This window comes from Brassica napus, chromosome C2 (genome assembly GCF_020379485.1).
Source record: "Brassica napus cultivar Da-Ae chromosome C2, Da-Ae, whole genome shotgun sequence".
Lineage (NCBI taxonomy): Eukaryota > Viridiplantae > Streptophyta > Magnoliopsida > Brassicales > Brassicaceae > Brassica > Brassica napus.
The window spans coordinates 10434761-10499196 of NC_063445.1; the positions used below are offsets into that span (position 1 = coordinate 10434761).

The 64436-nt window shown below is 34.3% G+C and overlaps 7 protein-coding genes and 1 pseudogene across 9 annotated transcripts; 3 read left to right on the top strand and 5 right to left on the bottom strand.

Moving 5' to 3' along the window:
- The first annotated feature begins 3351 nt into the window (after positions 1 to 3351).
- On the top strand, positions 3352 to 6123 carry LOC125581543 (annotated as a pseudogene).
- LOC106397335 (NAD(P)H dehydrogenase (quinone) FQR1) lies at positions 5935 to 7723 on the bottom strand. Of its 2 annotated transcripts, XM_048747173.1 has the most exons (5): positions 7511 to 7693; positions 7106 to 7199; positions 6476 to 6738; positions 6296 to 6393; positions 5935 to 6236 (listed from the first exon to the last, which is right to left on the bottom strand). In XM_048747173.1, exons 1-5 carry the CDS (start codon positions 7531 to 7533, stop codon positions 6001 to 6003), a joined length of 714 nt encoding a protein of 237 aa, XP_048603130.1. In that variant the 5' UTR covers positions 7534 to 7693; the 3' UTR covers positions 5935 to 6000. The 2 variants fall into 2 exon arrangements, with proteins under 2 accessions (XP_048603130.1, XP_013693377.2); XM_013837923.3 differs by having other exon boundaries at positions 5935 to 6393; positions 7511 to 7723.
- A 4932-nt stretch (positions 7724 to 12655) lies between these two features.
- On the bottom strand, positions 12656 to 13457 carry LOC106436692 (calcium-binding protein PBP1). The gene has a single exon (XM_013877642.3). The coding sequence runs from the start codon at positions 13249 to 13251 to the stop codon at positions 12856 to 12858; it is 396 nt and encodes a 131-aa protein (XP_013733096.2). The 5' UTR covers positions 13252 to 13457; the 3' UTR covers positions 12656 to 12855.
- A 22599-nt stretch (positions 13458 to 36056) lies between these two features.
- Positions 36057 to 37517, bottom strand: LOC106369924. The gene has a single exon (XM_013810015.2). The coding sequence runs from the start codon at positions 37515 to 37517 to the stop codon at positions 36057 to 36059; it is 1461 nt and encodes a 486-aa protein (XP_013665469.2).
- A 1679-nt stretch (positions 37518 to 39196) lies between these two features.
- Positions 39197 to 40405, top strand: LOC111202874 (zinc finger protein CONSTANS-LIKE 1). Its single transcript, XM_022695968.2, has 2 exons — positions 39197 to 39954; positions 40048 to 40405. Exons 1-2 carry the CDS (start codon positions 39466 to 39468, stop codon positions 40153 to 40155), a joined length of 597 nt encoding a protein of 198 aa, XP_022551689.2. The 5' UTR covers positions 39197 to 39465; the 3' UTR covers positions 40156 to 40405.
- Positions 40406 to 42401: 1996 nt separating this feature from the next.
- Positions 42402 to 45272, bottom strand: LOC106390104 (universal stress protein PHOS32). The gene is made up of 3 exons (XM_013830496.3): positions 44385 to 45272; positions 42795 to 42847; positions 42402 to 42692 (listed from the first exon to the last, which is right to left on the bottom strand). Exons 1-2 carry the CDS (start codon positions 45094 to 45096, stop codon positions 42840 to 42842), a joined length of 720 nt encoding a protein of 239 aa, XP_013685950.3. The 5' UTR covers positions 45097 to 45272; the 3' UTR covers positions 42402 to 42692; positions 42795 to 42839.
- Positions 45273 to 46329: 1057 nt separating this feature from the next.
- LOC111202875 (trafficking protein particle complex II-specific subunit 130 homolog) lies at positions 46330 to 54050 on the top strand. Of its 2 annotated transcripts, none has more exons than XM_048747175.1 (21): positions 46330 to 46498; positions 46962 to 47191; positions 47364 to 47545; positions 47890 to 48073; positions 48348 to 48438; positions 48686 to 48846; positions 48947 to 49036; positions 49127 to 49288; positions 49564 to 49625; positions 49761 to 49851; positions 50078 to 50241; positions 50409 to 50622; positions 50734 to 51279; positions 51366 to 51578; positions 51716 to 52106; positions 52194 to 52284; positions 52360 to 52444; positions 52534 to 52720; positions 53006 to 53310; positions 53450 to 53540; positions 53640 to 54050. In XM_048747175.1, exons 1-21 carry the CDS (start codon positions 46435 to 46437, stop codon positions 53816 to 53818), a joined length of 3783 nt encoding a protein of 1260 aa, XP_048603132.1. In that variant the 5' UTR covers positions 46330 to 46434; the 3' UTR covers positions 53819 to 54050. The 2 variants fall into 2 exon arrangements, with proteins under 2 accessions (XP_048603132.1, XP_048603133.1); XM_048747176.1 differs by having other exon boundaries at positions 53009 to 53310.
- A 2114-nt stretch (positions 54051 to 56164) lies between these two features.
- LOC111202876 lies at positions 56165 to 57738 on the bottom strand. Its single transcript, XM_022695970.2, has 2 exons — positions 57059 to 57738; positions 56165 to 56746 (listed from the first exon to the last, which is right to left on the bottom strand). Exons 1-2 carry the CDS (start codon positions 57555 to 57557, stop codon positions 56364 to 56366), a joined length of 882 nt encoding a protein of 293 aa, XP_022551691.2. The 5' UTR covers positions 57558 to 57738; the 3' UTR covers positions 56165 to 56363.
- Between the last annotated feature and the right edge of the window lie 6698 nt (positions 57739 to 64436).

A 64436-nucleotide genomic window follows, 5' to 3' on the forward strand; every position in this document is an offset into this window, starting at 1 on the left:
AATTGTGGTAATGAAAATATTAATTGTTTTATTAAATTATAAACACATATATGTAATATTTTATATATAAAAAAAATTATGTACAGATTTAAAGATCAATTTGTAAACAAAAAAATTCAACATCAAATTGAGATTGTGAATACTATTCTCTCAAATTTGATGTGCTATTATTCATATCTTCTAGGGGTAGGCAAAAAAAACGAACCGATTCAAACCAAACCAAAGTCTATTTCAAACTATTTAGTTGAAGATTTTTTCCATCCGAATGGTTCGGACCGAATCGAGAAACCGATGTATTTTGTAACTATTTAAATTAAAAATATTAGTAATACCAATATCCTGAAATTCTAATACTAAATCACATATTTCCATTTTAATTCATTACTAATGGAATCATGGGTTTAGAGTAGTAAAGATATAAATAAATACTCGTATAGTTTCTGTATAACATATACTTGTTATTGATTTGTTGCAGATTTTTTTATGATATCGCATAGAAGATGAATCGTTGCATGTTTTTAAATTTTAGTGATATAAGAGACATTACTAATGATGGTTTTTTACTTTAGTTAACTTTCATTTGTTTTAATTCTTATATACTTTTGTGATTTTTTAAAAGGTTTTTGTTTCAGTTTTATTTTGAATTTACCTCACGTAGTTTATGTCTACATAATTTATGCTTTAAAACCTAATTTCTCTTAAAAATAATTAAACTAAGAAGAACCTAATTAAACCGATCCAAAAACAAACTGAAACGAATACAAACCGAACCAAAATAAACTGAACCAAACAAACTATGTTTTACTTCAGTTGGAAAAATACTAGAACCAAACTAACCAAACCGAAGCGAACCCGAACCGACCGAGAAAATAACCCAAATGCCCACCCTTAATATCTTCATTTTCCTCTCAAAATGATGTACCATTGGTAAAAGTTTTCTCTCATTTTTTATGTTTTCTTCAAAATGATATATCATTGGAGATGATATTAAATTAGGTCATTTTGAAAGAAAAAATGATGTTAACCATTGGAGATGCGCTCGATATACTTTTTCCCTATAAGATTATCTAACGGACATCATTAGTAATGCTACAGAATTATACAATCAAGTTTGTAGTTAGATCATAATTTATTCAAATCCTTTCTAACCAGAAGAAACTACAGTTCCAAATTAGTTAAGTTGGTTTATAGTTTTTTTAACGATGTATTGTATTATTAAATAATTTAGGTAAAGAGTTCTCAACGATGAGAACTAGAAAAACAAATATAGAAAAATGATACATTAGTATGGATCCAAATAATACATTTATATTGTGTATGAATGATTAAAGATATTTCATAAAAAAACTTCATTTTTTCTTTTCGAATGGTTGAATTTAAAGGAAGATAATTTTTATATTAATCCAAAAATACCACGCTTCAGACTGAATTGATAACGATTTTCACTCTCTTTTTATTGTTTCAGTAGGAAACACTGAGACAAGACAACTCTTCCAAACGGTCGATTAATTAGAATTTCATGTTGTCTTTTGGAGTAGCCATAGTTTACATCAAGAACTCTATTACCATCAAATGAAGAACCATCAACGATTAAAGCCAGTAAGATCCGCTGCCACCATTCGCTTCTAGATCTGTCAATTACCTTTTCTAAACGTTCAACTGAACCAAATTTTTTATCTTTCCAAATCCATCGAAGAAACACACAAAAGAATAATCAAAAACTATGTCAGATTTAAAATAAATTGACAATCAAATAAATCAAATAAATCAAATGACTAGAAAGAAAACAAATAAAAAAACAAAATGAATCAAACAAGCCGAAATTGTAGTTGTAGAAGCCTCCGGCCATCGGCTTGAAACTACAAAAAAAAAAATTCTATTTTTCTCTCTTGACGGCTAGGATTTAAGTGATTCTTATAGATATAAATGATTAGTAGCTGAATCCTGTTATCATATAAATATAACAGAGATAAAAAAAAATTATTGTTTTTTAGTACAGAAATCAGTGTATTGTGAGAGGTTGTCGTGACTGAAACTACAAAGTAATAAACATAGTTAAGAAGTTAATTATTAATAATTTTATGAGTGGCCTTCCTCCCTTTTCTTCTTGTCGAAAAGCATCAATCTATATTCCCATCACAAAATATTGATCAAAACCATTTCAATGTTTTACCAGATTGAAAACAAGTCATTATTATCTCTACACTACGGTACGGTAGGATATTGTTTTTTTTGGGCCGCCACATTTGGTATCAGTAGGACGCGCTACTGGGCCATAATAATGGTGGTCTACTTTGCGTCTTTCGTTGTCGCTGGATTTGAACATTTGCATATGGCTTGTTTAGCGGAAGAATTTCGCGGAAGAATTTCGTCTTTACCACTTTCGTGATTATTCATTTTTACCATTATTAAAAAAAATATTTAAAAATTAGTAAAAAAATTTTATACTCTTGTTCTCTATATATAATAAATAATAGTAAAAAATATATGTTTGGAATTATATTTTTATAAAAAATACAACTATTCATCTTTACCACTATTAAAAAAATATTTAGAAGTTTACATTTTTCGTTAAGAGGCAAAAGACTTTTATACTTTTGTTCTCTATATATAATAAATAATTATTTAAATAAATAAAAACATTTATACTTTTTAAATTCAATTTTTTTTATTAATAAAAATTCGATTTTTTTTTGGAAATTTTTTATTTGTTTTTCAAAAAAATTTTTGAAATTCGAAAATTATGTTTGAAATTATTTTTTGTATTTTTAAGTAATTATTTATATATTTATTAGAATCATAAATTTCAGATTCCAAAAACTCTACTCCACATGTAACTCTAAACCCTAAGTTTAGATTAATTAACTTTATGGGTATAAATGTTTTTTACCATTTATTAAAAGTGAGTGTAAAAGTAGTTAAATATGAAAAAATGAAACTATGAATGTGGTATTTGCGACAATTTACCTTGTTTTGTCTAGGGTGTCTGGTCCGGTTCGCTTCAATCAAATGTAACCTGACTGTTCCTAAATGAATTCTTTTTAATTCTGATTTATTGTTATCTTACAAAATATATAAGAAGTAGTATAATTTAATATAATATATGAGAATTTATAGCTGGCGATTCTATTTGTATCACCTTAAACCAGTATATTGAAAATTTCAGGCAAATCTTTACCTTGTTAATTTGTATAATTATTAATAAATCTCATTTTATAAGATTAAATCCACGAATCCAACGACGTAAAATTTTGCTTTATTGGTTACTAAACTAACAAATAATAATGGATTTAAATTTAAATAAAATCAGCATTCTTAATTTAATAATTATAATTTTTGTCATACAATAAAGTAGCTTTTATTACTAACAGATTTTTGAATAATATTATAGAAAAGTATTACAAAAAATATATGAAAGCATTATAGAGTATAAAATAGCTTATTGATTTTCTATTAATTAAAAATATCCTTAGTATTAAAAATCTGATGTTTGTTCCTCTAAGGGTTATTGGTAGAAGAATTTTAGAGGAATTACAATATTTTGAGAATCTATTGTTATTGGAACAAGAATTTTTAAAATGTAAGTAAAATCTATTTTTATTAGGATGCAGATTTTTAAATTTCATTCAAAATCTTTTGTTATTAGAAAAGTTTACTTACGATGGATTTAACAATGCAATTAAAATCTTTTGTTATTGGGATATAAATTCTTTTTATTTTCACTCATAAACTCAACTTTGAGAATATCTTCTACACCCAAAAGATTTCTAAAATCTATGTTATAAAACTCACACATATAAACTCACAGTCTAGAAGGGTGCTTCAAGATAGAAAAAAACAACGAAAGCAAAGATGATAAAAATCTTGAACAAAATTGTAAAAGAAGATGTTAAAGTGGTGATGATGCTATTCAAAGTGTTTTTGCTTTCATCGATGATGTTATTCACTCCTACTTTCATCATATATCTATAATATTATAATATAAAGAGAGAGTTCACTGTTATAATCAAAAGCAAGCTAATGTAATTTATTTCTTTCCCCAGAAACACCGTAGACATAAATCAATCTTCAATTGGTACTGATGCAATTCAAAATCAAGCTACTAAAATTGAAAAGTTTCTAGAAAGAGAGATTCGTTTATATTACCTTATAAAGAGAAACTTTTTGAAAAAATATATTATGCAAATCCATTGCATTCAATATAAATACATACAAAACATTTGCTAAAAGTTCAGAAGATATTTGTTAACTCTATTTAAATTTTAAGAATCTCTCAACTCTTAAAATTATTAAATTTCATTCAAAATCTTGTTCCAATAACCCCCCTAAGAAAACTGCTTTCTTTGCAACCAAATTTTGAATATGAAAAATCGCATTTTCCAAAATTGGGAAAAAGATCAATAATAAGTAAACTTTGAATCTCCTTATTTCGTTGCGTTGAACTAACGCCATAAAGCACACAATTTTCCTTTTTCTCCCTAGGATTGGCTTAGTATAAATGCACATCTTTAGGTTAATGAACTCATTCAGTCGATTACAACGCACGTCATCATCTCTTTGTCTCGCTCGCCGTTGAAAGAGTTAGGGTTTCGACTTGTTGGCTATCTGTTCCTTTTTTAGTTTACAATAATGAAGAACGGAGCCATGAGAGAGAGGAACACAAGCAAGGAAACTAAGAAGGACGATGACGTGAGTACCAAGCCACCACAAGAAGAAGAGACAGAGTACTTTGAAGAGAAACGTAACCTAGAAGATTTATGGAAGGCTGCGGAAAGTTTCCGGTAGGAACTGAGTTTGAACATCTAGATGCAATCTACGGATTCAACTGGGACTTCAAAAACCTAGAAGAAGCATTAGAGGAAGGAGGATTTCTCCACGGGAAGAAAGTCTATGTCTTCGGGTTTGCAGAACCACAACACTTCAAACATATTATCCATGTCCCAACGGTTAATGTCATAGACTCAACCATCGAGCCTTCTAACAAGGTAGCAATCGCGTCGATACAGAGCGCAAGGGAAGAGACCATTACCATGAAGGAGATGAGAATGGGTTGGTTTCCCTTACATTCCTTTACAAGAAAGAGACAAACAAGTTGAGAGAACAAACTCTCGGATCTTCACTTTGTGCTGTAACCAGAGGAGAGCTGCTCTCAGAAACATGAAGGTGGAACGCGTCAAGAGGTTTGAGTATTGCCTTCCTTATTTCTCTAAACCGCCTAGGGAGGAAGATGAGCTTCCGCAGAGCACTGTGGTCGATGTACTGTTCCCCTCTAATCCGCCGGTTTGTTGTGAATTCGACTGGGAGTTTGAAAACCTCGAGGAGTTTACTAATGAAAGGATTGAAGAGGGAAGGTTATCTGAGGAACAACGGGATGAGTTCAAAGAGTTTGTCCAGGAGAGTGTACGAGAAGCAAGGAGAGCTAACCGAGAGGCGAGAGATGCTAGGAGGAGAGAGGTTGAAGAGATGAGCCAAGAAACTAGGGAAGTCTTTGAAAACATGAGGTTGTACAAGTTCTACCCTCAGAACCCACCAGACTTCGCTAGAAACATGCAGAAGGTGACGTTTATTAACAGATACTACGGGAATGCTCATCAAGTCCTTTGATATGTGATCTTACTACAGAACCAAGTTTGGCTTTTTCTTTTGCTTTGTCTCGTATCTTTTCACTAATGCGTTCTGCACTACCCTTTGAATGTAATGTTAATTTGACTTACCCTTTGAAGTTTATCTTAATTTGACAAAAATAAAATGGGGAGATTTCAATTTTTATCACAAGTTTATATATCACTTTTCAACTTTACCTTTATATGGTAACTATTTTCACAAATACATTAAATTTATGATAAAAATTAAATTAAATCTCATAAATCATTTATAAATGTTTAAAAATAATTTATAAAATATTTATAGAAGTTTATAAATTCAACCCCAGCATAAAAATTAATATATTTTGATTATATTTTAAACAATAGTGCAAGACAAGCATAAATCATTACATATCTAATACGTAAAAGCAAGACAAGAATGATTGTTGTGAAACAATATCATGTAGTTTATAATCAAAACACAAAAGAAATCACAAGAAGAGAGAATATATGATTGTGTAATAAAAAAAGCAGAGAACCAAACCGTTCTTGTTTTCTTTTCCTCACAAAGATCTAAGCAGTAGATCCCTTGAGCTTCTTGGTGATGGTTGCAATGTACTTGCCTTGGTGAAAAGCTTGCGCTAGCTCCAGCTCTGTTGGCTGCCTTGAACCATCTCCTGCGAATGTTCCAGCTCCATAGGGGCTTCCACCTTTCACTTTCTCCATCTCGAACATTCCCGCACCAAATGTGTAACCGATCGGGACAAAGATCATCCCATGGTGGACCAGCTGAGTTATCGCCGTCAATCTATACATCACCAGAGTTATTAAGATATAGGGCAAGAGATGATGATGATGTGAAGTGTTTATTTTGGATGAGAGAGGCTTACGCGGTGGTTTCTTGGCCACCACCTTGAGAGCCAGTGCTGTAGAAGATACCAGCTGGTTTACCAGCGAGTGACTGAGTCCTCCAGAGTCCACCGGTTGCGTCCAAGAAGGCTTTGAACTGAGCAGCCATCATGCCGAACCTCGTTGGGAATCCAAAGACGAACCCATCAGCTTCGGTTAGGTCGTTTGGTGTGATGATTGGTGATTCACTCTTTGGTGGGGCGCTCATCTTAGAGAGTGCTTCTTCTGGAAGCGTCTCGGGTACCTGTGAAAACAGCAATTTCATCAGGTTCAATAGAGTTCACATGGATTTGGATAGAGAGCAGCCAACAAGCCTAATCTAAACTTGGTAAGCTAAATCAATAAACTTGGAAATGGCAATGGCAATGGCAATGGGTCTAAGAATGCTTGAAGCTAATCATAGAAAGACTTGGTTCTTTCTTCAAGATACACAACACAAAACTACTTGTAGACTCAAACCTAATATTATTTGTTAGTGTTAAAAGGACTTGATAGCCACTTATAATCAGCCCTTCAACATAGTTTCTCTCACTGGAACATATAAAGTAAGTCTGTGCTTGTGAAAATTGACAAAATGCAAAAAGCCATTTATGGAGGAAGGCAAATCTCACCTGCCATAGCTTGGCTTCAACACCTTCAACGGAAGCAGCTCCTTTCCTTATCTCTTCAGCCAATTTCTCCACATGACCGTACATTGAGTAGTACCTGCAAATATAATGTCAACGAGACATAAAAAAAAAGTCAAACTTGAGATTAAACCCAATCACAAACACAAAAATTGAATCGAAATTTTAAACAATAAATAGGCGAATTAAGAAGAGTTTGAAGCCCAAATCATAAATTAAATGCTATCATCCCCCACCTATGACTATTACAGAACAGCAAAAGATATGATAAGAAATGAAAAATCAAAATAAACCAATAGAAGTAGTATTCTTCGATCAACATTGAGGAAAACTCAATATCAAGTCGCTACAGTTAAAATGAGCAAGATCGAAACAAGGAGTTTTACTTACACGATATACACTTTGGTCGCCATCGGTATCTGTAGATTAACTTTCTGAATTGTTTTTTTTTTTTCTTTTTAATAAGATGGGAGATTATAAGTTCAACGATCTGAAAATGCAGATAGCGTATTTATAGAGAGGTCCAAGAAGATGATCTGAAGTTTTATTTTTCTACAAACTTGTGAACTCTTTCATTCCCACACCCTATATATTTGGTCAAATTAAATCTCTCCCCCATAATGTTTTGTCTCTTTATATTTAGCCACCCTTTTTTAAAATAGATCGATTAACTACTCCCTTCCGTATTTGAAAGATTTGTGGTCTATGATTTTCACATATTTTAATAAAAAATTTACATAATTTTATTTATTAATTTTTTTATTTTTTTTTGTTTTTTAATAAATTTCTATACCATTCATATTTTAAATATTAAATGAAATTTTATTCTTAAACGGTGTATATTAATTAAAATTTAAAACATCAATTTTTAATATAAAATTAAAATTTAAAACATTTATTATTTCTAGCGAACGACGACATCGTCTATTTGTTGATTTATTTTCACACCGTCGGTGTCTTTTTGATCGGATTGGTTTGTAGATCCATAGTGGATTCTAGACTTGGTTTATTACTATTTAACTTCTCAGAAGTTGTAGCAACTATGATTCTGGGATTTGAGGAAGTCCTATCTTGATGTAACTCACAGCGACGAGCTTGTTTTCTCTAATCTTTCCAATGTTATTACTCCGTCACTGTTTTGTTACACTTTCGTCCTTCTTCGACCGAATTGCTTTTTCTCTAGTTCATTGTTTTGGCTTGTTTGCTTGTTCTTTAGTTCTATTTCATTCGCTTCTACTCGTCTTTGTATTTCTATCAAAATTGAAAAATTTAGTATAGTAAATTTAACATTTTACCAAAAAAAATATATTGATTCCTCTATTATTCTGATTATAGCTAACATTTGAAAGAAACAAAACAAGTGGGGCAGTTTTGGGCTTTAACTGATACTATAGGGGTGTTGATCAAAAAAAAAAAAAAAACTGATACTATAGGGGCACATAGTCAACTCAAAACCCCCTCGTTCGTCGCCTGGCTTGGTACTGGACGGGGAGTGGGGTTGGTGCGGGAAAATACAACTTTGGTTATATTTTTAAAGTTTGAAATGATTAAAATAACATAATAATGATGATATGCGTTGCTGTCACCTTCATCATCATGATCATGTTTGTTTTCCCTCAAAACTGTTTAATTTTAATTATTTAACATAAGGAAGAGCTTTATGCCTTGCTTGTTTTCTCTAGAAGATGTCTTTTCTTGATATGAATTATATAGTGTTTAATCTATTCAAAGCTATTTATGATTAGATTACGATTCAATCTTACACAAAATGGTAGCTTGATTAAACAATTTAAAGTTCTCAAAATCAATTGATTTCAGTCCTATTGGTGTCATGAATATTCAATCTAACCATAATTTACCGCTCTAAAAGTTCATGTTTTGAGTTACATGTAGTGTTTTGTTAACCATACCAATCACTCAATCCTCATGTGTGGCACAACTAATTTAAACCCATAACTTTTTAGAATCTATTAAATTGAGAAGATGAGCAAGTCAACGAATATGATCCGAGCCCATGAAGACAACTAAATAGGTGCTAAATTGACCGAGTGTAGGGTCAACAAACCTTGTCCGTCCGATTTTTGATCGACCAAGACAAGCTAGCCATTGGATCTATTTCTCAACAATGGCTTTTGAGGTAGTCTAGATTCCGACTTCAAGCCCTTACATCATCACTCTCGTCATTATATTTCTTTTCTTTTGTGTAAAATTTATATTTCTTTGTTCTTTTTTGACTTTCAATTTTTTCATAAAACTACGAATATGCATCAGAATTTAGAATGATCCACACATACATCATTTTGTTGACGTTATATAGATCATTTTGTTGACGTTATAATTTCAATTTTCTTAAAAAATGATGTATATGTGGATTGTAGAAAATAATAGTAGAATAATACGCTAATTTTTTGGACAATACGTCTTCAAAATTGATGGTATATAAATATAATACATGTATGTGGACCTGCGGCAAGTAGAACCTTATGTATGCTAGCTGGATCCATATACATATATATACCATGATTTTCATTCTAGGTGTCTAGATTCATATATTTAAATGTTCATTAAATTTACAAAAAGAGAGATGTTACTTAGCTATAATGTGCGCGCATATTGTAAGGCCTATTAAATTGCAAACTTTACTATAAAATGTTCATATTAGAGTGAAAAGGTTCATATTAGTAATTTAGAGTTTTTGTTAGTTGGATTAATACGGTATCGAGATAGTTGGTTCCAAACTGCCTTAGACTGACCAAAATAGTCAACACAAAGTCGATCTACTATCGAATTAACTAGTGCAAATTAATTACGTAATGTGAAATTCGAGATGAAGACCATATTTTTATAGCTCGAATGCATGAACCGTCTATTTTTCTTGTTATAGTCTTCGAACCATTCCTTTTTCTTTTGGTCAATATCTTTGGACAATCCATATTTCATTTTTTTTTCTTTGGACCATCCATATTTCATATATTTTCATATTGCTACAGAAGTCTTCCAATTAGTATTTTTTATTTAAGTTTTTCTTATTAAGCTTTGATTGTAAAGATAACTAAATTTTGATTCATGAGTTTTTCAGACGATTTTACACGTAAAATAAGATTTTAGAGCACTATGTATTTTAATTTTTCTGTTTTCAAATTTAATATTAATGCTAATTGTATATGAGATTTGCTTGGGGATCAGAATGAACATATCTCAGGCACATGGATGTAATAATTTTACATATCCCTTAAAATTACAGAGTCCTTCGTTGTAATCAAGAAGGGGAGACGTTCGACGACATTTCTTTCCAAGAACTATATGCTAAAATATTCAAATAATAAAATTATAGTATGTATATACCAACCGAAAATGATGTTAAAACAAGTTAAGATAAAAAAAGAAGAAGAAGAAGCTAATGATAAAATGCGAGAGCTGGCTTGTGTTTTAAGGATGCTTCGCTTTTCACCCTTTTACTTATAAAGTGTTCAGTTCACCCCTGATTTCCGTGTAAACAAAGTAATCGGCTTTTGATAGCTTTATTGACCGAAGTGTCGCTTAAGATACGTACATGCATGATTTAGTCTTTTCGCTGGATCTCTGGAACTGCATGGCTACACGCATTAGGCTGCATGATGAATCCATCGCAAGGTGCAACCATATTTGCTTTATAAAAGAAAATTAACTAATGGAAAAGTAGAACTATGATCAAGTGGTTGAAAGTTGAAACTACACTGAGAAATCTAATAATTATATGTGGACTTTGATGAGTGGTGTGTTTATATACGTTTGTTACAAAGATTTTATTGTTTGCCCTTTCACCTGAGTTTGTGGGGTTCTTAATCTATAATAGTATTTTTTTGCTGGAAGTCAAGAACATGTAAATGAAAAATAGAATCGATTACCAGGATGAGCTGGCTCAGCCGGAAAGGATCTGAGGTATTTGTGACATGGACTTCTGTTTCGAATACGTTCACTATTTGGGAAGGGATTTAGCAACCGGCTTTTGTCTCCTATTCTAGGAAGATTAGTCGGCATAAGTTCCGGATCACTTCCATGTCTACAAAATCCGGATCACCCAGGTCTACAAAAAATTCGATTTTCGAAAGTTTAATTGCTTCTATTTCAAGTCGGATCCAACGAAACTTGTTAAACCTTTAGCGGGTTGAAAAAAAAAATGCAATCCATAGTGTTCGATCTATAACAACATATAAAGCCAATGTAAACGTTAATACTGTATTTAAATATTATATATTTCAACCATAAAACTATATACAGTAGAACCTCTATAAATTTATGCTCGATAAATTAATAATCTCTATAAATTAATAAATTCCGTCGGTCCCAACTTAGACCGGTGTAAAATATGACACAAATCGCTAAAATAATAAGATAATAATATTTTTAAAACTCCATGTAAATATATAGTCCCATTAAAATCATAAATTAATAATCTATCTCTATATATATTTTATATACGTAAAAACTAAACATTATATTGTTGGTTTTATATTCACAATGAAAATACTTCTATTTTTAATATTTTAATATATTTTGATAATATTTAGTAAAATTATATCGAAAATCACGTAACAATTCTATGAAACATAAAAATATACACCAAATAAGATAATAAAATAATATGAAAGTCAAAGTTCTAAAATTTAAATAATTTATATACGGTAAAATCAAATATTTTTTTTATTTTATTAATAAAAATAGAAAAAGTAGAAAAAATCTAAAAAATAAAACTTTTGTAAATTAATATCTCTATAAATTAATAAAAAATTTAAAGTCTTAACTTTATTAATTTATAGAGGTTCTACTGTGTACTAATATACGTAGAATAAGAAAATTCATATATCGAAAGGGAATTTACATTATGCTATATGTTAATAATATTTTAGTTGAATGGTTGTGCTCTGAATTTCCCATTTCAAGTAAAATGAGATATAAAGTACCTACAAAGTAATAAATTTGTAAAACTTACTGTATATGGTACCAGAATTGAGTTAAGCTGATATAGCTATGTTTCTGATATGATTATAGCCGATCCGACTTTAGGATTATGTTCGAGATGTACTTATAAAAAATCATCACCTCAAATCTCAATGAACATATTACGAATCTCATATATGAAGTATGATATAACAAGACTTGATAGACACAGTATCGTCTCGGAAACTTGTAGAGAAAAATAATATTTTATATACATCATATCTTTGATGAAACCTATCGCATCAGATAATTTTTTTTCTCCTTCCCCAATAATTCTCAGAAGCAGTTAATCACCTATAGCCTCAGTTCTATCACTTGTGTTGTCGTCTGATTTAAATCGTTGGGAAGAACGAAGGATTCATTCAATGGGTGGATGTGAATCAACATAGAGATGACAAAATTTAGAAACAAACACAATTTATCTTCTGGGAAATGAAACTGATACACATTCGTGATATGGATGGGAAGACAATTGTGTTATCGTAGCGGTGATTTATCAACTTTCACATGCCGCAGCCTAAAACTAAATCATCCACGGAGGTAAAAAGGCTGAAAGAGATAAATTTGCATTTGTTATATATGTTTTGTTCTCAAATGATTTTCCATATCAGTTTTATAATAATATATCCAACAATTTATACGAACTGCAAAGGGAAATCAAAGAGAGCATAGAAAGAACATAAAAGAAGAATCGATTAAAAAATAGTAAAAACAAATAAGTCAAAGTCTCTGATGGAGAAAGAAGTGTTCTATCATCAACGCCTGTGCGTTCGATCACAAAACTCCTCTTCGATCGCTTCCGTGACAACACACCGTGACGCCTCCATCAGTTCAGGACTAAGCCTAAACATGAGCACACAAAACTCCATCTGATTCAACGCACCGTCTCGATCGAAATCCCCTTCGTTGATCATACACCTTACATCGTCGTCCGTCAAGTCTCCTAGCCCAAGAACTGCCGACGCGTTTCGCCGTAAGCTCTCGAAAGTGATGACACCTCTGTCTCTGTCCATGAGTAGCTCGAACCCTTTGCAGAGCTCGTCGATGAGACCTTCTCCTCCGAGCGTTCCGGCCATCGTGGGGAAGAAGTCGTGGAAAGTGGGTTCTGGGTTTTGCTGAGTGGGTCTGGTTGAGGATTTAGGAGACGCCATTAGAGAGAGAAAGTGATGATTTTGAGAGATGGGTTTTGTGTTTGTGAGGTTGTTGATGATGATGAAATGAGATTGATTTATTTTATATATATAGGAAGGGAGAGAAGTTTATATATATAGGAAGGGAGAGAAGTTTGGGAGTTCCGAGAAGGAACATCCATGGAAGACAACTAAGCTACAGGCAAGGGGCGAAGGAACATCCAATTGTTTTGGTTTGGTTTCTTCTTGGAAGGTCACTTTAAGGGCATTAACGTCTTTTACTTGAAGATGGGACTGTTCACACGGGATGTATGTGAAGGTCACTTTAAGGGTAAACTCGTCATTTTTGTATTTTTTTTTAATTTTTTAGCTAAAAGACGACTCTTAAAACATGTTCATTGCAATAATTTTTAAGTGGGTTCTTAGTCATTATTTTAGTAATAAATTTAAGTTAAGAGTTTATGTTAAGAAACATTTAATTTTGGTCCTCCAATGGTGGTTTCTTAAGTTAAGAATTTTTAAAAAATATTATTAAACTTTTTTCTTTTTGATCAAAGATAAGAAAGTGTAGTTTTGAGATTATTGTTAAGAAGATACACCAGTTTATATCATCATTTCTGAAGTCATAAACAAGAGCTTCCTATACAAAAAAAAGGAGATAAACAAAATGGAGTTACTGTGTCAGGTCCCTCAGAGCATGGTCCTCCAACTAAAGCAACGATCCTAGCACCAGTCCCAGGGAAACAAGCTCCAAGCAATCCCGCAGCCACACTCAAAGCCACTCCAATACACCGCTGTGCAGGCCACTGATCCGTCTTCAGCTCATCCAACAACTCATCCTTTTTGTCGTGATAGATTATCTGTTCCATACGCAAATAAATGGTCAAAAACTAAACAAAACTGAATCATCCCTGAAACAATTCATCAACAACCAAATCAATCTACACATGCAAATAAATCTCCAAGCTGAATCACTACTCAAAAGTCCCTATCATGGTTATGATTGCTTACCTCGTACTTAATATGAGGGATCTCAGGGAAAAACTCTCCCTCCCAATCATCAGAAACACTACACTTCCCTCCCGAATCCGCAGGCCACGTTGGTGGATCAGCAGACTTCACACGAATCAAATCAATAAACAAACTTTAGAAGCATCTCAGAAACGTTTTAGTGATCGAAAGACTCGAGCTTTGAACTTACCACTAGATATAAGGCAGCGTTTAAGCAGAGAAAGATCATAAAAATCTCAACGTTCTTCATAGTGTTCAACCAGACGAACAAAACCCTGAACAATAGTGTGATTGGTGAGGATAAAACAACACTTTGAATAATAACACTAAATATTCATAATCGAAAGCTCATAACCCAGAAAACCCACCTGGGAAGAAGAACACAGTTCTATGAAAAAAACTCAGTTGATGTAACCGAAAGAGATAGAGTTTAAGCCCAAAGCTTTGTGAAGATAAGTATAAAAGAGTAGGGATTAAACATAGACTTGATTGACTTCTTATAGGAGAAGATGTGAGTCACGGAGGCGAGAGAGAGGGAAGAAGGAGGAAGAATCGCGGCGGATCGTCTTCGGAATCTAGGTCGACGGAGGAGAAGAGGAAGCACTCGACTTCGTTGGCCATGGAAGGCAGAAGATACCGATCAAAGCTTGATCATACAGCCTTCCTGCGACGATTGGTGCCAGAGAGATTCAACGGTAGAGAAGAACCAGATTCTTCGTCGGGTTCAACTTTTTTTTTTCCTTTCAAACACCTGTCTCATAAGAAGCGTTTCTTGCAGCCCTTAATTAAGACCCGCCTCTTAGATAAATGGCTATTTTCCTTTTAATTTAATTACTCATTATACTAAGAGCCACACTTAAGATACCCCAATAAACATGCTCTTATATCTTTTATTTAAGAGATGATTCTTAACTTTTCTTAGTTAAAATCTAAAAAAACTAAGAACCGTCTCTTATCTGAAACTAAGAACCCTAGTTAATAGACTGAGGTTAATGATGGTCTTAGAAACTATTTAGCAAGTGACATTTAGATTCCATCGACGAAGGAAAGTTCTTGAAAACTATATTTAAACTTTTTAGCACTTTCTTCTAGTTTGAACCATACTGAAAAATACACATAGATTTGGGCGATTGGAAAGGTTAGCGCGTTATGTTTTCATTTCGACTTTTGACCTCTTGAGAGATGGGCACCCTTTGTTTTCTAATTCGTTTTTGATTTGATTTGGTATAATAACTTAAAAATGTGTCGAATTTATATCTTAACAGAAGTCCGTCAAATCTACGGGAAAACGGCCAATTCATATATCAACAAGGGGTCGCGGTCCCGATCAGTACATAAACTCACACTATGTGCTAAAATATATTTCAACTCAAATTATATTCAAATTTCATACGTCAACCAACACTTTTCGGTAAATTCATACATTGACCGTGTCTCCGTTGGTCAAATATTGACGGAGTCTTACGTGGACTTAAGGGATGATTACGTGGAAATTAAACCCAAAACGACGTCGTTTTATTGGAAAAAATGGTTTTAAATTGGTTTAAAGTGTGATTCGAACCCGGGTTAACCACAATGACCTATCCCCCACTCGACCACTCTGCCATGTATGGTTCACTGTTTTAATACATCACATATACATTTTCATATGTGAATACATCACTATAGCTTTTATAGTAATCACTATAACAATTAAGCATTATGTGATTTAAAGTCTGTTAGCCATATTTGGGTTTAGGTATATGATGCAGTTTTCCATTTCTTTTACCATTTAAAGTAGAGACTACCACAAGATCACATACGTAGATTTACGTTGAAAGGAATATTTTGCTTTCTAGATTATTAAACTAATGGATTAATGAATGAACAAGCACAAATAGTCATTTTCTAAATTTTGAGGGTTGCAGGGGAAGCAAGAGAAAGGTGAGAAGCTATAATCAAACATGATGTATTCACATATGAATGTGTATATGTTATGTATTGACACTGTGAAGCATACATGGCAGAGTAGTCGAGTGGGGGATGTGTTAATTCAGGGAACCCGAGTTCGATCTTCGTGTACACCAAATGAAATCAATTTTTCGGAACCGATGAATGTTAAATATGTACATGTGATGTATTATTACAATGAATCATACATGGCAGAGTGGTCGAGTGGGGGATAGGTTATTGTGGGTAATCCGGGTTCGAATCCCACTTTAAACCAATTTAAAACAATTTTTTCAATAAAACGACGTCGTTTTGGGCTTAATTTCCACGTAACCATCCGTTAAGTCCACGTAAGACTCCGCCAATATTTGACTAACGGAGACACGGTCAATGTATGAATTTACCGAAAAGTGTTGGTTGACCTATGAAATTTGAATATAATTTGAGTTGAAATATGTTTTACCACATGGTGTGCAGGGCCGGCCCCGAGATTTAGGGGGCTGTAGGCGGTTTTTTAAAAATTATAGCTAAAAATTTTTTTTTGGTAAATTTGGGGGCCTAAAAAAATTTTTTGGGGGCTTTTTTCCAAAATTTTTGGGGGCCTAAGGCCAATGTTTCGTTAGGCTTTGCCCAGGACCGGCCCTGATGGTGTGAGTGTATGTACTGATCGGGACTGCAACCCCTTGTTGATGTATGAATTGGCCGTTTTCCCGTCAAATCTACCTACTTCTTAATTACATACCATAACATACTAAAAACTATCATACCATAACATTACTAAAAACTATCGAGTTAGCAAGTTCAACACATTTTTGGGTTATGTTGATGGTTTTAACAGTATAACATTCGTTAGTAATAATAGATGTTGTTATGTAGTACATATAATTTGGTTATATAGACATCAACCATGTAAATATAAACTTTAATGAAGCTCATAACTACCAACATTTTTACCACTTCTTTTCGAGTTTTTCCTTGCCGATTTACCCTGCCGTTTTAGTAGAAACACTACTTTTCACCATCACAGAGTATATAATATGTAGGGTGGGTGACAAATGTCTCCAAAGTAACACGTTCACAATTTCATAGTGACTTCTAGTGGACAAGGATTTTTTTCTTAATTTATATGGGTGCAATTATGAATTCTTAATCCAGATTTTTTGTCGCTTATTGGAAGACAACAATATGTTAACATCTTAATTGGAACTTGTATATGGTGGACATAATATTCCACTTGGTCTGCCTGTGCTATTGCATGCCTTTGTTTTTTTTATTATTACTCTCGATAATTATCCAACCAAGTGTCTTCCTCATTCGCTAACCACTGCCATTATCCATACTTTACTCAATGTTTCAGACCAATAATGGTTTCGTTTTTACTCATTATAATAAAATTGAATGCATGAATGAACCACTACGTAAAATGAATCGGATTCATAGAAGGAACACTGAATCTTGATTATTACCCGGTCAATTCATTAATTTTAGTTAAATTATCTAATTCGACCAACAAGATCAAGATCCAAATCAATTAGTAATATATTATCCTTCAAATCTTTCAGGATCAAACAAATATTTTATTTTTTAAAAAAATCAATATATTATGTTCCTTACACTTAGACATTTAAAGTACCAAGGACTTGACTTGTCATATTACGGTCTCAAACTCTTATCCGTTCCTACTACTACACCAAAGATTATTCCTCATAACTGGAAATGACCCATGGTTTGTAGGAGACGCAAAGGCTCTTATGATGGAAGTATATTGTGATACAATCATACGTACTAGAAGTTCAGTAAATATCATGTTTCTCGATCCCGCACAAAGCTTTCTAGCTAGTTGGTTAAGGATTTCTAGTACTGAATATCCCAAGTTGTACCAATAACAAAGTAAAAACATTGGTCACTAACGTTTCACATGGAACAATTGTATGGAAGACGTGATGAATTTATTCCAAAACCTTAAGGCTTGGACTGGTGGGAAAGAAAATGAAATTGATACCATGGGACTTGACATCTTTCGGAGTAGTGGTTTGGTTTAGGCAGAAAATTATTTGGGCCGGGCCTTCAAGTTTATCTTACCATTGCTAGAAGAAATGTAAGGTCAAAAAAAGAAAAGAAAAGAGTAAGGTGAAATTTGACACCAATGAAGCAGACTGTGGACTAAGAGCATGATTATCCGGGGTCCTTAGTGGGTTTCTTAGTACGTGGGCCCCCACAAAACCCTTAAGGATCGGTTACAAAAACTACTAATTAAGAACCGATTTTAGTGAGTTTCTTACACTGTTCGCGGGCCCCACTGACACGTGGCGGCCCCCGATTGGTTTGCTTTTTAATTTTTTTTTTTTTTTTTTTTTAAAAAAACTAAGAAACCCAATGGGTTTCTTAGGGATAATCATGGCCTAAGGTTTATGTAATGGTTAGTGGTGTAACAAGTGGGACTGCAAAGATATGATTAAATATTTAGAGGGAATGTTGTAAGTTGAGAAGTATTTTAGAGCATTCAAGAAATGAAGAAAAAAAACAGATGAAAGTATTTGAATGTGGTCGACCGGTAGGAGTACGTAGAGAAGTTCAGAATAAATATAACAAATTCGAAACAAGGAGAGTACCAAACAACTTCTTATAAAAGCACAGTGGATATTTGACTATTTGCAAGTAAGGAAAGTGTATTGAATCTGAAATTTGAAGTAATTTTGATTTTTAACGAGTTTGTAGATGATTGCAGGAGAATTAGAGAATTTGGTGTGATTTTTGTTAAAACATTCTAGAATCTCATCTAAAACAGTGATATTTGGATTTTTATTTTTATAACTAAAGAACTCCCCTCAAACACTCTAGAAACAATTAAAGTACTCTAGAATCTCCAACTTAAATTTTGTTCAATAACAGTAGATTTCATAGTGTTTTATGAAATGACAAGTTAAATAACATTGGATTTCAAAGTGTTTTTTAAAATCCACGTTTGAATAACAGCGGATTTTTCATTTTAATACAAATCACTTGAAACTCTTAGTTGAATACACCCCCGTAAGACTTTATTCTATAAAATTATAACGAAAACGCCTTTCAACTTAATAAACACGTAGACTATAATCCAAAAAGAGATTTTTTTTGTCAACTTTTTCATTAAAAACATTAAAACTTCAAGATACAACATAGTTTCTCTTATGTAACCTAGCTTGTTTAGCAAGGGAGTCTACAGCATAGATTATCTCTAGATATGTAATGAAAAGTGTAATCTCTATGTCTTCAGCTAGATCTCAAGGATATCATGTAGCACAAAGGCAGCCTCTGTGATACGGAAGTTATACTGAAGGTTTGTTCAGTTTTGAACTGATTTAACTCATCAAATAAACTCTTACAATCTCCCATGAAGACAACTTTAGAGTAGTTTAATCTGACCATTTGTTGTGTTGCCATTAGGAGGGCTATTGCTTCAGCCTCTATAGTAGAATTCATAGGCGCTTCTGATGAGGATCCATGCATGATTTAGGTGCCTTCTCTTCTGTGTAAGGACCAGCCAAACCCCATCACTACAAGAAAACATATACTTAACGACGACCGTAATTGTCGTTAATAGCTTTTTACGACGAATTAACCTCGAAACACATTTCGTCGTTACACGTCCGTTGTAACGAATATTCATGGCTAAATCGTCGTAAAGTAGCGAGGAAATGATATTGTCGTAAAGCAGACACGCAATAATTTGTAAAGTCCACGTAATGTAACGACGTTTGATTTCGTCGTAAAATAAACGGAAGATATCGTCGTAAAGTTCACGTAAATTTTACGACGAATTTACGTGTCAACCCTAGTAAATGCATAGTAAAGTTTTGCGAGGAATTTACGTCGTCTTCCATGTACATTGCTCGTTTAATTTACGTCGATATAACGTGTATTTCCTAGTAAAATAGTCGTAAAGTTAGTTATGAATTTACTTCTGTTCGTGTTTTCTTATTTAAAAATTAAAACTAAAAAAAAAATTATTGAAAATAATAGGAAATTCTGAAAATATTTTATAAATATTTAAGTTTCAAATTTACCACACAATAAAAAGAAGAAGAAAACAAGCTAGGGTTTTGAAACTCCGGGAAGAAGTCCTGACTCCTTCTCTCCATCACCGCCTCCTCCTCTGCGGAGCGTGGGTGTGGAATCCCAAGTCCTGCCCGTCTCGCATGCAACATGCTCTCCAATTGCGGATTTCCAGCCGCTAGATCGTCTGTGAAAGTTTCGAGTGAATCCATTTGAGTTTGTGTCGCGCCCAAATCAGCACGGGTCGCGCTCAACTCAGAACGCAGCTGAGCCGACTGAGACTGAAGATATCGTCGCAAAGTTCACGTAAATTTTAAGACTAACCAAAACACGTTATCAACGAAAAATAGATACACTCGCTACGTCGTTAAAGAGACGTAAAACTGTTTGTCGTAAAATCGAGGCTGAGTTTACGTCTACTTTACGACAAATAATGGAAAATCCTCGTAAATACACTTCAGTTTTACGACGAAATGGTTTCCTTGTTATTTTACGACTACGAATTTACGTGGATTTTATTTTTCCTTGTAAAATAGTCGTATAATGGACGTAACTTTACGAGTCTTAATTTTCCTCGTAAAATTTCGTAGTTGGGTGGAGGTTTTCTTGTAGTGCATCTCCTCTCTAGAAGACTTCCATGAAGCATCCACTAGGCAATAGTATTCAGAATTAGGAGGTAGCATATATGTTATGGAATCTTGCTCAGACTTTTATTTTGCATGTTTGCTCTTCATCCCTGTATTTTTGTTTACCTCCCTCCACTGATCTAGATCTCTTAAAGTTCCATTGATCATTAATGTTCTGTATAACTCCATTGCTACTCTGGTCCAAGACCGTGAAAGAAGTGGGGCTGATCTCCCAAACCTCCCTCGCCACTCTGCATTGAAAAAACGCATGGTTTAGCGTTTCCATATGTTCTTCACACACCGGACATGTGTTTCCATTTTTACTCCTCTCCTCCGAAGATTATCCAACACAGCTATTCCCCCCCCCCCCCCCCCCCCCCCCCCCATTCTCCACCAGAAGGTCCTTCTTTTTGGAGGAATGTTAAGAGACCAGATAGATGAACAACACTTCCTGACTTCTTCGGATATAACAACATTTGTTTCCTGGTTTCCTGTTTCCATTGTTGAGAAGTTTCTCTGAATATAGTAACCAGTCTTAACACTGTATTCCCATGTTCTTGTGTACTTCCATACTAGCACATCTGGTCTCCTTGAAATTGGTGGCCTAATATTTAGGATATATTTTGCATCCTCTTGTCTCACCAGATCATTGATTAACTGGACATTTCATTCTTTGGTACCTGGATGAAAGAGATCCATAACTCTTAATGAGGATGAGTTTCACTACCTCTTCCTTGGGCCAGAGATTGTTGAGAATGTATCCAATTGTCTTTCCACACGTCAATATGTTCTCCATCCCCCACAATCCATTTATTTCCTCTCTCAATCAGATCTTGCGTTTGCACAATACTTTTCCAAGCGTAGCTTGATGATGAATAACATTGTGCATTAAGGAAATCACAATTTCTAAAATATTTAGCCTTAAGAACCCTTGCTAAGAGAGATGTTAGGTTCTTTAGAATTCTCCATCCCTGTTTTGCCAGCAAAGCCTTATTGAAATGCTCCATATCTCTTATACCTAACCCCCCATCCTTTTTCGAGGCTGTAATTTTATTCCACCATATCCAATGGATTCTATGTCTATCATTCATCAATGACCACCAAAATCTTCTCATTACCATTGTTATCTCTTTAATTATGACCTTTGGTAACATAAAACAAGACATAGTATATGTCGGTAGTGCGGAAATTACAGCTTTTAGCATGATTTCTTTTCTAGCTTGAGAAAGAAACCTGTTGTACCAACTGTCTATCTTATTCATGATTCTCTGCTTGACATATACACTGATAAATAAATTTGGCGGGTTAAATAATATTTTAGACCTTAATTATGATCTCTTGCATATTTCAAAAGCAACAAATTCAAAAACGGACAAATTAACATGTTGTGCACGCAGTTCTCTACCATCTATGATTTATGTCGATTTATACGTCTGATTGGATATTTAAATATAGTTTATATGTTTGGCAAAAAAAAATGAACTCCAAGTAAAAAAGCTAAGCGTTCTTAGGTTCTTTCCGATTCATGTGAGTGGTTGAAGAAAAACATAATTAAACTATTAGACCATCTCCAATGATACACAATAATTTTTTTTTCTATATTTTAATCTATTTTAAAGTAATATAGAGGAAAATTATTGTGTATCAGGAGATGCCCTTAAGAACTCCAAACAGCCCCTTTATATTGTAATTTGCATTTATTAGGAAATCCTAGCATATAACTTGGGAGTTGGGGAAGAAAACACGAAGGAAAATTTTAAGGAGTCAGATGTGAATCATGTGTGTATATATAGAACGTAAGGCTTCTTCGAAGTTGCTATAAAGTTCTATCCACTTAAAAAAAAAATCCTAAACCATAAACTCCTTCACTCATCATGGCAAACGAAGACAAACTCGTGTTTATTTGCATATTATTTTTGGTTCATACTTCATACACAACTATCAATTATGTTTGGTGTTGATCATGGTTTCGTGATAAGACGTTATTCCGAACACGTGACTTCTAGAAAACAACACGTTTTAATGGTAGAATATTGAAAAACGAAACCATGGTATAACTTATTTTATCAGAAAATTATGGTATGTCTGTCGGTTTATATATTAAAACAGAAGTCATAATCTTGATTCATGTGTGATTTTTTTAAAAATGGACTATCACTAGAAATCAGTTATCATTCATTTATTACTAATAATATAGATTAATAATATATCATTTCTAATATAATATCGACTCCTAAAAATCCGGATTGGTTAACAAACTCACCTTGATTCATGTGTGATATTTTTATTTGGATCATCATTTAAATTTTTTATTAAATGTATTTCCTTAGTGCTAATATATAATCTTTTAACTACTTAAATCATAATATAATTTGATATCTTTTAATTTAAAATATATATATATATATATAATTTTCTTAACAAATGTGTTGAAAAACATTATAACAATATCTTAATTATCAAAAATTGTATATAAATATTTTCACTCATTTTGTAATTAGTAATGAAATTAATGTTATTATACATTAATATATATATATATATATACACTCAGTTATCTTTTATAAAATGAAAAAAAATTATATCAAATTTTACTATTTTATAGTTATATCAATCATTTTAAAATAAAACATTGTATTTAACTAAATATAATAAAATTATTTTAAACTGATAAATTAATATATTTTATTTTCACAAAACATTAAAAATTTATGCTAGAAATATAATATGTTGGTAGAACGGGTTAACATTAGTAAATTAGATAATTCATGTATAAAATTAAATTATTTGAAACTTATATATATATATATATATATAGTTATTATCTTAAATGCATAAACATAAAAAATATTGATAAAAGAAATCTAGCGCTTTGAATTACAGATCAGGATCATAATAATTGAATAAAAAATAATTTTAAAATATATATAATAAAAAATATCAAATATATGTGACGATTTGAAATAATCAATTAACTTACATCATAAAAACTATCAAATTGTTATCTTTAAAATAATTATATATAAACATTTAAATATATAAGTAACTTAAAAATATATTCTAGTTATGTAAAATATATATAAACATGAAAATTAATACATACACGGTTGTGCGGGTCCAAATCTAGTAAGTTCGTTAAATTAGGTATTTTGTTTTCTATTTTTGATATAGTTTGATAAAACATAAATCGTATATTTCGAAACAAGCTCAAATTCGAGGTGGACAATACTAAATCAAGCATTTTCACTTACCAATTAAGTAACACATACCATGACTTTTATATTTAAGCAATTGTTGTTTTGATAATACGTTGTCGTGGTCCAACGTATGTACTCTCCGTTAGAAGGCATATATCATAATTTCAGACTAGGATTCGAGCGAGAGTAATGGGATTCAGTATTTTTGTTTGGAAAAACCAATGGCGAGCTTAAAGCATTGGTAGGTTTGGTCAGTCCTATGGTTCTCATAGGCTGAGCATGGCGTGACTCATTCCTTGGGTCTCGGTGGCTACATGTTTATGTTAACAGCATCCCAGCTTTAGAAATCATGTCTTTTGCACTTCTAGAATCTGTTCTCTAACCTTCTCCGTGCTGGTATCAGGATTGCAGTTGGTGGTGATGCGGCTGTCATTTTCAACCCGTCTTTTTTAGTGTTTCCTTGGTAGTCTTGCGTGCTCACTTTTGGATCGTAGTGTTTTAATGAATTAGGATTTCGCTGGGTTCGTATCATTAAGCATCTTCGGTCTTTGTTGGGTTCGTGTTAGGGATTTGCACTAAAAAAAAACACAAGTTTAGCGAGGAAACTTAACGAGGAAAACTAATCATCGTAAATTTACGTCGACTTTACGAGGAACTTACGAGCAAATATAAAATCAACGTTATTTCCTCGTAAAATAACGATGAAATCATTTCGTCGTAAAGACGATGTAATGTCACGTGGCTTTTACGAGAAAAGAGTATTTCCTCGTAAACTCGACGTAAATGTAGCGTGCACTTTACGAGGAAATATTTTACGTCTACTTAGCGAGAAAATTTTGAATCCACCAACTTTGTAGTTGTAACACGTTTTTTTCAGCAACCTAGCTTTATTTTTGAATCCACCAACTTTATTTTTGCAGGTACAACAAATTCGAGTCTTTCATCTTAGCTTCACAAGCAGACCAAGTTAGCTTCCTTCCATACCCTCGGATGAGAGAATCGGGAATAAATTGGTTAGCCGTGATCAAAGTTACACCTCGAGGACAAATCATCAGTGGAGAAGAACCATCATTGCAAGAAGAACAGATAAATGAAGTCGAGGAACCTGAACAAGATATTGATGACATCCTTCTCATTGATCCGCATAATCATGGGTACGAAGATCTTACCGACGATGCCACTGACGAAGCTGTCGAAGACGAGTTTAATGAAAATGATGATGTTTCTAGTGATGACGAGAATGTCGACGTATCCGATTGATGTATTTGTTTTTAATAAGATTGATTTTCAGACTTAATGCATGTGATTTGATGGATTTAATCATAAAAAAACTATTTATATAATTTGATTTTGTGTAAGGTAATGGGAGTTTGTATTAGAAATAAGAGATTGAGATTATAAGTTAAGGAATTGTGGTTTTAGAATTTGGGGTTTGGAATGGAAAGAATAGATTGAGGTTAAAGGGAAGATGGGTTTGGGGTTTGGAATATATGAAGTAGAAGATAAGGAAGATGGGGTTTGGGGTTTCGGATTTTAGGGATTTAAACATAATCCTCGTAATTTCTTCGTAAAATAACGACAAAATAACAACAAAATTAAAAAATAAAAAACGCGGGACTCGTTAATTATACGTAAGCAGAAATCGTCGTAAAGACCTCATAACCGAAAAACGCGGACCTTGCTATTTCCTCTTAAAATAGAAACACGGGCCTTGCTATTTCCTCGTAATCTAACGTGGGCTTTACGAGGAAACAAAACGCGGACCTTTGTAATTCCTCGTAAATTTACGAGAAAATTACGAGGATATCTAATCTCTTATATATATTCGCGAGCGCTCACACTTTCATTTCGTCTCAACTTCCTCTCCACTTCCTCTCTATTTCGTAGCAATTGTAACTCTCTCTTTAGTGTAGGGAATTTAGATAGGTTTACGGATTTTATGTTAATTAGTGTTGATTAGGTGGTTAATGTAGGGAATTTAGCTAAATTTATAGAAATTGTTAATTATAAAAATTTGTTAATACTGTTGATGCTAACTTCAAAGATTAAATTTTTTTGCAGGGCCTTCGAAAGAACATGTTTACTCCCCATTACATAACGAGGCGGATGTTGCGAGGAGGAGTGAGGAATTCTACCAGGCGATGAACGACCATTAGTTCTTTTTTTCCCGGTTGTTGTATTATAAATTCAAAACTTATTTATATAAAAAATATTTTCGTATTGGTTTTTATTTTAAATTATAATTTTATTAATAAATTAAATAATTTTAAATATATTTTTTTAATTATATTTTTAAATTATGTAAAATAAAAAAAACCAAGTAAATTCGTAACTAAATTATGACTTATTTACGTGGAAAGTTTACAAAGAAATGACGAGGAAGGTTAAACGAGGTCTTTACGACGAAATGATGTATTTCGTCTGTACGACGAAATGATGTACTTCGTCTTTACGACGAAATGATGTACTTCGTCTTTACGACGAAATGATGTACTTCGTCTTTACGACGAAAAGTTTTCCTCGCTAAGTTACGACGAATTGGCGAGGAAATATGCATTGCGACGAACGAGTAACGACGAAACGTGTTTCCTCGCTAATTCCTCGTAAAGCCTCTTTTACGATTAATTCACGAGAAATACCGTCGTCGTTAATCTCATGTTTTCTTGTAGTGTTGTGTCGTTGGTACTTGATGGGTTCATGCTGAGAGTCTCTTGAGATTCAAAGCATCGTCGGAGGACCAAGGTTCGTACTTTAAAGTGTAGTCGAGAGATTAGGGTTCGTGTTTAATGGTTACATCGGAAATTTTAGTATTAAAATTGTTCAAGCCACTTAAGCGGTTGTAGATCAGAAATTTTAATTTTAACTAGAGCTTGATCCGCGCATCCACGCATGTGTTTATTTTTATTTTTTTAAAATAAATATTTATTTTTATAAGTGATGATATGTATTTTAAAATTTATCCGTTTAAATTATTGTTTAATATGACATAAAACACAATAATTGTATAGTTTATATTGAGTAATTTTATTTTATCTTGTAAACCATCAATTGTATTATCCATATTTTTAGAATACTAGGTGATTTTCCATGCTCATGCACGGATATAAATATTTCTAAAGAAAATATACTATAATAGTTGATTGCTATTTACTTTTAATTTTAAATTACTTTATAATTTGTATGCATCATTTATATTAATAATATTATATTACTTTAATTATATTTATGATTTTATATATGTTATATCAAATCGATTTTGTTGTTTCTACAGTCGATTTAGTTATCATTTGGGTAAATTGGATTGCATCTCTGAATTCAACTGTAATATTTTTATTCTAAATATATTAAAATTTTGATTAATTTCTTATTTGCATTTAGGTGATCGTTGTCTTAGATATGTAAATATATCTTATGAAGATAATCTATAACTTAAGATATATCGTGCTTAGAATGAAAAAAAAAAACAAACTAAAGTGTCTGATTATAAATTACAAAAATTAATGTAATGATAATATGAAGTATCATGCATATATATAAATTTTACAAAAGAACTAAATTGTAACAGTTGGCTAATATTTTATTTTCATTTTTAATATGTTTTGAATTGTCCTATGATTTATATTTATAAAATAAAATACTTTTTTATAAAATTATTTATTCTTATTGTAGTTTAATCTATAATTTTAAATATAAGTTGGATTAGTCGAGTCACTCATGTTGTGAGTATATTGAGTTACATATATTCTTTCAAATTCAAAATGAAGTATAATTATTTTTATTATAATTAAATAAAATCAATTTTATTTATCGTTTAAATGTGCATGTATTTTCATAATATTTATCAAATTATATGTTGATGTTCCTAAAAATATATTAGAAAATAAAGCGATGATCAATAGGAAGTTACATGCATAAGTAGCTGATACATTTTTGGAAGCTCATGAATACATATCGCCTTTGATTTATTGAATGTAAACTGAAATTTATTTTAAATAATCTTAAAAATGAGAATTCAGATTTGTTTTGGTATATTGATTATAGTTCTCTTAAGTTCCACAAACATAAAAATTTAAAATTTAAAAGCAAATTTAATATTAAGAAAACAAATAACTTTAATAATGATAAAATATAATATATCTACATCATTCAACTACTTTGTAACTATTTGACCAAACGACGTTTATTTTTAAAATTTATTTTTATTTTCTTAATATCTCTTAAAAATAAGCAGTAAACAAAATTGTGATTGTATTTGAAAATAATATTATATAAGTAAAATATAATTCATCCATATTTTTGTTATAGTTGAAAGATATTATAGTCAACTAAATATATGAAAATAATAAAACATTTCAATAATACTAATTATAAGCTATTTTTAGTCAATTAAACATATATCAGTTTATGTTACTTAATTAATTTATGTAATCATCTAATAATATATATATATATATATATAAATATTTCTATTACTTTTATTTTTTTTGTATTGTTTAAAATTGTTTTTTAAAAGATATAATATTTCTTTTTTTCTAATATCAAGATTATCTATGTAAATTGGTTTTGATGAAATCACATTATATAAAAATTTACATTTTTCATCTAAGAAAATATAGATATAAAGAAATTATTTTATTACTTCAAAATTATATTTTATGTTATTTAAAAATATTTTTAAATGTAATATTACTATTTTGTGAACTTTTCCTTTTCTATGAAATCATATTGTATATACATATATTTTCGTTTTTAAATTCATTTTTTTTACTTTGTAAAAAGTTTCCTTTTTTATTATATGTATATGTTTTCTGAAATTTTTTAAAAAGGAAACTAAATAAAATAAATAAATAATAGTATTTTAAATATAATATTAATTAATTCATTAAGTGTATCAGTGCAATCAACCATCATGAGAGTTAACGTGAGAGCGACACATAGGAAACTGACTTCTCAAATAATATTATAGAGATGACATGTATGTATCCGCACAAATGTATTTTTACTTTTTATGGAATCAAAATTTTATGATAATGTATAATAAATTGTTGTATATACTAATTTTTATGGATCAAAATTTTATGATAATGTATAATAAAATTGTTGTATATACTATTTATTATGTATATATGGAATTAGTAGAATAATTACCATATAATGTATGTATTTATTTATGAAATGTATATATGGAATTAATTATTTCAAAACACATATATATATATATAATAAAATAGAAAAAGACAAAAATACTAAAATCTAGGTTTATTAATTATTGTTGCCATAATTGTTTTAGTTAGAATTTGTTTTGGAAATGCATTAATTAAAGGGGAAAATACAAAGAATCATAAAAAATAGGTTAATTAATAATTTCAATGGCATGTCATTGTAAATAAATTGAAAAACTTAAAGGTATTTAATATTTGTACTTCAATTTTAATAGATTAGATGGTTAGTTCTTCAAGTGTTTTTCCACTTTTTGGGACTTGATTTGTATGAACTTTCATTTTGATTAATAAATATTTACAATTTAGCAAAAAAAAAAAAGAAAAAAAAGCCAATCACCACTAGGCACTAGCCGACCACACATTAGGTATTTAACCATTCATTCTAATGTTTTTTTTGAACTTCATTCATTCTAATGTGAGCTTATCATTCGTTGAAGTTGGTTACTTATCAAATATACTTTTATCAACATCTAGTGAAGCTAATAGATAGATTTTTGAAGCTTAATCTCTCTCAACAAAATTTGTTTGATCAAATTCTAGGATAAATATGTCAAATAGATTAATGATCTCCAATAAACCATGCCTTTAGATATTCTCAAGCACAACTATTAAGGCTTTGATTGACATAGCAGATGATAAAACAGTATCAGTATGCTATAGAAGCAGTATGTTGCAGAAGCTGTATCTTTTTGCTAAACTGTTTAATAGGATGATTGGTGAAACAGTACGAGTATGCTATTTAAAATTATTATAAAAAATAGTATACAATATATAATATATTTATTTTAATGAATATATTTCAAATATATATATATATATATATTAACATATAAAATTAAAAGATATATAATTAAATTATTTTATTTAATAATTTAAAAATTATGTTTATATCAAAAAATATTATTTTAAAATAAATATTATAATTAAAATATCTATTTTTAAAAATAATATTTCACATTTAAAATATTATTAAATTTATATAATTTAATTTATATAATTTATTTTATTTTATATTGTAAATTAATTTTAGAAATCAAAATTTTATTTTTCTGGATATAAAAATAATTTTATGATATTATTAAATAAAATAAATTAATTAATTATATATTTTCTTTAATTTTATAAATTGTAAATGCAAATGTTTTTCTAAAAGCTTCATATGAGAGCATTGGCTAGAGAACATTAGCATTTAGTAAAGAATTTTTTTACATCAAGAGGCACTTTATCACTTTTCAATTACATCCAAAGCCACAATGCACTTGCAAAACACTTTCTCATGGGACCTACATAGAGAATATACAGATTTGCCCATAATGAGAAGAAAATTAAAGAGAAAGTGTGTTTCTTTATTATTATTTAATTTACTTCTTAATTTTTTTTTTAAACTAAAAATACATATAACAAATTTTGTTGATATAATAAATTATGTTTTTTATTCTCTACAATTTGGTATCCACTTTGATATATTTTTTTGTTATATTTTAAAATATATACTTGGACACGTATTCAATGATTGTGTTATGGATGAGTGATATGTGGATGTTTGAAGACCGTGGATAACTACATGTATAATATAAGCATGGAAAGACACATGTGGATTAGTGTGGGAAGATAGCGTGGACGGGTAAGCATGGATGGGTAAACTTGGACGGCTATTATGATTAAAATTCAAAATTTAGCATACTACATATCTCATGGTGGAGGATTGTCACGAGCTCGAACCACCGCAGCTTCACCGAGCTCATCCACGACGATGTTGAGCTCAGAATCCATGGTGTAGCTCACCGGGAAGAGGAGCTGACTCGTTTTGACCGATGATTTTGGAGGAGGAGCTGACTCGTTTTAACTTTTTGGTTTGTTTAGCTTTGTTTTCAGCACTCAAGCTTGTTTTTTTTTCCTAGACATGTATGTGGTCGTAATTGGTTGAAGTTATTAATTTGTTCATTCTTGATATTTTGGACACATTGACATTCATATCATAGCCTTTCAATATGTTATATTTTTTTAATCAATGTTTAATGTTTGAGTTACTACTTTATCCACCACATCAAGCTTCAATTTCCTATCCACAAATTTAAGAGATCTCTCTTGTTATTTATTCATGGTTATGTTAGTGTTCATATCCACAACATAATCAAAATCTTCTCGTTCCCGTCCACAAACAAACATTGTTGTTGGGGTTGTGTCATTAAGCTCAGCTATTGTGGAGTTTGCTCTGATAAAACTTCTGGAATTTTTACACTCATCTCCGTCCACGCATCACCCGTCCACACATCATCCGTCCACGCATCGAATGTCTATTAAGGGCAAAGTTGTACACAGTTTATTGCTGGTCCACAACAAAGTGTCTCACATGTAAGAAATGGCTCTGAATGTAAAGATAAGTAAAAAAGTGGCCTAGAGAGTAGTCAACTCCTCTGCGAATCAAGGCATTAGGTGTTACTCCAGGTTTAATATTTTTTGTGATCTAAATATCTTTTGACCATTTCCTGGCTTATCTATGTTTTTTTTTTTGTCATCTGAAATTTACATTCATCATAAAGTTTAACAAAACAACCCCTTTAAACAAAGAGCCATAAACAAGACGAACACTGATTCCAAACCTAAACAAAGGCCAAACTAACACACCAACACATCTAGAATACCACAAAATTCCTTGAGAAGACAACTACAAGTCAAAGAGAGGCCAAACGTTTCTCACTTTCAAAGATACCCTGCAGCCAAAAAGGATAACCTGCTGCAACATAGGACTGAAGTCTTAGGTCTCTAGTAACACTTTGAGCAATAAGAAATGCACCTCTATTCCCGCTATTCATTTCTTTAGAAAACCTCCACCATTCAATCTTCCTTAGCCCAAACAAGATATCTGCACGCATTGCTTTGAAAGATGGCCATGCTTTTGGTCTTGTCACCGCACCAACAATCATGTCATCATCAACCGCAAAGATCACCCTGTTTAGCCTATGACTTACCATACTGTCAATCGCCCACATAAGAACTTGAAATTTCAATTCCTTCAAGTTGTTGAGACCAGTAAAAGCTCTCCTACTATGCAGCAATACCTTTCCTTTTGAGTCCCTTAACACCCAAGCCGCCCCTCCTAAAGCAAATTCCTTCTTCCAATGCACACCAATATTGCATTTTAACCAAGAAACTTGAGGAGGTTCCCATTTGAGCATCACCGTCTGCTCCACTCTTTTATCCTCTTCCATTCTAGTCTCTTCCATTTCAACAGCTAAAAACCATGAGTCTGCTTCCAGCATTATTTTCTGAACAATCTCATAAGCACTGAATCTCCTTCCCTCAAACCAGAAGAAATTACGATTCTTCCATAAATGCCAGATAACCCAAGGGAAACGTCTTCTTGCATCTTTAGTAGAATTCTTATCAGTCAGATCCGTTAACATAAAATGAAGGTTTGAATAGAAAGAGACCAAATCAAACCCATTTTCAGGCAAGGGGATGAGAGACAGAGCCCAAACCTGCCGAGCCACCGGACAAGTGAAGATCAGATGATTAACCGATTCCTTTTCAAAACCACAAATCTGGCAACAAGAATCCATTTTCATTCCCCTCTTGAGCAAAAGTTCCCCAACCGGAATCGCATTGGAGACTGCTCTCCACATAAATGTTTTGATCTTGGGAGCTGTTTTAACCTTCAAAACAGCTTCTTTGAGAGGGTTCAGAGAAGGCAACATTGTAGCTTCTTGGATCAGACGTGAGTGCTTCTCATTATTCATCATCCAATAGCCAGATTTTACTGAATACACACCATTTCTATTGTGACACCAAGTCCAAAAATCTTCCTCTCCAACTGCCGGCTTCATCTTTAAAATGCTGGCTACATCATCAGGGAAGAATAGTTCTTCAAGCACCGATCTTTTCCAGGATCTGGTTTCATAATCGATGAGATGAGAAACCTTAAGCTCCAAATCAACAATTATGTTCTTCATGAGGGGTCTTCTCATTATCTCACCAACTATCCAAGAGTCCATCCACACGCTAACTGAATTACCTTTCCCAATTTGTTTTCTTAAACCGCGAACTAACAATTCCTTCCCAAATTGGATACTTCTCCAACCATAGGAGGGCCTGGCGCCCATCTTAGCATTTAAAAACTCACAATCAGGGAAGTATCGGCTCTTGTAGACCCTTGCAAAGAGAGATTCCGGCTGGTCAAGTAACCTCCAAGCCTGCTTGGCAAGAAGAGCTTGGTTGAAAGTCTGAAGATCTTTAAAGGCCAAGCCACCTTGCTGCTTAGATAAACACAGTTTTTCCCAGCTCAGCCAATGGATTTTGCGCTTATGCTCTAAAGAATCCCACCAAAAGGCTGCCATTGCTTGAGTCAGATTTTCACAAGAAATTTTTGTTAACTTAAAGCAAGACATAGCATAAACAGGCATTGCCAATGCCACTGCTTTAAGTAACACTTCTTTACCCCCTTGAGATAGCAGTCTCGCAAAATAACCAGAGAGTCTATCTTTGAGTCTGTCATAGATATATGCTAGCATCTCCGTCTTAGAGCCGCTGAAGCACTCCGGCAAGCCAAGATAATTCCCAGTTCCTCCCTCTTTCTCTATGCCAGTGATTCTTTTTATGCTAATCTGATTCTCCATCAATACCTTATTCCCAAAGGTTATAGCCAATTTCTCAAGATTTAACCTTTGACCCGTAGCTCTCCCATACCTATCCAATATCTCCATCAAGACTGCAGCTTGATCATTGTTGGCTTTGCACACAAAGAGACTGTCATCAGCATTAAAAGATGATGAATCATCGGTCCTTTCTCGTGAAACTGAATGCCTTCCAGCCTGCCCTCCTTCTCTGCCTTCTTGATCAGGTGTATAAGTCCCTCAGTACACAAAACAAATAAGAATGGAGACAAAGGATCGCCCTGTCTGAGCCCTCTTCCTGGTTCGATATTCCCAAAAGGCTGATCATTTATCAGAACTGCATATGTAACCGAGGAAACACACTCCATCACTCTATCAATCCAGACTCCATGAAAACCCATCGCTTGCATCAAGGCTTTGAGATAAGACCATTCAACCCGGTCATAAGCCTTTGACATATCAGATTTTATCGCCATAAACTTGTCAGAAATCTTGTCATTAGTGCGCAAGCTATGGATCATCTCGTGAGCAATGAGAATGTTATCTGAAATCAATCTTTCTTCTACAAACGCCGACTGTGTAGGAGAGACGATGTCTGGTAGCAAAGGCTTCAACCTCCAAACCAAAATTTTGGATATGATCTTGTAAAGAACTGAACAGAGACTTATTGGCCTTAGATCAACCATTCTTTGGGGATCAGAGATCTTCGGAATTAAACATAAGTGAGTGAAGTTCCAATCTTTTGGTAGGGAACCTTCAGTGAAGAATCTCTAAACTTCTCCAGTGACCTGCGCTCCAACAATATCCCAATTCTTTTGGAAGAACATTCCTGTCATCCCATCAGGTCCAGGGGCACTAGCTGCATTAATGGCAAACACAGCTTCCCTAACTTCAGCTTTGGAAACTTCCTTGATTAGGAGCTCATTCATTCTCGGCGTGACAGATGGGGTAAAGCCTTCAAAGAATTCAAGGAAGCTATCGGGTTTTGAGGATTTGAAAAGCTCCCTGAAATAAGATGAAGCAACCTCCCCTTTAGCAATTTCCGAGAAATGGCTTAAACCCCGATCATCCACAAGTTTCAAAACTCGTTTTCTAGCTCTGTTAGCCTTCACCGAAGCATGGTAAAACTTGGTATTTCTATCACCACAGATAGCCCATTTATCTTTACATTTTTGGCGCCAAAACTCCTCTTCCTCCTTATAAGCCAGAACCAGAAGTCTGTTGAGGTATGCTAATCTTTGCGTTGAGGGCGACAGAGAAGATTGCTCCTTTTCCAGCTCCATCTGATATTGAATCAACTTGTCTCTAGCATTTAAGTTCTGAGTCTTTTTCCATTTACTAAGACTTCTCCTCACTCTGTGAATCCTCTCAGAAACAGACGCCCGTTCAGACCAGTGAGAGCTCATCCACGCTTTTTTGATTTCCCCTTTAGCATGTACATTATTCAGGAGGCGACTATCATATCTGAATCTCCCAATATGCTGAGCTACTCTAGCAAAGAGTTTGACTAGAATCGGTCTATGATCAGAGCCTCTTTTCTCTAGAAAGGTTTGAGAAGATTGAGGAAACACAGAGAACCAATTTTTGTTCCCAAAGGCCCGGTCAAGTTTGCAATGAATCCATACATCTCCTCTTTTACCTCCCCACGTGAATTCATTCCCAAAAGAAGACAACTCGGCCAGTTCACTGGCTTGTATCATATCATTGAAGGGTTGAAAATGCGCTTCACTTCTTCTCGGGCCCTCAAGCTTTTCTCCATTGTGTCTTATCGCATTAAAATCACCCATAACACACCAAGGGATTTTGCGGTTAATCCCTATTCTTGTCAACCTTTCCCATACTCTAGGCCTTTCTTTATAAACAGGATGGCCATAAACGCATGAAACAAAATAAGAACCGTTACTCGACTGTACATGAAAGTCTACCAGATTCTTATCTACAAACTTGAAATCCAGCCTAACTGAATTTTTCCAAAAAAGGGCTAAACCTCCGCTATACCCAATGGGATTGACCGTGACGATTCTGTCAAATCCCAACCACTCTTGAAGGTCTACCAAAGCATCTCTTCCATTTTTAGTTTCCATCAAAAACAAAACATCGGGAGCATGTTGTTTCCACATCTCCCGGAGTCTTGGAATCACCAAGTCGTGTGCACGGCCCACGCCTCGGCAATTCCAACTAATCATAGCCATTTTAGAGATTGGGCGGTCCCTCATTTGGGACCACCGCTGGTTTCTTAGACCTTGGTGAGTATTGAGATGTCTCCACATCATTCGAACTTTTCCTTTTCTCTGCAACGGCTGGAGCTTTATCTTTCATCTTCCCTTCTCTAGAAGCTTCAGCCTTAAAATATTTTCCCCTAGCCTTTCTGACAAAAGAACCCGGTCTCCTCCTTTGGTAAGTTTTCCTCCCTTTGGTCCCGGAAGAACAAGCATCAGAGATGCCAATGTTATAACCCGTAGGACCTCTAGGATTCCAACTACCAGTAGCAGAATCAGAAAAGGCAGCAGTATCAGACATCATACCCATGTTTCTAGGTTCCAAAGACATCGCATTACCAGCTCTAATGGCAGAGGCCATAAGCTTACTTCCTCCATGAGAAATCACATCTTTTGGGAGTTCTTTTTGGCTCTGGAAATCAAAAACAATGCCTTTGCCCTTGTCAAGGTCAGAGGTGAAGATAGGAGCCGGTTCAAGCCTGAGAAAGCTTTTCTGAGCGATCGGATCCTGCTCCACTTCTTTTAGGGACCACTTGATTCTTTCTTTTCTTGCCATTTTCTCAGCTCCTTCAGCATCCACCAAGTACTGTCTCATTCCTTCTAACACTTCCTCCGCAATTTTTGGCTTTCCATTCTGAGGATTAATACCAACTTGAGATTCCAGAACCACTCCAAACAGAGGATCATCCTCTCTAATAGTTTTCTCAATCAAAGGCTTCTGAAGACAAACTGAACCTTTTTCTTTGAGCAAAGCAGCAGCCTTGGCAGCTTGGAAGAAATGGCAGGAACTCTGTTCATGCGTCAATCTTTGGCAAGTGTAGCATCTCTTTTGAAGTCTCTCATAATCATACAAGATTTTCACAACCTCCCCACCAGGAGCATTAACAGTTTTAAACCGTCTGAGAGGCTTGGAGACATCAAACTTGACTTTAGCTCTTATATAATCATTGGTCTGCGGTTTGTTTGGATCGAAAGCAACTTCGATGACTTGACCAGCAAACTCTGCAAGGTCAGTAAGCGCCGCCTTCGTATAGTGGTTAACCGGTATGTTCCTCATTTGGACCCAGACCTCAATGAACTGCAAGAAATCAGGCGGAGGTCTCTCGACCCATCTTTCCATCGCTAGCGACCACTTGTTAGAAGTGTGAACTCCTCTGTTCAAAATATCTATCAAGTCATGTTCATACTTGAAGATAAACTGAAACCTGTCTTTAGAAAGGGCTACTCCTCTAACCCTGTCATATAGTTGCCACTTCCTTGGCATGTCTAGGATCAGATCCTTCATACCTTGACAATGAGGGTTGAGAAGACGTCCCACCAAACTCAAAATATTTCTCTCCGTAGAATAGAAATCTGGACGGTCAGGAATGGTATAAGGCTCTTCATCCTCTTCCAGAGTCATACCAAGCATCGCCTTATCCAGAGAAGGCTCCATAATTAAGATCCTTTGATTCTCAGGATCCACCGAAAACTTTTCTTTAAACCCCAAAATATATCTTGACAAAAACTTTTTTATCCAACCCAGAAAACTGCAAAACTTGAGCAGACTCCAACTCAGATCACCAGAATAGCACTTGATCAAGTCTTCTACACCTCCAAGAGAATCGATTGAGATAAACAACACTCAGCTTAATCGATAACAAAGGATTAAAGATTAGGTTGAGTAGCCAAAAGCCCAAAAGAGGGAATCAGAAATTTTATCGCGTTTCTTATCGCCTTGGTTCGCGTGTCTCTACGCGTTTTCTTTTTACAAGCTTATCTATGTTAGTAAATACATTGTAGGATGTTACGTTTGCAATTATAAAAATGGTTGATGAATAGGTTCTTCTGACTAGGATGATTATTTAATTTACAATTATTTCTATCAAATTGCAGAAAGGTTGATCCATGGCCGTTGGTCATTTTTTTTTTTTTGTCAACCGGGAGATTTATTAAAACGGGTCAGAGCCCAACAAAAGACTCAGCCCAACACAAAGATAAAACAGAAAGCCTAAACAAACGGACCGCATTTACATAACTCTGTGGGCCTACAGCCCAACAAACAGAAGGCCTAAACACTTGCCACCACGTGTCTGAGCGACAAACGACTCTAAGACACGCGTCAAGACGAAGCACCACCACCTCCACCGGAAAGAGTCAAGTCGGAGCTTCGCCGCCCGCGGAGAAGGATCAGTGAAAGACCACCACAGTGGTCTTCACAGAAGGCCAAGACGCAACCGGACCACCGCTTCAGAAGAAAACCACCGTCTGCAATCGATCCAAAAAAACTTCGATCTTCCTGCATGAACGAGAAGCCATCTTTGTTGATAGGAATAAGCATGAAGATGAAACGACCTAATTACAGGGAGAGAAAGGCTTCGGAGGATTAGATCGAGAGTCGATGGGACAAAAAAAAAGGCAAAAGCGACGATCAGACGGAACCGAGAAAAAACCCGGTGAAGAGCCGGCGAAGAGATATAATAGGAACACCTCTTCTTGGAGACAAAAACCGGCGAAGATAACGTTGAGATCGAGAGAACAACTCTCTCTCTCTAAAAAGAGAGAAGCCGACTTCAGTTTTGTGGGGTTGGCCGTTGGTCATTTTAAACTATGATAATATTTTGATATCATCCTTTCGTAATATGATATATTTAAATTCACTTCTTTTCAAACAATCGAAAACCTTGTTCACGCAAATACTTGGATCGGAGCAAGCGAGAATAAGAAAAATGTATGGACCGCAGTAAACGTGAAACTTGGTCCAGATGAATCCCAGGTGAGAACATGTGGCTTTAGTATTCTTGAGAATATGATTCCTCCACGTAGGATATAATAGAATCTTCCTCTCGCCACCTCACCAACTAAAAATATCTGTTTAGTATATAACGACTCAAACATCGACACGTAAGGTTGGCGCCATAGGGCCCTGTCCCCGTTACGTTGTTTTAGGACCAAGTAAATGTGAAAAACAATTAATATCAACTCTTTAAGTCCTAAAATTTAAGCACCCGAGGATAATGCTCAGCCGCAGAACCTATATAATTTTTAAAAAAATATATACAACTTATACAATAATTATCCACAAATTATCCACCGTAAGTTTTTCAAGTTTGAACTATTCCTTAAGATATGGAAAAGAAAAAATATATTGTAAAAAATCGAAACCTTCATTTGTATCTTAAAAGACGAAAATACCCTCAAAAGAATTTTGAATCACAGGAAACTCGCCACGAAACTCTCAAAATGCCAATGGTACTTTCCATTCTCGATCTTGTTCCCTTGTTTCTGTCCGCAGAATAAACGAGAGGAGAGAGAAGGAAGTAAGAGATAAAGACAGGATCAAATCAAACACACACAAAAGAAGCAAAGAAAACTATTTTGATATAGAGAGAGAGAGAGAGGAGATGGAGAAGATGAAGTGTGAGCTATGTGAGGGTGTGGCGAGAATGTTCTGTGAGTCAGACCAGGCGAGTTTATGCTGGGACTGCGACGGTAACGTTCACGGAGCTAACTTTCTGGTGGCTAAACACGCGCGCTGTCTTCTTTGTAGCGCGTGCCAATCTCCTACGCCTTGGAAAGCTTCTGGCCTTCGGCTCTGTCCAACGGTTTCTATATGCGAGTCTTGCCTTGCTCGTAAGAATAACTCCGGCGCCGGCAGCAATAGTTATGGAGAAGACGACGGCGCAGAATCTTATGATGAGGATGAGGAAGATGAAGAAAGTGATGATGAGGAAGAAGAAGAAGCGGAGAATCAGGTGGTGCCATGTGATGCGGCTGCGGCGGTGCAAGAATCTCCGGTGATGAGTTCATCGTCTTCCGTTAGCAGCGGAGATGAACGTTTCAGTTTGGTAGCGAAAAGGACGCGACAAGATTCAGAACTTAACTCCTCCGATGTATGAATCTCTTTCTCTCTTGTCTTTTTCAGTTTGAGGAGTGGTCGAGAAATATGAAACCATTGATTAATTTTTTTTTTTTTTCAAATGCAGGAGGAATCAAACGACGAGTCACGACCTTTGAAACGGCTGACGAGAGATGCAACCTCGCCAAGATCAACAGCTATGATGAAATCAACCTTAAAAATCAAACGACTGTGATACACCACCAACAAATGTAGAAATGTCAGCCGTTGATTTCTCTGCTTATTCAGATTAGATTAATCATCACTGTTCATTGCTAACAGTTCATCTTTTAGTGAATTGAGTTTAGCTCCTTTAATGGCTTAGTTTGTTTACATTTCTTTCTCTAAAACCACATGTTTTCGTTGAACCCTTTTTGCTTAGTACGTTTTCGTTTTTTGGTTGTATTATTCATCTATCTATAGTTATGTTGATTTTATTTGTTTAAGCTATTAGTATGTTATTTGTTTAATTTTGAAAAGTTCTTGGTTAGAGTAAAACAGGAGATGTTTAATCCTTTTGTTTAAGCTAGGTTATAACCATTATAAGGATCATCAATCAAAACCAAATCTTAAAACATGTTATATATTTTTCGATCAAATAAGCCGTATGTGTTATGTTGATTGGTGACAAATGAAGAGTACATAGCGTATGAATGTCGTCAGTCTGCAACCACAAAATAAAAGTTGTGGAGGCACAAGAAGATATTAATTTCATTGGGTCCTCTTTAATGCTTTTTTATTCGTCAGAGCGTTGAGTCTAATTATGTATCTTTACTCTGTAAACTATCTTTGAGGCTGGAAAAAATTGATGCTCTCACGAGATATTTTCTGTGGTCCCTATTTTCTTTCATAAATTAACGAACGATTTAACAATTAAAAGAAATTGTTTAACAATTAAGAAACGATTTTAAGAAAAAATGTATGGTCAGTTAGACAATTGGACGGCGAGGGTGGTCTACCAAGTTATTTTATGCATTTTAGAGAAATTATTTAAAAATATATGGTTCTCCTTTCCAAGACCGATCATTTAAGCCAGCTTCAAAACAGTGCATAGTTTTTTTTTCATTTCTTTTCAAGATTAATACTTAGTGTTATACGAAAAAATTAATTGACATGGTCATATCTTCTTCATTATAACAAATTAACAATACTGTGATATGGTAGTTTTAATACTGCGTTTTGATGCCATCAGCACCACACTTGCAAAAGAAACTAGACCTAAGAAGTAAGAACCAAACAAGTTTTACAAATTACCCACATTTAATTTATCTGCTTCTTTCATTTTGTTTTCCATTTCGTACTTTTTAACATTAAACATTCAGCCTTTTGAGATTTGTCTAAAAGCCAAGATGCCAACCAAAAACCATAAATCTATCAATTCTTTATTTGATTTTTAACAATAACTAAAGACAAATCTAACATAAACAGACTTGACATTCACACTCTCAAACAACATGGCAAACCTTAACTACCACACTTTATTGATATTCATAATCTTTTTTTTTTTCCTAAGAAATAGGTTTCAATAATCTTACAAACCCCATGTTTAATGAAGAAACCATTAGATGGAGAAGACAAGAGACTCCAAATAACCCTGAGATCACTAAAGATAGACTCAAGTTTCAATATTAAGTATGTAGTTTGGTTTTCATTTATTTTCAAGATTAAGATTGGAGTTAGTGTTAATAAATAAATAGACATGGTTATATGTTCTTCATTATAACAATACTGTGATATGGAACTGTCGTCAGGCGTTTTGATGCCATCAGCTCCACACTTGCAAAAGAAACTAACCTAAGAATAGTGTCGGTCCACTACTTTTAAAGTAGATGCTCTGATCAAAATTTAAACAGCATATTTATTAATTATTTTTTTCCTAATATTACATATATATATATATATAAAATAAAAAATATAAATTTTACACAATTTTTGATAAACTAATTCAACTCTATTAATAATTATTAAAAATAATTTTATGAAGTTAATTGTATAGCAATATTGTTAATATTTTCGCTAACATTTTGATATAACCGTTCACAATTTACTAAAATCAACTTTTAATACAAAATTGCACATTTTTTTTAAAAAAAAATTACTTATATTTTTTATATTTTTACTTATATTTTATATAAGTTTTACTTGTAGTCTTACATAATTTTATTAAAGTTTATATGTAAACATAATTTATGTTTATTTGATAATAATAATAATATTCATAAACACATTAGTATTGTTTATAAAATTTTATTAATAAATACATTATGTCCTTTTTATTATATGCTCTAAGAGATTGTTTGGGTACCTTGTCCTAAGAACCAAACAAGTTTTACAAATCACCATTTAATTTATCTGCTTGTTTCATTTTGTTTTCCATTTCGTACTTCTCAACATCAAACATTCAGCCTTTGAGATTTGTCTAAAAGCCAAGATGCCAAACCAAACCATAAATCTATGAGTTCTTTTATTTGATTTTAACAATAACTAAAGACAAATATAATCTAAACAGACTTGACACTCAAACTCTCAGACAACAAGGAAAACCTAAACTACCACACTTTATTGAAGTTCAGAATCTTTTTCTTTCATAAAAAAAAACAAAATAGGTTTCAGTAATCATACAAACTCCATGTTTAATGAAGAAACTCCAAATCACCCTGAGATCGCTAAAGATAGAACACACAAACACTCCTCCCCGCTCCACGCGCTAAAACTCTAACTTCATTTGTGTACCTTTTCATTTCCAAAACAAACAGAAAAAAAGAATAATCAATAACTATATTAATGTTCCGACAATAGCTCTAGAAGATGGTTGATGTTAGCTTTTATCTTTACCTGGATGATGTAAAGAGTGCGAACTTGTCCAGGCCCTAACAAGCATTACTCATCTGTAATAGAAACAAATGGTAATGAGTACCAAGAAATTATTATTTGATCTTTTGATCATAGAACCACCATGTTTACTTTTATTTACTGGAATAATCCTTTTCCACAAAATACATTTCAAGACTTGAAGATACACAAAGAGGAAACACTGAATAAACCAAGCAGATAAAACGTTGCTAAGTATCATACCGTATAATGAATATAGCAAATGGATTGTTTAGCCTTTTTTACCTTATCATATTGTACATACAAATTCACTAGGTAGCTTCCAAAGCGAAATATTCAAGGACTAACACCGATGATCGTCTTGCTAAAGTATCAATCTACGGAACTCACTAACTCAGTATCTTTATTTGACAATTTTATCTGAAGCAAATGCTACATCTTCATTACATATGATAACTTTACATATAGATACAATTTTCTCTTCATGTAAACCCAGCCGTATTCAATCTACAAGTCCCCATGCCTTTCTAGAAACATCCCACTACTGTAACGTTTCCTAGTCTGGATCATAGCAAACAAAAAAGAACAAAAGCATCTACTTACATTGAAGATTCCTTTCAGATTTTATGACTACGGCTATCAGCTTTATACATTATTGTCGTCATTTCCCAATTCAAGAATCAGGATTAGGCCTGGACGTTTTTAACTCAACCCGAAGTACCGACCTTAACCCGAACCGGAAAAACCAAAACCGAAACCGAATCCGAACTGTTTTACAAAAATATCCGAATGGGACTTTATGAGCTTACTACTTTGGACTTTGGTTATAACCCGAACCGAACCGAAATCCGAATTAGAATCCGAAGATATCCGAAATTAGTTAAATATGTTAATGTTTTTATATATATTAAGGTGATTTAGACATTTTAGAGTATTCAAAATATTTTTGTAGTTTGTTTTATTTGTTATTTTAAATACTTTTTAGTTAATTTAGATAGTTTAACTAATTTTTAATTAGATTTGTAAATAATTTCTATATTTTGAAATTTTTTTGGTCAATTTTCGAGGTTTTTAAAAATATATTTTTGTACGATTTTAAACATTGGTTAAATCCGATCAGAACCGAACCCGAAAGGAACCGAACCGAACCCGATCCGATAATTAGTAAAAACCGAATGGTACTTATGAGCATAACACCGAAAATCCGAATCACCCGAACCGAAACGAACGCCCAGGCCTAATCAGGATACATGGGTAGCATGCTAACTACTATCAACATTCCATCAAATTAAACCAACAGAGAGACATACAAAAGAATCAAAAGCACTTAGAAAGATTCATACTCAAGGGGCAATAGCAAGTTTCTTCCGTACAATTAACCATCACAAACCTATAGTATTGTCAAAATGGAAATAACTCAGCTCCAGAAGGATACACTTTCACTAAATCAACAAAGCCAAATTAATTCAAGTGACAATCTCTCACATATTCAAATGATTCACAACACTCAGTCCTGAGCCTAATCTAACATGTCAACAAAACATCAATGAAAACAAAACACAAAAGGAGCTCATCAATCACTAAAGCACAAACCTTTGATATGGCGGTGTTCATGACGAGCACCAGCACCAGCACCAGCACCAGCAACATCATCTTCATCATCATCCCCACCGGTCTTAACAGTAACAACAGGCCCAGGCCCATCACGATCCTCAGGGTACCTCACCACGACAACAGGACAAACACAGTGGTGAAGACAGTAATCACTGACAGACCCAAGCTTCCCATCACTCCCTTTCTTCTCAGCACCAAACCCTCTACTCCCCATGATCACCGCACTCAAACCAAGCCTCTCGATCTCAAGGCACAGCCGCTCCCTCATATCGTGATCCTTCACTATATGGATCTTATAAGGAAACCCGCTCTCCTTCAACGGCTTCGCCAGATCCGCCACCTTGGACGCGGTGAAGGCGTCGAAGTCCTCCTGGCTAGGCTGATCCGACGGATTTTCCTGGGTTTTGAGGGGGAGCGGGCCCCAGTCGGCGCCGAAGAGGACGGAGGTGGGGGAGACGTGGAGGAGGACGACGGCGTCTCCGGGGCGGATGTAGTGATCCACGGCCCAGCGGACGGCGTAGGCACTTTCTTCCGAGAGGTCGATTGCGACTCCGATTTTGCGGCGGGCTCCGGCGGTGGGAGTCGGGGTGGCGGCGGAGGAGGGGGTGGAGGAGGAGTGGTGGTGGTGGGGGGAAGGAGGGTGGTGGATCTTGATGGTGGGGAGCTGAGGGTGATCGGGATCTGGGTTCATGGTTTCGAACGAAGATGGTGTCTTTGATCGTTGGGAAGTGATGAACAAGAGAGAGTTTTTGAATCAGAGAGCAGAGGAAAGAGGAGAGGAGGAAGAAGAGAAGAAGCCTGTTTTCTCGATTTGTTTACTTTCTCGAACTTTCTTCTTTTCTAACATTAATTAATTTGGTTTGGTTTCCAGCTTTTGGTTTGTGTTCGATTATAAGTTCGGTTCAGTTTGATTTTAGAAAACTTTACAAAAATGGTTGTCGATCCAGTTCAGTTGTTGGTTAATTCGATATTTTTAAAAAATAATCAAATTTGGAATGAACTAACCAAAATTGCAAACCGATTTTAACCAAAATTGTTTAAATGTTACCAAAGTTAAAGTCTAATTAATCAACAGAATTTTTAAAAACTGAACCAAAATTCTTTTGAGTTCTAGTTGATAAAATTTTATGAGAACTAAACTAACCGAAAAAGAACTATCCAATCGAACCGAACCGAACCGCATGCCTAAATTAATATACTGAAAGCATAAGGAATACATGAATCAAAGTTATAACTGGTTGCTTTGCTAGTTGCATTGACTTCCTCAGTTCTATTCTTGCATTGTATTAGTTTTCTCTTTTGGAGTCCAAAGAAATCTCCACCAAATGGTTCCTAGTTGAATGAGTGTGTGACTTTGTGGTTAAAGATTTGTGTAGTTTGGAAACCAGCTCTTCCTTGTTTGGAAAAATTGAGGATATTGATCCTGGACAGTGCCTATGTTTGGAAGATGAATTTGTCTTAACTCCTAAGTACTTCAGATTAGGTGATATGAATCTGAGATGTATTCAAACAGTATAATGTGTTTAGTTGTTAGATGCTTAATTGAAAACATTTATATTTGACTTGTAAAGCTTTTAGTATACTGGAATTGATATTAATAAATCAAAAGCATGTGGGTTCAGAACGATTATTGACTTAGCAAAACCCAAGATTGTGTTGATCATAAGGATATAGAGAAACTTGTTTGGTGGAAGAAGCCTTCTCTTGATTCTTGAAGATTGAGAGACTCTGAAAGGAGAGGTTCTTTAATGGATGCAATGAATTTATATATGATCATGAGCTTAACAAAAGATTCTTTAATTATATAGATTTTAAATGTAGAGCTTTTATTGGGCCTTGATTGGGCCTAAACAGAATAAAAATGAAGATCGAAGCCTAAACTGATCATGAACTTAAGTTATTTACACAAATGCCCTCATCTCTTTGATCAAACAATTAACAGGAAAGAAAGGGGAGTATCTTTCTGATCTCTCTTCTCTTCCATGTTATCAAGTTAGGAGCGATCTCGGATCTTGTCAAAGACACCCAGATGGCAAACTATCTGGCTCAGTTCCAGACGATTAAGAACTCCTGCGATCGCATCGTCGCCGCCGGTAAACCTCTCCATTCTGTTTTCCTCCTATTTAGTTTCGTCGATTAGGATCTGTACTACTTCTCAGAGGTTTGCCACATTTTGCGATCTCATAGTCAGCTTTTAGTGGGAAGATCTAATTTTGTAATCGTAAATCAAAGTTTGAAGTCCGATAAAGAGCTGAAATTCACAATGTGATCTTGTTGGTTGCTACATTCTTTTTTCGGAGCTTCAGATGTTAAACATTTGTAATATTGTTGCGAAGATTTTCATCTCATTTGATTGCATCTTTGAACTTACTGAATCATTACTCTAACGTTTGTTATTAAGCCAAGGCTTGACCAGTGATGGATTCAATCCCATGGACTATTATCCTTTTGTTTCTGATAATCTATTAACTCTACTTGCTCTTTTATATTAAGACGTTTTCTCTCTTTTTTCTCCTTTACTTGTGGATCTGACTTACCTCTTCTCGTTCATTACAGTCGAAGATGTGTCTGATCTATGGCCCACAGTTAAAGAATTGTTTGAACAACATCAGCCATTGAAGAGAGCAGTCTTGACTAACAAGACTCGGAATCCTGTTCTTGTTGAGAACTTGCCGGTTGAGTTCATATTAACTACAGACGCCAGGCTTCGCAGTCGCTTCCCGCATGAGCAGTATTTGTACTGGTTCCGAGAACCATACGCAACTATTGTTCTTGTCACCTGTGAGGTACTTGTCTTGTTGTTATCTTGTTTTTCGTTTTTCTGCCTCATTTTTTGGCAATGGATACACTGTACACTTGCAAATACTAAAATATGAAACAAAGATGATGTTCTGTATTGGTTTATACTCTTATGAGTTATCACTTATTTGGTTACGTTTTATATCCTTGGCCTTGCAGGATCTTGATGAGTTTAAGAACATTCTTAAACCGCGTCTGAAATTAATTGTTCAGAACGATGAGAAGGAATGGTTTATTGTATTTGTATCTAAGGCTCACCCGAGTAATGATCAAGCAACTAAGAATGCCAAGAAAGTATATGCCAAGCTTGAAGTTGATTTCAGTTCCAAAAAGAGAGAAAGGTTAGTATTGCAGTTTCGGACAGTGTTTTTTTTTTGCTTTAATACATGCGGCCTAGAACCAAAGTAAAACCATGCCAGCTTCTCAAAGAGGCTTGATTGCTCGTATTGATAAATAACTCTTACCAAAATTATATCAGGATAAACAGTTTCACAATTGCACTAACTCATATATTTTTGCTAAATGCATAAGCTAAACCCATTTATCAGTAATGACTCGTTGTAACGAAGTTATCTTTAGATTAGTTACCTAAGATAATGCAGAAGGAGTAGAACTGTAGAAGCTACTACACATGTTCATATACGTGATCAGATTAACTCGAATCTATGTGTGCCATACTTTTAAGGTGCTGTAAGCTGGATATACATGGCCCGGACGCAAACTTTTGGGAGGATCTAGAATTAAAGATTACCGAGTGCATCAGGAATACCTTGGATAGGCGCGTTCAATTCTACGAGGATGAGATTCGCAAACTCACCGAGCAGCGGTTTATGCCAATATGGAACTTTTGTAACTTTTTCATCCTAAAGGTTATCTCTCTTCTCTATTTCAGAAAGGGAAGCGAAATGTGGCTGCTATGCAGATGAATATATGGTTTAAAATTCTGTTTCTTCCTGTTTATAATTTGGTTTTGTACTGTTTTGCTAAAGTCTCTGATGGAAAATTTTGAGTCCCTTTTGTTATCTTCCATAGTATGAGAAGAATCTTCATCTTTTGAACTTAAAAATACCACTGTTGGTCCTTGCAGTCTCATTTGATGAAACTTCATTTTCTTAAAGGTCTTTATGTTCAATTCTGTCTCAGGAAAGTTTGGCTTTCATATTTGAGATTGCTCATCTTCATGAAGATGCTTTACGTGAATATGATGAACTAGAGCTCTGCTATTTGGAAACAGGTTCTTTTCTTACCCCTGTGTCTATCTCTAGCATATCCGTGGCAGTAAAAATCCACGGTTATTTTGCATATGTTAATTCATAGCGGGAAAGATAGATTATATGTAATATTATATTCTTAGGTTTAGAAAAACCTGACGTCTCTCTTTATCTTTTGAAGCGTTTGAGATCAGTAGTCATATAACAAACTAGAAAAGAATTCCAAGTTTTTTACTCAAATTAATCTATTATGCATTAACTACAATGCAGTTAATATGCCTGGGAAACAGAGGGATTTTGGAGGATTCGACAGTGAAGATGACCAAGCTGCGCTGCTGAAACCAGGAAGCAAACCACTGACACAGATGGTTCATGATGATTCTTTTAGAGAGTTTGATTTTAGACAGTATCTCTTTGCCTGTCAATCTCGGGTTAGTGTACACAAGAGCATCATATTGATACAGTGCCTTTTCGCTTTCACAATTGTAGCATCAACTTTTCATTAGCTTACATGCATGTGGTTTCTCGCAGCTGTTGTTCAAGTTGAATCGTCCTTTTGAAGTTTCATTTAGGGGATATTCTTTTGTTATTAGCTTTGCAAAGGCCTTGACCTTCCATGAGGTATTTTATACTTTACTAAACAAATCCTTACTATTATACCTCTGATTTGTTGATCTTTCGTCCTTATTTATCCTCTTTTTCGATATGTAGAGTGTACTTCCCTTCTGTTTGCGGGAAGTTTGGGTATTGACTGCATGTTTAGCGCTGCTCGATGCAACTGCTTCTCATCACAATGATGGCGTTGTTGCACCTGATATTGAGAAGGAGTTCTACCGTCTTCAGGGTGATCTCTATTCACTGTCACGGCTTAAGGTAGAAATCTTTTTGCTTTCAGAATTGGGAGAATGCACACAACCTTTGTTTCTCTCAGTCTGAATGGAGCTCCCCGTTAATATATATATATATATATATATATGTTTTAAGGTGATATTGTATTTGTCTATGCAAGAATTTGTTTTATGTGATGACATACTTGTTAATTCATGTCCAGACGCTTAAAACTTGATTTTGTTAGTTGTATATGAATTTAATAAGCCAATCATTCTCAAGTATTGATGCCCATTAAAATGCTTTTCTGTTCATGGCAGTTCATGAGACTTGGATATCTGATAGGATATGGAACAGACATAGAAAAAAGTCCACTGAACAGGTACCGGTCTATATATTTATTATAGCATATGCATTTGCTTGTTAATTAAAAGTATTCATTCTGTTCATTTAAACAAAACAAGGCAAGTCTTTGTTGGCTTAACCAATGTAGTAACTTCTACGCATTTTTGCGCAGCGCTTGTCTCAGTATGCTGCCTTGGCCAAAACCAGCGGTCTGGCCATCTCTTCCACCAGATGCTTCCTCTGAGGTGCTTGAAAAAGAAAAGGTATAATCTGCATGTTCTGCTTCGTGAATGTGTTAACTTATAGCACTTTTTCTTAAGCCAACCATGCTTTAAACAGGCTAAGAGTTAATTGTGCTTGCATAGCCTCTTGTCGACCCAAACATAATTATGTTTACCAGTGTAGTGTTGTGAATGTATATGCAATCTAGGTCTGCGTAACTATATATACCATCTTGTTTTTTTTGAATACTTATCTCCTAGTTTACAGACTCTTCTACAAGCAACTTCAAGGACCAAGCACTTTGGTATCCAACGGAAACCTTTGCCCCTTGAACCATCGGTCCTTCTACGTGTGGCTAACAGAAGAAGGGCTTCTCTTTCTACTGGAAATATTTCTGAAATATTTGATGGCCGCCCAGGTTTTACTGAAGGGTAATGAAATTAAAAAATAAAATTATGTCCTTTTAGCCCTTAAAGTTTTAAAATTTGTTAGCACTTGTATCTCAAATATTTTTGAACTTCCAGCAGAAATTGCAAATCATCATCACCTTTGTTTGTTCTTTGAGGAACTAAAATGATATGTTTATATATTCCGACAGATCAGGTTTAGAAGCGTCTCCGAGAACCCCTTCATCACTTAAAGTACAAGCAGCTCCCATGTCGAGAACAAATTCCTCACCTGGAAATTTTGAGAGTCCGCTTGATAGGCCTATGAGGCTTGCTGAAATTTTTGTTGCAGCTGAACACGCTCTGCGGCTTACCATTTCGGATCACGATTTGTTGAAGACATTGTCATCTGTTCAGGATTTCGAGGTAGTAAACGAGGAAGTTCGATTGTGCAAAGGCCATTTACATACGGATACTCTTCTGATGTTGATACTTGTCTTTCTTCTAGCTTTTCATGTGTAAATTTTGTTTTGGCAGCATAAATATCTTAATCTAACCAAAGGTGCCGCCGAAAACTATCACCGTTCTTGGTGGAAGAGACATGGAGTCGTTCTTGATGGTGAAATCGCAGCTGTCTGCTTCAAGCACGGGAAATATGATTTGGCTGCAAACTCTTATGAAAAAGTCTGCGCCCTTTATGCGGGTGAAAGATGGCAAGATTTGCTAGCAGAAGTCTTGCCCAATTTAGCTGAGTGTCAAAAGATTCTTAATGATCAAGCTGGGTACATGTCATCTTGTGTTAGGCTACTTTCGTTGGATAAGAGCTTATTCTCGTCCAAGGAGCGGCAAGCGTTTCAGTCCGAGGTTGTCAATATTGCACACAGTGAAATGAAGAACCCAGTTCCCTTAGATGTGTCATCATTGATAACATTTTCTGGAAATACTGGTCCTCCGCTTCAGTTGAGTGATGGAGACCCTGGGAATCTATCTGTCACTGTGTGGAGTGGCTTTCCTGATGATATCACCCTTGATTCGCTTAGTCTTACCTTGGTAGCGACCAACAACACTGACGAAGGCGGCCAGGTTTGGCTCCATTAGACATTGTTCTCGTCCTATTCTTCTATCAAATTTCACGTTCTTAAGAAATATGTATATGAATTGGGTTTCAGGCTTTGAAGAGTTCAGCTGCAACTGTACTAAAGCCCGGAAGGAATACTATCACATTTGATTTGCCTCCACAAAAACCGGGTTCCTATGTTCTGGGAGTCGTTACTGGCCAGATTGGTCGCTTGAGATTCAGGTCTCACAGCTTTTCAAAGGGTGGTCCTGGAGAAACTGATGATTTTATGAGTTATGAAAAGCCAACCAGACCTATCCTCAAGGTACACGATCTCCCAATTCTAAGAAATTTATTACAGCTTGTGGAACAGTAGAAAATCCTTAATTACATGCGTGAGTAGTGATACTCTTATGTAACATTTGTTTCCTTGATTGATACGATAAACATCTTATTCATTAGGTGTCCAAACCAAGAGCTCTGGTTGATCTTTCTGCAGCTGTATCTTCTGCGCTGCTTATAAATGAAGCTCAGTGGATTGGTGTCATTGTACGTCCTATTAATTACTCACTGAAAGGCGCCATCCTGCACATTGATACTGGTCCAGGGCTAAAGATTGAAGACTCATACGGCATTGAGATGGAGAGATACGTAGAGACAGATTGTGATGCTGGTGCAACAAAAGCTGAAGTTTCTGTAGAAGATAGCCATGTCTCTCCAAAACTTGATTCAGAGGTACTTAATCTCTGCGACGGTAAAATAGTTTTCTCAGAATGGGCGAGCAATGTGAGTTCTATTCTGTGGGTCCCTGTTCGTGCATTGAGTGAGAAGCTTGCTAGAGGTTCATCTTCAGGTTTGCAGCAATAAATCATTTTCTGATTATTACAATGTCTCTCGTCACATCCACTGCCCACTGATCGATTTTCTTTTGCGTTAACAGTCACTCCACTGAAACAAGATATTTTAGAGGGAATGAGAACTGTGGCTCTGAAACTTGAATTTGGTGTGCATCATAACCAGATATTTGAGAGGTATTGTATATATTTCCTGTTATGGTAAATCTTGATCATCTTTGTTCCACATCAGAGGTTTTGTTATGTGAGCAGGACGATAGCTGCACATTTCACCGACCCTTTTGACGTGACTACAAGGGTGGCAAACAAATGCAATGATGGCACATTGGTCTTGCAGGTAGCCAACTTTTTATTCTTAACCTCTCAGTCCCGTCACTCTTATTCATGTCCACCCAAGATTATTAATCAAATAATTCTTGTTTACAGGTTATGCTACACTCCCTTGTCAAGGCCAACTTGATAGTTCTTGATGCTTGGCTTGATCTTCAAGATGGATTTGTTCATGGAAAAAGTGATGGAAGACCAACTTCCACGTTTTTTCCGCTTGTTGTGTCTCCGGGGTCTAGAGCAGCAGTCGTATTCAGTATATCCATAGAGAAGACAATGCCATCAGGTAAACACACTTAAACTGATAAGGCCATCTGCGATAAGGAAACTATGTCTGATGTCAGAACACTGCGTAATAACGGTAACTTAACATATAATATATAGGGAGATCCACTTGTAGAACGGGTCAAAACTCTTGACCTCTGACTTGTACTTTTCATCCATAACTCACTGATGCAGTGGGTATTGGCATATACAAAATGACATTTGCATACTAAAACAGAAACAAATTTTCTTTTATAAAAAATGTTGTGGATAACTACTGCGAACTAAGTAATTGTTTGCACAACAGAAGGGAAAGATTTGCAGCTACCAGAGAGCATTCTGAATATCAAATATGAAATCCATGGTGATAGAGCTGCTGGAGCACACAACCCAGTGGATGCTGCAGATCACTCTGTAGCTGATGCTGAAAGGAGAGATTTGGTGTTCAAGAGTGCTATTGTTTTGCAGCGTCCAGTGCTTGATCCTTGCCTGACAGTTGGGTTTCTTCCACTTCCTTCTGATGGTCTTAGGGTCGGGAAACTTATTACCATGCAGTGGAGAGTCGAAAGGCTGAAAGAGCTCGAGGGAAGTGAAGCCGTAGAACAGCAACATGTAAGTCATGTCTAGATCGAACTTTATATTATATATTACTTTTCCTTCCGAGTGTCATTTGATATAATCATCGATCCACGATCAGTTCATCATTACCAGGTTTTCCCTTTTGAATTTGTGATTGTTTTGTTTCCACAAGGATGAGGTGTTATACGAAGTCAATGCAAATTCGGAGAACTGGATGATTGCGGGTAGGAAGAGAGGTTATGTCTCTCTCTCAGAGGAGCAAGGTAAAGTAATCTTTTATTCTTCTTCTTGTTTTGTTGCAGGAAAGACTTGCATACTAATGTTGATATGTTTTTTTTTTTGGGTGGTTAAAATTATTACAGGTTCAAGAGTGGTAATATCGATACTATGTGTTCCATTAGTTGCGGGTTATGTCCGTCCTCCTCAGCTCGGTTTGCCAAACGTGGAAGAAGCAAATGTAAGCAGCAATCCACCAGGTCCTCACTTAGTGTGCGTCTTGCCTCCACTTCTCAGTTCTTCTTATTGCGTCCCTGTCAAGTAGTAAAGGTAGTTCACTTAAACATTTTCCACTCCCGACTCAAATTTCATTAGAGTATTTGCTGCGAGAACAGTCAATAAGTATTTTATTGTATGTGTTTTTTTTTTGTTGGTTTGCGACATAGAAATATCAAAGAATTGAGTTCATTGGTCGTCAATGAGAGTTTGAATTACGCAAACAACACTTTTGTTTGATACTATTACACACCAAATGAATGTCACAATCAAACTCTTTATCTGTTTGTTTCAAAAGGAAAAGTTTTAATACGTTTGGTAGAGAGAACTCAACTCTCGAGAGAATCTGGATAGGAAAAAAATATTATTCCCGAAGAACCAAACTAAGGTACAACTGCTATATTTAAGAGTGAACTAAGTGAAAGACCGTTATGGGGAGAAATTTAGTGAAATAGCCATATAAAGATTATAGTTAAAGATGTGACAATTTATCTTAGAGGTTTTTCTACATCTACATTTTATGTTGTATTGTCTTGTGTTTGTCGAGTTTGGTTAAACTTTTCTTCTATTTGTAGCCCAATGTTTGAGAACTAATGTAAGTTGTGCCCCAAAAAAAAGGTTAAAGATCATTAGATCCAATTAATGTGCGGCAAATAACAACGATAATGGTAGAGGAAACAAAGAATATACACGCTTCGATTTCTTTTTATCAGAATACTAATGCAGTTCATTCACTTTTTCAACTTATATTAATATTTTCAAGTTGGTCAATTTTTAACATAATGTTTATTGTATCATCATAACACCAAATTTGTAATGGTTAGTTGCTGATTTTTAGTTTCTGATGAGTATAGAATAAAAATTTCCTACATTTAACTCATTTCAACCAGATAAAATATAAATTGAACATAGTTAATACTAACATGGCTCGTTTCAGCTTCTTCAAAAAAACATGGCTCATTTCAACCACTTTTACTGAGTAAAAATTAGAAGAAGAAAGAAGAGAGCGAGACAAAAGAGGAGACAGTGAAAAGAAGCTGCCTCCACCACCAGAATATTAGCTCTCAGATAGCTTCTTCATTTTCTTGGATCGAATGGTACTACTGTTTCCACGTTTAGGTAGCAAGAATTTCACAGGTTACTATTACAATTTTTTTAAAAAGGTTAGGCAATATAAATGAGAAAAAGACAAAAATAGCACTAAATCAAGTTTTTGTTCCCAAACTAGCACTCAAGGTCAAAAGTCACAAAAATAGCACTTAATGTTTTATCAAAAGTCACAAACTTAGGGTTTAGAGTTAAAGGGTGGGGTTTAGGGTTTAGGGTTTAGGGTTTAGGGTTTAGGGTTTAGAGTTTAGGGTTTAGAGTTTAGAGTTTAGGGTTTAGAGTTTAGGGTTTAGGGTTTAGGGTTTATGGTTTAGGGTTTAGGGTTTAGAGTGGAGAAATGAGGTTTTGGGGATAAGATTTCAAATTTTGAAAAATAAAAAAATTAAAATTTTCAAAAGATAAACTTAGAAATGTGCTATTTTGGTCATTTTAGTTTTGGAGTGCTATTTTTGTGATATAAATTTAGAAAAGTGCTATTTTGGAGATTTGACCAATATAAATTGTATTACAAAAATCCGAAAATATCAAAAATTCAATTAGTGTTTCAAAAAAAAAAAAAAGTGTTTCAAAAAAATCAAAAGTTCAATTATAGCTGAATGGTAATCAATAAGTCGATAGTGACACACTGATGCTGACACTATGTAGTAAGTAAGTAACTATCACTTCATTTTCAAGCAAACTAAAGTCTTCCACATAATCAACTCCCTAGATTTGGCATGCTGCTCGTAGCATTAACTTCCAACCTAATTTTCTAAGCTGGCTCACATCATATTAAATCGTGTTTGATAGATACATGGCATATATTCGAGAGAGAGAGTAAACCAATACCAATTATCCTTCAATAGATTGTAGGTCTAGTCTTGTCGTGCTATCGTAAAGTAAAATATAATATAATATATATTTAAATTACAAAAATTGTTATCGTGTTATTATTCAACTGTATAGAAATTCATCTGTTTTATGGGTCTGAAAATGTCTACTTGTTTATTATTCTGAATAAGATCATGGTTGTATTGTTTTTGTCATAAAAATATTCGTTTCTTTATTTCTAATAAAATTCATTAATCCTCTTGTATTTCATTTGTCGAATTCTATAGTCGATTTCAAATCAGTTTTAGTGAAATAAAATGTTAAATACTCTAAAATTGTTAGTTAGAAATGAAAAGAAGTTTGATCTATTTCGAAGGGTTGGTGTTATTCAATCATATTTTGATTATTATTCTCGAAATAAATTTTTTGTCCGACTCTTCCTAAACACCCAAAAAATGGTTTTGAAACATAATCGACCTTTTGGAACATATTGGTTTTATGTCAATATGATACAAAATTAAGATCAATTTAGTGTTTTAGAAGCTCTCCACAAATACACAACTCTATCCATACTCATGCACTGCAAATCGACGAAATTCACTTATATTTTGGCCATATAGATTCCCTAATTAGAAGAAAAAAGTATGAAACAAAACATTTTTATATTTCCACGTCATTTAACATCTCCAATCTAAACGTACTTCTCCCGGACCCACAAAATGCTGACTAGGCTTCTTAAACGAGACCATATGGCTCTTAACCATAAACGCAGTGACTCGCTTCGAAACCCTAATCTCCTCCATCCTCAGCTCTTGTAACCTCCGCACGTACTCCGGCACGTGTACAAGATCCCACAGCACTCCCTCGCCGCCGGGTTTCAACACTCTCACCGCTTCTCCTAGCACTCTCGTCCTCTCTGCCGCCGCCTCCACCGTTTTCTGACCGTATTCTTTCCCAACTGTGTGGAGAAACACGGCGGAGACCACCACGTCGAAGTAGTTGTCACCGAACGGAAGCCGTCTTACGTCTCCTTGACGGCAAGTCACGTACTCTTGCACTCCTATATGTTACATTCTCCACAACATAAGGTTATCGATTTACTAATCAAAATAATAAACGCGTTTTAATTTAAAAAACATAGTGGATAATAATATAAAAATTTGTATGAAAATAACAACAAAAACAGTATATGTTTTCTGACCCGAAAAAACAACATATGTTCTTTAAAAAAACAATATACGTTTAAACAGAAAAAAAAACAATATATGTAATGAAAACTAATAGTAGTGGTTGGTCAACGAGAAAAGTATACGAAACGTAAAATTAGTCAAAAAGTCAACGGAATTAATAACTCAAGAGTCAAGACGCGCACCTTCCATGTGAGCCGTGCGGAGAGTAGAGAGAGTTGTCGACATGGATCGGTCTAACCCGACGACCCGACCCGAACTACCGGTTTTCTTAAGCTGCGTCGCCACCGCATTCAGCAAGACCCCTCGACCGCAGCCGAGATCAAGCGCCGTCTTCACGCTCGACCAATCTACCACCGATCCAACCATCCTCTGCGCCATCTCGTACCGTAGAGGCACCGCGGAGTAGAAAAAGTTCGCCGCCGCGAAGAACAAACAGACGGCGGAGAGCGCCGTTACGGCTCCGAAGAAACCTGCGGCGAATCTAGCCGCGGCGGGGGAGGAGCTGGAGAAGAGGAAGGACTCGAGGAAGTGGCAGATGGGGTGGAAGTAGAGGAAGAAGACGGTGGAGAGTAGAGAGAAAGCAATGGCGTTGAGGAGGAGGAAGAAGAGAGTGTGTTTCTGCTCGATCCCGTAGATGGCGTAGATCTGAGCCCAATCTCTCGTCCCGCTCGTCTTCCCCATTATAGATCAAATCTTGGAGAAAGAAGAAGAAGAAGAAGAAGAAGAAACAGAGACGGTTACAAAAGTATGTTTCACACGAGAAAGAGAGGAACCCTTCTCTGACACAATTCAGACCGTCTGTTATTTTTTATGACAGTTATATATATATAGAAGATCCACATGAAAAACATCCATCGCCATATAGGTATATAACATGACGTCTACTTTTTATATGTATATATTTGTTTTTGTGTTCAACAGTCAAACACAAACGTGAGATGAACAACTGTTTAGTAGTATTATTATATTTTTAATGTCTAAACCGTTCCTTTATGATTTATTTGTATTTATCATTTAAATCATTAATGGCATTTTATCTGAATTTAGGCTGTTTGTTCGGTGAGTGACCACTCGTTCGTGTTTTTATTTCTTTCCTAACAAGTTTTAAATTTGAATTTAAACTTCTTTGTTCGGTGACTTGTCACTCTGAAGAGTGAAGACTTTAGTAATTTTTTCATATATGTGAAATTGATATATGATTATTTCATGAGTTATTCTTCGGTGGATCTCTAGGTTCACCAGCTAATAGGATTTCATTATTTCAAATTCGATATTTAAAAAAAAAACAAAATATTATCAAGTTATATTATGTTTTTAAAATAAAAAAGTGAAAAAAATAGCAGCTACAGAAATAAAAATAAAAATAAAAAATTAACGTCGTCAGCAAAACACTAAACCCTAAATCCTAATCCCTAAACCCTAAATCCTAACAAGTTTTAAATTTGAATTTAAACTTCTTTGTTCGGTGACTTGTCACTCTGAAGAGTGAAGAGTTTAGAAATTTTTTCATATATGGGAAATTGATATATGATTATTTCATGAGTTATTCTTCGGTGGACCTCTAGGTTCACCGGCTAATAGGATTTCATTATTTCAAATTCGATATTTAAAAAAAAAAAACAAAATATTATCAAGTTATATTATATTTTTAAAATAAAAAAGTGAAAAAAATAGCAGCTACAGAAATAAAAATTAAAAAAAAAATTTAACGTCGTCAGCAAAACACTAAACCCTAAATCCTAATCCCTAAACCCTAAATCCTAAATCCTAAACCCTTGGGTAAACCCTAAACCCTTGGGTAAACTCTAAACCCTTGGGTAAATCCTAAACTCTAAATAAAAACACTAAACCCTAAAACTCTAAACCCTAAATCCTAAACCTTAAACCCTTGAGTGTTTTAGTGTTTAGTGATTTTAATTTAGAGTTTAAGATTTATCCTAGAGTTTAAGATTTATCCTAGAGTTTAAGGTTTACCCAAGGGTTTAGGGTTTATGATTTAGGGTTTAGGGATTAGGATTTAGGGTTTAATGTTTTGCTGATGACGTTAAAAATATTTTTTTTTTGTAATTACTACTATTTTTTATTTATTTCTTTTTACCTTTTAATTTTAAAAAGATAATATAAATTGACAATATTTTGTTTTTTTTTTTTAAAAATATCGAATATGAAATAACACAATTCTATTGATAGGGGGTGAACCCAAGAATAAGTCTTATTTCATGCCTTAGCTTTTAAAACTCTTTTCTTTTATTTTCTTTTTTTTGTTTGTTCATGCCTTTTAAACAATACTATATTTGGATCCCCGCAAGATTTTTATGTTTGTCAAAAATATATTAACTATTTACAGGAGAAGGTATACATGTTATATATTTTTACTTTTCAATATACATTTTATATTTTTGCCAACAAATAAATAGAAAGCATATATCGATGTAATTATTTTAATTGTTTTGATTTATATTGTAATATTATTTTATCTTTCAACCATCACTTGCTCATTATTTTAAACTAAATTATTTAAATTAGATGAAATTAATATTTTCATATTTATTTTGGACATGCGGTTTCGACAATGAATTTTGGTGACTCGAATATAAAACCGGTTTAGATATAACTGTTAATTAAATTTCTGTTAAGGTCTAAAAAAATTGTTGTCAGTCCGTGATATGGTTAATCTGGCAAAAAATAATAAAAACTCCTATAGTATTTTAAAATTTTGAATTGAACTTTTGATTCTTTTATCAAATAAGGAAATAAGGAAAATTACTGAAAGTGAATCTATTAAATGCCAAAAAGTCTTTTACATAATATATGATTTAGTTTATTGTAATCCTGGATAAAGATCTATTATTAATGGAGTTGAGGTTTAGATCAAATTCGAATTATTACCATTTAGCATATACTAATTTGTCTATTTTAGGTTTTGAGTGATATCATTTTACAGAATATTTTGTTTGTATAACAATTAAATATCAAATTTTCAAAATTTTATTAAAAATGAGAAATATTTAGAAAGTTTCAACATTAAATGGTTTAAAAATCAATTTAGGTATGTTTTATAATTGACAAAATTTTAATAAATACTAAAGGATGTGATTATGTAGTTTTTCAGGGGCATTAGAATGTAATTAAATATTATTTTGAGGTTAAATTTATATTTGTATTTCAGTTTTAATAGTATAGATTTCGCATATAATCATTAATATTTCGTTTAATCTTTACTTGTGTTATCCTCTTTCTCTAATGTTTATTTCTATTCTGTGACAAACTTATAATCTCTGTCCATACCTGAACTGAATTAAATTAGTTTATCTAAAACTCCTTAAAAATTGATTTGATCAGAGTCAAGAAAAGAATTTTAATTTTAACATTGGCAGACATGAAGCCTGATCGTTTTTGACTTTTTTCCTTCTATTTTATAGTAAGAAAATTAATTGAATATTATTTCAAATGAAAAAAGTTATTAAAAAGAGGAAATGTCATATGCATCTAGCTATGGTGCAATACGAATACAATTTTATAACATAGAGTTTTCACCCAACTATCACTATTTTTTGGGGGGCAACCAGCCAACCACCCAAACTATCACACTATAAAACCTCCAAATATCACACAAGTTTTACCTATGTGATTAAAATGTAATATTAGGAACCAATATCCTTCACTAGAAATGAAAAAAGGGAGAGTTGAATTTGTGGTGCCAGTGAACGGAGTAGGCACATGCTAAGGTCTCTCATGTGTCGAAATCTGACTTCGACCCTTGATTAGGCACGTGGAATTTATCATCACTCCTTTAGGCTCATCAGAAAATTAACTTAAAATACTTTTTTCTTTTGATAAGGCATGAACTTAAAATTTCTGTAATATATTCCTGGAAGAAATATGAAATTTATAGATGAGGAAAGTTTGTCTAATAATTTAATGAAGTATGGCTAGTTCAGTTAGAAAACATCTATCAATTTCTGAATTTAAATATTATGCTTTCATGTGGTGAAGGGTTCATACATATGTTATTAGTTGGATGTTCTAAAATCTGAGGGACACATGTCACAATTGTTTATATTATCAGTTTGAATATGAATATGAACATGTATATGGTGAGATACGTCCAACTATTTTTTAGTAAGTAAATGTATATCCATTGATATGTACGAAATCACATGCTGCAACTTATATTATCATGGTTGATTGGTTTCTCTACCAGCAAATTAAATTTCTACAGTCGACAAGCTAGTTTCCAAGATCTTAAATAGTGAGAGATCGAGACCAGTTTGTAGTTGTCTTTTTAGTTTTACAAACGGTATCTTTTGTATTTTCTGGGAAGTGCCGTGTCTGTGGCTAGTAACTTTTAATATTTTGTTATGTTTACTACAAGAGCAAAAGAGAATAATTTGGCAGACAAATAATCGTACACAAATTATACTATTTTAAAATCAACCTACAGGTAAACTGTATATGAAACTATTATGTATATCAAGTACTTCTGTCAGTTCTGTATGATAGTATCTTACCAATATTTTGTAACATTTTTATAGTTGTAGCTATGTATTGATATCATTTAGCAAATTAAGTTCTTTTTTTGTCATCTGATGGATTTATAAAGAATCATAAAGAAAGAATTGAATTAATCAGAAAGAGATGTTTATCAGCTAACCATCCATGATCCATGCATCATTACTGACACTTTGGCCCTCCTCTATTATTAATAGAATTGAATTATCAGAATAATTGTGTACTTGCAAAAGTAAAGATGAAGACACAACTGTGACTAATAATGTGTGAGAAAAGCTTGTCCAAGGTTGGATTTTGATGGATTTTAAAGAGTAAAATCTTCTAAATAGAATCAAATCCAAGCAATTGTCGGCAGAATCCATTTTTTACTTTTGACCTTTAGACTAGTACATATACAATTTATAACCTAGAAGCTACTTCTCTTAGGGTGCCAAACATGTCGGCTTAACCATCTTTAAGCGTTTTAGTTTGGTCTGATTGGATATATTTATTCCAATGAAAAAAGTAAACAAAACAGAGATATGGTTCCAACAAAAATTTGACGATAAGACAATAGAAAAATGGCGACCCAATACAAAAACGGTTGAGACGGCCTAATAAATACAATCTATTAGCCCAAAACAGACCACTACCCTATATTTTTGGGCCAACAAAATTGGATTTGCTAGTTGATAATAAACGAAACAACCGCAATTCTCGTTGAATATTGATATAGTTTCGAGATGGCAGGTTTATTCGTCCACTACCGCGGATTCGTTTTCGAGCAGGTCAGTCCGCGCGGACCACGGTATCAGGAATGGCTATCCAAACCCTCTCTACAATGTATGTAGGTTTTCGCGAATCGACCCGTAGAACCTGCGATTATACTGCTTCGTGACTGATGCGCCTCAGATCATACAACCCACGTCCTGCTCCTTACCGTCATGGACCAGGCTGGTTCGGATGAACCTGGACAGTAAGCAAAGGGTCATCTTCACCAGATCGCATGGGAAAAATGGAGTTTTTGACTATCTTTAATACCAGATCGCATGAGAAATAGAATCTTTGACTATCTTTAATATTTTCAGTCAATCTTTATATTTCCTAGGCATGTTTTTCCTCAATATCTTTATGTCTTTTTTTGACTCATTCTAGTATAAATATGTAACACATGTCATGGAATAAAATAATGATTTTTCCTTCTTTTGAGTTTATACTCTTTGTTCTTTGCTTAGAACATTTTTAGTTTTCTTGGTGTAGTTAGCTCCAAGTTAAACGCCTCTTTCTTGTTGGACCGGTGCATCACATCCGGCAACATATCGAGTTTTGCTTCATTGTCAGACCTGTGAGTCATATCAAACGACAATCAAGCACCCTGGTAGTATCATTGGGCCATCCGCAACCCTTTGTGTCACCATACATCCCATCAGTTCTCCTTCCTTCGGATCGAGTCCATATCTTCCCTTACCGGCTGAGTGTTCGTTTCTTAGGGCACATCAAGTGGTATCAGAGCCACTCAACCGGTACTATCTATTCATCTTCTCATCTATCCATCTATCCATCTATCCTTCATCTTTTCAACAAAATGTCATTCAAGAGGCAGAATGATACAATCACTGTTCAAGAATTCATAAGTAAATTTAAGCAGATGATCGAAGCTAAGTTTGTTCCGATCCACAAAAGAATTGATCAGTTGGAGACACGACAAAAGCGATCTGTGCCTAGCCATGAAAAACCAGAATCAAGGAGGCTAGCAGCGGAAGACTGGTTTGTAGATCCGGAAAACCAGGCTCAAGGTTCACTTCTTGTCACTAGGAGACCATTGAGATATGATCTTGGTCCAATCTTTGATGAGGAGGAAGAGCAATTTGATAATCTGACGCAAGATTCACTTATTGTCACTAGGAGACCATTGAGCTATGATCTTGGTCCAATCTTTGATGAGGAGGCACAACCAGAAAAAAATGAGCAATCAGATCCTAAGGAGACTAAAGAAGCTGCAAAAGAAGAACTGTTTCAGATTTCAACCATAACCCATTTCGATGATATTTTCAAAAGGTATTCTTATTATTCACGACCTGATCCATACATCCTTTGTTTTGAGACACTGAAGGAAGTAGAATATGGGGAGAAGAAGCTTTGGGCATCTCTGGGTAAATCAAACATGGAAGAGGGAAGGGTTGTGAGTTCGGTTCTTAACTCACAAGTGCAATCAAAGATAATTGAAGCTGTGGATTTTGTCTTTGGAGAATCAGCTTTCTGGAATCCAGCCGCCAAAGCAAAGGCTCTGTTGTTTGAAGAATTGAAGCCATATATCGGAACAAAATCTCAGTGTAAGTTTCTAGATGTTGGTTGCAGCAAAAATGTCAGGGATGACTGCATTATTTGGAGGAGAGTCAGATTTGTGGACAAATCCTTTTGAAGAGGAAGAAAATGATGCGCCTCAGATCGTACAACCCACGTCCTGCTCCTTACCGCCATGGACCAGACTGGTTCGGATGAACCTGGACAGTAGGCAAAGTGTCATCTTGACCAGATCGCATGGGAAAAATGGAGTCTTTGACTATCTTTAATACCAGATCGCATGGGAAATATAGTCTTTGACTATCTTTAATATTTGCAGTCAATCTTTGTATTTCCTAAGCATATTTTTCCTCAATATCTTTATGTCTTTCTCTGACTCATTCTAGTATAAATATGTAACACATCTCATAGAATAAAATAATCGATTTTCCCTTCTTCTTTTGAGTTTATACTCTTTGTTCTTTGCTTAGAACATTTTTAGTTTTCTTGGTGTAGTTAAATCCAAGTTAAACGCTTCTTTCTTGTTGGACCGGTGCGTCACATCTGGCAACAGATCGAGTTTTGCTTCCTTGTCAGACCTATGAGTCATATCAGGCGACAATCAAGCACCCTGGTAGTATCATTGGGCCATCCGCAACCCTTTGTGTCACCATACATCCCATTAGTTCTCCTTCCTTTCGGATCGAGTCCATATCTTTCCTTACCGGCTGAGTGTTCGTTCCTTAGGGCGGAGCATCAGTGACGCTTCAAGACGTGATCCAGGTC

Coding starts and splice junctions, on each gene's coding strand:
- LOC111202875 (XM_048747175.1), top strand. CDS start 46,435: ATGGCAAACTATCTGGCTCAGTTCCAGACGATTAAGAACTCCTGCGAT. Junction 48,074..48,347: donor GTAACTTTTTCATCCTAAAG/GTTATCTCTCTT, acceptor ATTCTGTCTCAG/GAAAGTTTGGCTTTCATATT. Junction 52,285..52,359: donor CATAACCAGATATTTGAGAG/GTATTGTATATA, acceptor TTATGTGAGCAG/GACGATAGCTGCACATTTCA.
- LOC106397335 (XM_048747173.1), bottom strand. CDS start 7,533: ATGGCGACCAAAGTGTATATCGT. Junction 7,200..7,510: donor GCGACCAAAGTGTATATCGT/GTAAGTAAAACT, acceptor TTATATTTGCAG/GTACTACTCAATGTACGGTC. Junction 6,394..6,475: donor GGTGGCCAAGAAACCACCGC/GTAAGCCTCTCT, acceptor GGTGATGTATAG/ATTGACGGCGATAACTCAGC.
- LOC111202874 (XM_022695968.2), top strand. CDS start 39,466: ATGGAGAAGATGAAGTGTGAGCTATGTGAGGGTGTGGCGAGAATGTTC. Junction 39,955..40,047: donor CAGAACTTAACTCCTCCGAT/GTATGAATCTCT, acceptor TTTCAAATGCAG/GAGGAATCAAACGACGAGTC.
- LOC106390104 (XM_013830496.3), bottom strand. CDS start 45,096: ATGAACCCAGATCCCGATCACCCTCAGCTCCCCACCATCAAGATCCAC.
- LOC106436692 (XM_013877642.3), bottom strand. CDS start 13,251: ATGGCGTCTCCTAAATCCTCAACCAGACCCACTCAGCAAAACCCAGAA.
- LOC111202876 (XM_022695970.2), bottom strand. CDS start 57,557: ATGGGGAAGACGAGCGGGACGAGAGATTGGGCTCAGATCTACGCCATC. Junction 56,747..57,058: donor CCGCACGGCTCACATGGAAG/GTGCGCGTCTTG, acceptor TGTAACATATAG/GAGTGCAAGAGTACGTGACT.
- LOC106369924 (XM_013810015.2), bottom strand. CDS start 37,517: ATGGAGCCTTCTCTGGATAAGGCGATGCTTGGTATGACTCTGGAAGAG.